This window comes from Bactrocera neohumeralis, unplaced genomic scaffold (assembly GCF_024586455.1).
Source record: "Bactrocera neohumeralis isolate Rockhampton unplaced genomic scaffold, APGP_CSIRO_Bneo_wtdbg2-racon-allhic-juicebox.fasta_v2 cluster11, whole genome shotgun sequence".
Lineage (NCBI taxonomy): Eukaryota > Metazoa > Arthropoda > Insecta > Diptera > Tephritidae > Bactrocera > Bactrocera neohumeralis.
The window spans coordinates 4205590-4277678 of record NW_026089624.1 but is presented as its reverse complement, the minus strand read 5'-3'; the positions used below and the strand labels follow the sequence as shown (position 1 = coordinate 4277678).

Here is a 72089-nt window from a genome sequence, read left to right as displayed (position 1 = left end):
GAAAAGCTTTTCGATATGCCATTGCTTGTCTTTAAATCAACCATACTATTATTGCCTTCTCGGCTGTTAAGTTTCCAATGCGCCCTCTTCTGCGCTGTGATGGGGTATTATTTTCTTATTTAAGACAATGTACCAGTGTTATTGTTTTCAAAGGGCAGTTTATTATGGTAACTTTGGTTATAATATATGTCAAAGATAGTGGATAATGGCTGCTTTATCAAAAGATGGATTAGTGTAAACGTCTGGCGATCATTTAGGTTATCTCATAATGGAGTAATTGGGTTCGAAATAAGAATAGCTTCAATTTGTGTTATGATGTAGATATTTCTTCAAAAGTCATTATTCCTTCAACTACGCGAAAAAAAATGTTTTTAACTAATTTAACATCCGCTTCTCATAGCCCAAAAAATGTAGAGATCTTGGTATATTTATCGACCTATTTTTAACGAAGAAATGTTGTTGAAGTTAGATCTGATATGACTTCTGAAGTGTAGAAGGGAGTAGCGAGAAGTGCATTGCCTTTGTAGAAAAACATATGAACATAAAAACATTATCTTTATTAGCCCTTTTGTCATGTATTTTGTAATGTATCCAAATTGAAGGGAGGAATTCCATTCTTTCCCATTAACTTGCGTAGGGGGCGAGGATTTTCCTTAATGCATAGCAACATTTACTAACAATCGTGCTTGTTTGGGGATTACTTTTTATATCCAAAAACTCATCTTGTTATTTCTAGTAATCTGTATGGACAAATGTGAGAATACTTAAAATGAGCCCTGTTACTTGGATGATTAGAGGCGACTATTTATTATTTGTAAGAATGTTTAATTTGTGAAGTGTGTTTCTGACTACATACTGTCAATAAAATTTTGATTTAAAAATATTTATATTCCTTGACTAGGACCGGATATGCCATTGGCATTCCGTATTGCTAATCTTAGGTTCACTTGCATAGCTTGTTAAGAAGTAGAGACATCATGTTAAGTAGAGTGTTTGTTAATTATATTTGTTTTTCTAGCACCTGTTCAATTTTTATCATTGAATTTTGTTCATTTTTCGTATTGCCTTTTAGTATATTAGAATAAATCTGCTTAGTGTTGTCACTTGCCTCATTGTTAGTGGAATTTCATTTAGGTAACCCATTACTTAAGCGAGGGAAGTTTTGTTGGTCCATTTATGTATTTTTTCCTCTCTTCTATTATTTGGGTAACCGGTTTTTTTCGTACGAGTTGTTGGTATACAGTGCAGCCGTTATAATTCGCTGTAGGGTTTTGCATGTAACGAACACATGTGGGTAATGTGTCTTTGGGTTTAGTACATTGAGCAGTTGGATGCATTTTACAAATTTATACTTGTTTTGCAATACGTTTTAGTACATCCAAATTCCTGACATCGATAGCATTGACCAATGTCATTAGTTTGACGAGGAGCCTCTACCTTAATAATAGCATTATTTAAGTGCTTATGCTCATAAATTTCCTTATTGTTGGCGCTGGGCTCCAAATCAACAAATAACATTGATAGTGGTTGCTTAGTGATTCTACTGATACCTTTTATCACACTCTTTATGAACGCTCTTGTTTGGATTGATATGTGTGAAAACACACCTTAACACTGTCTAAATGTTTAACAACTTTTCTGTATTATTCAATATTATTTATCATAACTCTGATTTGCCCATCACTTAGAGATTTATATCTAAAATCTTTTTGGCAATTACACTTGAAATATAGTTTATCATTTCGCTTATGTTATAAATCCCAGGTATAATTAACGGCGGTGGCTTTGGAGCTCTTTCGTTCACTGACACGTTCTCACCATCGTTTAACAAAGTATCGTCATCAGCACTTAGAATGTCAAATCTCTTTGGTTGTATAAGAATTTTTTTTTCATGGAGTTAAGGAGACTCATTGTTTGCACGTTTTCCACTTTTGTTTGAAATTTTTGCCAGTTTTCTCCCGATGCATTCATTTTACAATGCTTCACTTATATAGATAAATATAGTTTAAAAAAACTAAAAAACACGTTTTTAGAGCATATCAAACTAAAAAGTGAAAAATAATTCTTTGTATAAACTAACAATAATAATGAAGGAAAAATGCCTGCATTACTGTGAAAATAGCGTGGAATGCTCGATATGTATATGAAAAAAATATGTCACAAAGCAAAGAATTATTTTTCACTTTTTAGTTTGATATGCTTTAAAAGCGTGTTTTTTAGTTTTTTTAAACTATATTTATTTTTAATTTTTTAGTTTGATGTGAGAAACCCCAAATTTGTTAAAATATGAACTATGACATTTGGTATTGGTTCAGTAAATCGATAATTAGGCAGCATTTAATATCTACTGGTAGCCTTTCATTGACTAATTGTTATATTATTTGCGACCAAGTTCTATTGACGACTTTACGAATTATTACTTCTTAATCGAATCATTTCTTCTAAAGCTTCACTGTTACATGGGGTTCAAATATTAGGTAGGTAGAATATTTCTTCTTTTAAGTATATATTCCCTATTATCTTTAAAAGACTTGGAACATATAAGGCATTGCATGCCACCAAAGGCATTTAGGATCATAAAATATTTCTCGCAGGGCATATTTGGTTTTGCGCTATAGTCATGCGTGATGTTAATTCGTTGCTGGCTCGACAACGACTGAACGATAGAGCGTAAGCGTACGTGTGAAGCTAGTTTGCACAATTGTGCTAAGAAATGCCGACCACTGATTTAAACTCGGCTATAACCGCGTAAGCGGTATCTACGCTAATAAAGAAGAAAAAGATTATTGAAGGTTTTACATAAATCGAAAACTACTCTTAATTTAGTAGTTGTGCTAAAAGGCCTTAATACGGAGTGATTTCGTAAAGGATGCAGTAATTTATAGAAGCTCATGCAAGTAAGAAAAGTTCTCTGATTGCCATTCACTTTTGACGACGACCACATCAAACGTAATAAGCACTATGAATAGATGGCGTGCACCTGGAATGTCCGGTCCCTTAATTAGGAAGGGCCGCTGCTAGCTGGTTGATGTCCTCGTTAGAGTAAAGGCTGACATCACCGCCGTTGAAGAAACGTGATGGGCGGGACAAGGGCGGAGACGAGTAGGTCCTTGTGGCATTTACTACAGTGGCCATATAAAAGAGCGCAATTTCGGTAAAGGATTCGTAGTGGGAGGGAGACACCGTCACCGAATCCTGCCACTCACCCCGGTGGATGGGCGTATAGCCACAATCTGTATCAAAGCGAAGTTCTTCAACATATCGCCGATTTGCGCCTACACCCCGACGGAAGGGAAGAACAATATGACCAAAGAAGCCTTCTATGAACGCTTGAAGTGCAACGATGTTCAAATCATGTTTAGCGACTTTAATGCCAGGGTGGGAAAGAAGGTATCTTTGGCACTACAGTCGGTGAATTCAGCCTCCATGATGAAACTCGGACTCGGACTGCTATCTTGTTGCAACCAAGATACGCACGCCTCTGTGCAGCAAAAACCGCACGTCAGTAAACACAAGGAAGGTTCGACGACGAGAAGCTGCAATCACAACAGGCAGGCGAACTTTGTACATGACTTGCATTCCTGCTCTCTAAAAGCACTCGTCAGCAACTCGGTATAAGGGAACTGTTTGACGGCATTTCAAACTCCTTACATACAGCTGCAAACGAAACCATTGGTTTTCGTGAAAGGCAAAAGAACAGCTGGTAAGGCGAGGAAACCGACTGCCTATCTCGCAACATTAAAATAAACGTGCGGGATAGAATAGATATCGAGAGTTGAAAAGGGAAGCGAGAAGCATTTGCAGATAAAAGACGTGAAAGAACGAAATGCGTGATTATGAAGAGCTTGATTATCTGGCTCGAAAATTATACGAAAATATGCGGCGACCAACAGAAGGTTTCAATACCGAAACCGTTCCCTGTAGAACCCTTCCATGTGATCTTGTGAATGATGCCCAGGTGTAAGAGTGGCAACCCTCTCCTCGACTGTTAAGCGAGTTGATTGCAACACCGCGACACGAGTAGATATCCATGCGCACGAGTTCGAGATAACTCTAACTTAATATTAATATATCTTTCAATTTCATTATTAACTTTTCCATTAAATAAATAATTTGTTAGATAAGTGTTATCAATTCATTTTCGGGAAGCAAAGTACCATCCTAGCCTTTCGGAGCCTTACAGGTCAGAAGTGGAATGAGTCTGCGTGAAATTTCGCGAGCAACGGTTTGTTGAGACTCCGCTGGGCAAGCGTCGGGTTATATCCCTAAACAGCGAAAACATGTAAGCGTAAGTGTAACGACAACGTGCGACTTTAATGAACAAAACAAAACGACTTAATTCTAATTAGAATTCTGTGCAAAACACACACAATCGAACAAACGTAAATAATCAAAATGGCGGTAGTGAAAATCAGTAGTCTGAAATTATCTAAAATAAAAGAATTACTTAGCGAAAAAGGTTTAGAAACGGAAGGGCATAAACATGAACAAATTTTGCGACTAAGTGAAGCGGTTGGTGCGGACGTGATAGAATTTACACAGACGAATGTGCAAGATCAAATAAATGAGTTGCGCGAAATGTTTACCTCGGTGCTGCAGCTGATGCAGTCTAATTCGAATACGACACCGAGTGATAACGTGAGTAACTTAAATTCGTTTGCGGAACAAGCACGTTTAGAATCACAAGTACAAGGGCGACTAAAATTAATTATTCTGTAAAAGAAATTGCAAAAACTATACCAGACTTCGATCCAACATCCGAATCGTCAATCACGGTTGAGCAGTTTGTAGATAGAGTTAATGGTGCTATGAGTGCCTATAAGTGGGAAGAAAAGTGTTTGTTGTTGGCTGTTTATAGTCGACTCAAAGGCGCCGCGAAAATTTGGCTCAATTCGACAGACAATTGGAACGAACTTTCAAAGAGGTTGTGCGAAGAGTTCAGCTGCATACCAGATGAAGCTGACATACACTACAAAATGAGTCAGGCAGTGCGTAAGCCAAATGAAAACTTATTAGACTATTGCTTTCGCGTGAGTGCATTAGGGAAACGATTTACATTGAGTGAGTCTGCAATTGTGAAATATGCTAGAGATGGGTTAAAACATCGTGAACTACAAACGGCTATGGCAACTACTCGTTTTAAACAATGCGTGAATTTCGTCAAGCAATAACGGATTATAGCAAAAACATTCCAACGCGTTCGGGTAAATATGAAACACATTGAAAGTGAGAAAAGCGTAAGTGTTAGCGATATAAATAAACAAGTAATTTGTTATAATTGCCAAGAAAAAGGACATTTTTCCAGTAAATGTCCTAAACCACAACGCAGGCGAAGATGCAATGATTGTTATAAAGTGCATCCTAAAAGTAAACCGGAAAATTGCGGGAAAAAGAAAACCGTAGTGAGAAAAACGAATACAGCGCGAGAAACAACAACGAATAACATTTTTGAGCAATGTGTTGTTGTAAACGGTCAACAATTAATGGCATTTATTGATACGGGCAGTGAGTGCTGCATGGTCAGAGCTACGGTAGCAAATAACTTAAAATATGAACAAGAAAAATGCGCATTAAAAACAAGTGGATTTTGTGGTGGTATTATATATAAGCCCACGCGAAAGTTCGTGTACAAATACAAAACCTAAAGTGGGACGTTATATTATATGTCGTAGATGATCAACTCTTAACAGCAGATCTACTGCTGGGCCAAGACCTTTTTAATGATATGCGGGCTGTTATTGTAGATGGTCGTATAACTTTTGCAAGCGGTAATAAATTTACTATCGATGATATAAGGGGCGGTATAAGCGAGTTAATTACTAAAAATGATTTAGTTGAACTGTTGAATAGTTACGGTGATATTTTTGCAACAAACATGCATGAAATAGGCAAAACCAATTTAGTGGAGATGTCCATAGATCTTGATACCGACGTTCCTATCGCGCAGAAACCATTTCGGGTTCCTGAACCTAAAAAGAAAATCGTCGCGGAAATGATTAACGAACTATTAGCGTGTAATATTATTACAAAATCAAATTCTGAATATGCGAGTCCAATGATTCAAGTTAAAAAGAAAAACGGTAGTGAGCGCTTATGCGTTGATTTCAGACGATTGAATCTACATATGCGTAATGAAGTTTTTCCAATGCCAAACATTGAGGAACAGTTGCAAATCGCAAAGCAATACGTGTATTTTACTGTGCTCGACTTAAATAATGGGTATTACCAAATACCGGTTGTGAAAGATAGTCAAAAATATACTGCTTTCGTAACAACGGAAGGGTTGTTCGAATTTAAACGAATGCCCTTTGGACTTAAAAATGCGCCAGTCGTATTTTCGCGATTAACTGCCAAAATTAAAGAGCGTGTTAAGAGTGACGATATGATGAACTATATGAACGATATATTTATCGGAAGTCAAACGGTAAACGAGTGTTGAGTGCTCTTCGCGACGCAAACGTAACGTTAAATATACAAAAATGCGAATTTTTGAAAAACAGTATACAATTTCTGGGTCATGAGTTGACACCTGACGGTATTGCGCCAGGACTAGTTAAAACCCTTTCGATACGAGATTACAAAACGCCAACAAGTGTAGTCAAGTTCGGCAGTTTCTCGGTCTGAGCGGGTACTTTTGTAAATTTGTGCCAGCTTCAGCGTTGATAGCCGCCCGCTAAATCGTTTACTTCATAAAAACGAACCATTCATATGGGCAGAAGATCAAGAAAGTGCGTTTAATAAACTGAAAACAATTTTAGCGTCTCGACCAGTGATGACTGCATTCCGGGTTGATGCACAACAACAAGTACATACTGACGCGAGTTCGATCGGTCTGGCCGGCGTTCTATTGCAAAAAGAAAACGAAGACTGGAAACCAGTCATATACTATAGTCGCGCGACTACGGATGCGGAAAAACATCTGTATCATAGCTACGAGCTGGAAACGCTCGCGGTTGTCGAATCCATCGAAAGATTTAGATACTATATTTACGGTAAAAAAATAAAATTGATTACTGTCTGTAACGCTATAAAAACAACAATGAAGAAACGTGAGCTAGTGCCGCGAATCACTGGGTGGTGGTTGCGTATTCAGGACTATGATCTTGAAATTGGCGATCGTAGTGGGCAGGGAATGGCACATGAAGATGCATTAAGTCGTTTTCCTGTTGAATCATCACACGAAATTGAAACAGCATCGCTACGAACCGCCAAGGTACAGATTGCAGGATGAACACACCAGTCGAGCGTTGCAATCGAACCACTCTATCAATGCTCTTACCATCAGTAAACAACGATAAACGCTAGGATGAATCGCTTCGAACCATCCAGTGGTCAATCAACAGTTCAAACAGTTCAGTTTGGTGCTTGATGGATTCCAATTGTTTTGTGTCAGATCTGTGCTAGAGCTGGGCATTCACAGAGGTAGTGGAAAATTGTTTCCTTGTTCCCTGCTACTCCGCAGCCTCGGCAGATGTCGTTGTAGGGCATGCCCATTTTGGACGCATGTTCCCCTAATGGCCAGTGCCCTGTTGTGGTAGCTGTTACTCTGTAGATACTTTTTCTTGATCTATTTAGTAAGTCGTTGATTCTTTTCCTGTCATATGTTGGCCATAATTGTTTAGTTATGATGCATTTTGTAATGTTTTTCCATTTGTTATTTGCAACTTGTTGAAATTGTATATTGATCTCTCCTTTGATCGATCCTAGCGGGCTTAGTATTAGCTCAGCCTCGGATTCGTTGAGGAAAGCTCCTGCCTTTGCCAACTCGTCTGCTTTTTTGTTACCAAAAATGTTCCTGTGACCGGGAACCCAGATCAAGTTTAGTTGGAGCTTGCCTTTTATTGAGCTTAGTGCTTTCTTGCAGTTGTGAACCATACTGGAACTTGTCATGGGTGAAGACAATGCCAGGAGCGCCGCCTGGCTATCCGTAAATATAATTGCTTTATGTATATTCCCGTGGTTTTTTAACAGAACTTCGCAGGCTTTTCCTATGCCTACTTCTGCTTGGAAGATGCTAGCCGAGTTCGGTAGACGTATATAGGCATTTCGCCTAGATCAGCGGAGAATACCACCGAGCCTACTCCGCAGTTCATTTTGGACCCATCGGTATAGACTGAGATGGTATCCTCCTTTCCTATTGAACCTGTTCTCCATTCTCGTCTAGATGGTATCCTCACCTGGAAGTGTCTATTGAAATGCAGCTTTAGGAGAATGTAGTCTGATTTATTAATGGTGAGCTTGTTTAGGTTTACACTATGTCAGTAGTTCTGCTGATTCCAACCACCCTATTCTTTTATTCTTATCGCCGCAAAAGGCTGTTTTGTGAATATAAAAGTCCATGGGTAGTTGATGCAGGACCACATTGAGCGCATCAGTCGGACAAGACCTGATTGCACCAGTAACACCCGCACATGCTGCTCTTTGTATTCCATTTAATTTTCTAATGTTTTATTGTTTGTTTAGAGCTGGCCACCATACCAGAGCTCCAGACCTCCGTAAGTCTTATGACAGCCGTATACATCCACATGATTATACTAGGTCTGAAGCCCCAATTCTTGCTGACGATTCTTTAACAAGTATAGTAGGCCATGTATGCTTTATTTATTCTTTTTTCTATATTTATTTTCCAGGAAAGTTTGGTGTCAATCTCCACCCCCAAGTATTTAGCTGTGGGGGATAGAGTGAGTGTTGTACCGTTTAGTACCGGAAGTTGGAACTGAGGTATTTTGGTTCTGCTTGTGAATAGCATCAATTCTGTTTTGTTCGGGTTAACTCCTAGTCCATTGTTCTTAGCCCATAGGTTTAACCTTCGAAATGCTCTTTCCATGATCTCGCTGACTGTTGAAGGAAACATGCCTGATACCAACAACACTATATCGTCTGCATATGCTACTTCTTTGACTCCTCCACCGTTTAGTTAGAGTAGTATTTCGTTCAGCGCTACAACCAATAGAAGCGGAGAGAGGACCCCTCCTTGAGGCGTCCCTCTACTCACATAACTTGTTTGTGTTGCAGCGCCGTTTGAAGCTATAATCTTCCTATTCTCAAGCATCGATAGTATCCATCTGCACACAGTGTCATCTATGCCACCATGTGTCAGTGAATTAATTATAGTATTTACTTCTATGTTATTGAAGGCGCCCTCTATGTCAAGAAAAGCAGCTATGGTGTATTATTTGTGGTGTAGTGATTTTTCAATTACACTTATCACCTCGTGAAGGGCAGTTTCGGTTGATCGGCCCTTTATGTACGCATGTTGAGACTTCGATAACTTATCCGCCATTATTGTTCTTACATGTAAGTCTATTAGCCTTTCTAGTACCTTCAGCGTAAAGGAGGTAAGGCTTATAGGTCTGAAATCCATGGCATTCTCGTGTGTTCTTCTGCCAGATTTTAGAAGGAACACAATTTTACTTCTTTTCCAACTTCTTGGGATGTAAGATAGTTGAATGCTTGCTTTGTATATACAAGTATTTTTAAGCCTTTGAACCATTGGTTCTACCAGATTTGCAGCATTATGGGCATAGTCCCGTCAGGACCTGCCGCTTTAAATGGTGCAAAACTATTTATGGTCCGTTGTAATTAGTACCTCCAGAGAATCTTTTGCCGAGAAGATCCAATCACTTCCCTCCGCCCTAATGTAGGCAGTATTAGTATGATCTTTGGATAGCATTTGCCCAGCCTTGCGGTTTTTCTGCAACTTTCTATCTATGTGCAGAAAGATCACCATGAGTCGTTTCTAGCTTTCCCGACTGCTTTTTTGAATCTTTTCAAAATAACTTTATGTGGCTGCCAGATTTTGGTTCTAAAACTCTCATTGGAAGCTTTCCTTAGTTGTGTTCTCAAATTCTTGAGTTCACTGTTCCACCAAAGAAGATACTTTCTCTTTTTCAGAACTGTTAGCGGTGTGGATTTATTGAAAGTTGTGGTTACGATTTTTTCCAACTTCTCTACTTCTGAATCTAGTTCCTGAGGATTACTAATACTCTTATTGCCTTCCTTTTCAAGGCGTTTTTGTTGCTATGCTAGTAAGTTTTTCCCATGCTTTTCTTCTATTTTTCCGATATGTGAGAGGACTACGGTATTTCTCGGAGATGCTGAAGAGTATCCATGAGTGATCCGACATGGAAGGCTCATCAGATACCCTTCAGTTATCCACAACGAGACTGTCTGTGTCAGAGCTTGGGAAAATAAAGGTTGGCTTATCGCCCTTGTTCCATATACTTAGATTGCTATTCAGAATATACTGCAAGAGTGATTCACCTCTATTGTTTATACTGGAGCTATGTTCGGTATGTCCCTGGCGGGTATAAGCCTCAATTGGTGGCCTTCAAAGACGTTGCTGATTTTGGCAACACTACCCGTCAGGAAATCTAGCGAGACCTGGTCCGCGCACTTGATGACCCTGTAACCCCTGAGGGTCTCAGAGGGGTCAAACTCCGGGTGAGGACCCCCAAGATTGTCGACTACAGAGCTTAGCACCATACTCGACAATCTCACGTCGATCTCCACCCATCTTTCCTGTATTTTGCTCGGAGAAGAGAAATTTCCGTCTATGATGGCCACTCTCAGGCTATCCCTGGCTACATCGCAGAAATGCCTTGCCTTGTTGTTGTACTGCTGTGTTCACCTTCATCACCTTCAGGTTTTATGTGCAGAGTTTCTTGTATTTCTGTGATAGAGCGATTCCGTTTTTGTGAATTGCTCTCTTGGTCGCTCTCTTCTAGAGGTTCTGATTGCTTCCTTTTCAGGAAGCTTTCATATTCGTCTACTATTAATTTGAGGCGCTTTGTTTCTGCCTCATCAACTGGGGTACCGGCTGCCTGGTCTTTGGCTATCTTTCCCAGTAAGAAGACTGCCCTCTGGTATCGCTTTTTCCTCAGCTGATTCTGGGATTTCTTGCGTTTCTTTTTGTTTTGCCCTTTAGCCGCCAGTGCACTTTGCTTGATGCTCATGGCAGCTTTGGAGGTGGACGCTTCCTCCCTTATATGTGCTGTTTTCACTGCTATATCTACCGGTATACTTTGACTGGTATGTCCGGCAGTACTCTTACTCGTCTCCTGGCTGGAGGCGAGTAATTCGCCCACTTCGGATTCCGTAATAGGATTCCTGTAAGTCATGTCCTTTGTCGCCGCTGTTGTCGACAATTTGGTTCCTATTGTTGTAGTTGTTGTTGTGTTATAGGTTACGTTCATTGTTGGTCCCACGAGTAAGCCGGAAAGGGTTGGTCACTCGTCCGCAGAGCCGATATGCGTAGAGAAGGCATTTATACCTCCGACCTCGCACGAGCATCGGAGGGGACCGTTCACGATCAGCTATTTATTACCGCCCGCTGACCATTCAGCCATCGGCACGGGTACCTCAACCCCTTGGGGTGGTGTTGGTGCGGGTATCCTCATACTTCCACAATAGGAGATGGACGTAAAACCTAGGGTTTATTCATCCATATCACTATTGTGGGAATTATGAGGTGTCCCTCTTAGTTCGTAAGAGTAGAGTGCGTTTCTTTTGGGATGCACACTTTACTCTTACTTAAGCCCCTTCGCCACGTAAAGGCGACCAACAGCAAAGGAGACTTTGCAACACTTTTGTACTTAAAATCATCTTGTCGTCTTATTGGTCAGTCATCACCGACGCATCTAAAATTAATCTGATATAGTAAATGTTTGCTAGTAACTTTCTATTTGTAAATTTTTCATTAAGAAGGTTCCAGGAGATATAAAAATTCGTTGAGGTTGAAGGGACATTTATAGGTGTCCGAAACATTTTGAAAAACTACTACATGTTGCTCAAACAAGTTTTAAAAGTTTGCTACCAAGTGTACTCTCCTGAGAAAATGGGAATAGCAATTTTATGAAAACTAAAGTTGGCAGCTTTTTTTACTTTCAAAGTTTAACATAGGTTTGTCAAAATTAATTTAAATTTACAGGTAAATTACTTATACTCGTTTTCGCTAATAAATTCAAACACAGTATTACGAGTTCATTCTACTATCTATACAGCCTATTTCGTTTATTCAGCAATCTTCAATACATTTTTGCAAAAGGCATTAATTTTTTCTTACAGCACTATTCTCTTTAATTGTTTTATGGTTTGCATTATTGTGTGCGCATTGCAAGGACAATATTTGTGAGCTATTACAAAATCATCTCAAATTATAATTGAGCTCTTTTCAATACTATGCCATGCCGATATTTTTATACTCTTGCAACAAGTTGCTACAGAGTACATATAATAGTTTTGTTCACTTAAGGGTTGTATGTATGTATCACCTAACAGAATCTGAGAAAGCCACACAACTTGTTTCTGAGGTTTACAGCCATATTCTGAGAAAACCTCATAACTGGTTTGTGAGGAAAATTTTGTAAGGTATGTTGTGAGGTTTATTTTGTGAGGCCATTCTTACTCAAACCTCACAAGAGAAAATTACAAAAATCTCACCATATGAGGAGAAAAGCTCTCTGTTGTGAACCAGCGGCTTTACAAAAACAAACAAGATAAAATAAAGAAATGGACAACCATGAAAAGTAAGTAATTTCACAAATGAATTATGTTTGGTACATACATACATATATAATAATTTCATTTATTTTCAGGATTTCAAAATGTGAAAAAACAACTTTGGAGCAGCTGCAGCATTACAGCATATTATTCAAACATTAATATTAAATTTTGATTTGCACATGTATTAAATACATACATACATACATATTTACAAAAAACATCTTGTCCGAATTAATAATTAAAAGGAAGTAAAATGTTCAAAGACCTTACGTTACATATTTATTGTAATAAACAAATACTCATATTTATAAAAGATAACCTCTTTGAACAGTTCCTCCATTCTATTTCAATAAAATAATAGCAAATTTCTTTAAAAATATTGAAATTAACAATACAAATACAACCGATTTCGCACTGAGGGGTTTGCTTTCAGACATCACAAAATTGTGAGCATTTGAGCTTTTGAAATCACGTCAGCATGCGGAAAATCTCACAGATAACAAAACCTCACAATAGTGAGGGTTAGGGTGGGTCGATTCCGGACTTTTTTCGATTCGGGATTTCTGATAGTGCGAAAAAGTTGCTTTAGTACTTCCTGATTCCAATGCAACTTTTTGTTTTGAGATCGGATTGCATCTTCTACCCCAACTCCGGCCTTAAAATTTCAGAAATTTGCCTAAAATCGTGAAATTGTCTGCCTAGCGCCTTAAATACGCATCCCATGGCACGTCATTTTCTACCGAAATGGTATAAGTGATCATGGCCGTAGGACGAACCATTCCCAAGATACGAGCGAAAATGCGGCGCGCCACAGCGCAAGGTGAAAATCGGCTTGCGGCCACACTTCTTGACGTTGATTTCGTCGAGTGCTATCACTCACATTCATTCACCCACGCCAAAGGACTCGTTCGGACTGGTCTCCACATAAATATTTTTTCATCGAGTTCCTTCACTCTTGTCGTTGATTTCGCCGAGTGCTATCACTTATATTCTCTCAACAGAACACAGAACTCAAAATGTCTGTATCTTAATTTAAATTACGACAGAAATTTCCTGTTTTTGGCATATATCCGTACAATCTCTCTTAGTCCCAGTTACCTACTTACCAGGATGTTCTTTTGTGTTATCAGTTTAAAAGATTTCGTATAGGGCGACTCCGAGGTGACAACTATGAACCTAGGAGTAAAGAGGTTACAGAAATAGTTGCAAAAGAGGTTGAAAATACTTTCAAAAAGTCACCTATTCCGATAGTTTCACACACCAGAGTTGTACAAATGCTCACCACATACCATACGAAATTTCTGACTCTTAAACAAATGTTTTTAAGGAACCCAATAGGTTTGAGCTCTAAAAGAGACGACTTTGTCTCTTCTCCCGGAAAATTATTTGACATCGCTGCTTGCAAATGAATTTATTTTTCTTCTTGCACTTGTCCAAAGGAAAGGAAAGTTCCTATCAATGAACAACCATTTCTCTTGGACCAGAGAGCCAGAAGAATTGGTCGCATTGGAAGTGTTGATCTACCTGAAACAAAAAAGATTACAAAGAAAAATGAACGTAAAGAAAAGCTTTCAAAACGTCATTCAACATCAACACTTACCAGAAAAGTATCAGCTAGAACACGTGACCGTTCAGAGACTAGCTTTGTTACTGACAAATGCAAGATTAGTCGGCCAAAAAAAAGTGTTGGAGTTAAGCTCCAAAACACCGAAAGTATTGACTCTGTATATGGGCTGTATTTTGACGGCCGGAAAGACAATACACTTACACAAGTCAGCAAAGGTGAAAAGTACTACCGCGACTCTGTCAAAGAGGAACATATTTCTCTTATACCGGAATGTGGTTGTCATTACTTTGGCCACGTCACCTCTCCTTCCGGGTCAGCTGAGGATGAGACGCAAGCTATAAGGCAACAGTTACAAAACAATTCAGTTGATGTGGAACATCTAGAAGTTGTCGGTGCTGATGGCACCAACACGAACACAGGTTGGAAAGGTGGAATCATTCGGAAACTAGATGAAAGAATAAGTAGGCCATTACAGTGTTTGTCTTCTACATTTCAACGAACTTCCATTTTGTGCTCTTTTCGAACACACAGATGGTGTCTCAAAGAGTCCAAATACATTCTCTGGCGACATAGGTAAACTGCTCCCTGATTGTGAGAAGTTGCCTGTTGTCAAATTTGAAAGTTTTCCATCCTGCCAATTACCTTCTGAGGTTATTAATCCGACCCAACTTAGCACAGATCAAGATTATCTCTATAAATTATCAGAAGCTGTTACTTCCGGTCAATGTTCCTCAGATTTAGCGTCGATGCTTCCAGGTAACATGTGCAAATCTGTGCAAATAGAATTCTGTGATTATACATTTCTACTGACAAACCAACAACGGAAATTAAGATTTTGGTCAAGTACATACTTACAGTTTACTCACCTTTGTGGTTCTCAATAAGATTCAACAGTTCAATCAAAGATGGGTCGCGCCATCTCTATGCTGCAATTCAAAGGTCGAGATACTTATCTGCTAAACTCTGCAAGGTTGTCGATTCATCCATTCTTTGCTCTTCCAAAATTTCAAAGCTAATAATTATTACGATGTGATTAACTGGAAGACCTTGGCTGTTCCACCAGTTCTTTGTTCAGTTTCTAATAAACAACTCATAAAAGGGTTGTCGGGAGACACTGCAGAGGTATGGAAATTTAGTGAATTCCCCTCTCACACCGTGGCAGTCGAGAGAACCGTCAAACTGGTGACAGAGGCATCTTCTAAAGTTATTAGCCCCCAATCTCGTGATCGTTTTATACGCTCTACACTGAAATCTAGGCAACAAGTGCCAAAGTTTAGTACAAAATCTGATTTTATCAATAAATTTGACACAGATTCAGACTAAAACAAGCCTGACATATGGTTGGTTGGTTGGGTTGGGCTTGGGAGGAACCCGATGAGCTGCCACCTCCACGCGGTGGGTTCTGGGTGACCAATAGAGGTTAGCTGAGAGCTGCAACAATTTTCACTTTGCGCTGTCGCGCGACGCCTTTTCGCTCGTTTCTCGGGAACGGTTCGTCCTACGGCCATGACCACATACACCATTTCGGTAGCAAATGACGTGACAAATTACTTTTGCTTGATACATTTTGCCATGAGATGCGTATTTCAGGCGCTAGGTAGACAATTTCACGATTTTAGGCGAATTTCCGAAATTTCAAGGCCGGAGTTGGGGTTGAAGATGCAATCCGATCTCAAAACAAAAAGTTGCATTGGAATCAGGAAGTACTAAAGCAACTTTTCCGCACTATTAGAAATCCCGAATCGAAAAAAGTCCGGAATAGACCCACCCTAGTGAGGGTGGTGATTTTTGTGAAGGCATCAGAATAGCGCTGTAAACCTAATCAATATAGATACAGGGTAATGTACATGTGGGGTTTGAACAGCACGGAACCCCTTTGGTTTTGGTGAAAGAAGTTTCGAACAATAGACTCCGAGCCAGAAAATCCAAAAGATAGACGACGACTTGACGACAGAACGCTTAGCCGTACGCCTGTGACGACATAAAGCGAAGTATTTTTCCAACTGTTAATTTAATTATTTAATCGTTTTACTTTTTATAGAAAAACAATTTCCATTAACTAATAATATTTGAACGTTTTAAACTGTTCTAAAATATAATTAAACAACACTATCCGAGTTTCATTTTAAAAAGGAAGTTTACATACATACAAGCGTGTCGGTACAAACCCCACATATTTTGGGGGCTCAACCAAAGAAAAAATGATAAATTTCCCATCATTACGAAGTGAAAATGTTAAAAAAATATAAACATAAAGCTGAAAATTTAAATCAAATAAAGTGACGCAATGAAATTATACAGCCATGGCGAGTTTGTAGAAATTCGAATTTGTTCGTCAAAAGCTGAGAACATGCCGAAAAGAATGCATAATGGCTCTACAAAAATTCATTTTCGAAACAGAAGGAGATTGACTGAACAGAATACGCTTACGGGAATTTACTAGATTTGAAAACGACGAGCGAGTTAATATCGTTTTCAGGATATGAGTTTAAAATATATTATATTTTTATTGGTACGCCGAAATGCGTGCCATTATTGATATTTTTAAAAACTGTTTTTAATATGAGATCTTACTGCTATTTATACTAGTGAGATGTGACTGTTGTTATCTGGATTCAACTTGTTTGTTGTTAATGAGATGAATTAGTTATTATCTGCTTCCCATTTCTTTGTTGAAATTCGGTGTATGTTATCACTTGTTTGTTATTGTTGAAATGCGACGGTGGTTATCGCAGGTGATTATTCCATTGCCAGATGTTTGTAGCTTACATGTTGAGAATGCATTTTGGTTGTTATTGATGACGTTTAGTGGAAAATTCGTTTACGTGCTTTGTGATAAGGTCATTAACTATCGCTATACAGAGAAATTTATCTGCATAGAAAACAGTTTGAGAGGTTCCGCGGTTTGAAACTGAAATTTGCAAAGCGCAACGTTGCTAAGCGCAATAGCAAGCAACGACGACGACGAATGTGTTGACGAAGATTCCGAAGACAACGACGACGGTGACCATGGTGATGTTATGCGCAGTTTTGCCGACGCTGTCGCAAGTAGCATCTCATTACGATGTCGGAGTGTGGTTAAGCGAATTCGAAGAAACTTCTATTTTAATGGGGTAGGACGAATTTCAAAAATTAATTTTTGCAAAAATATATCTACGAGGTTTGGCTAACTATTTATTTCAAAGATAGTGCATTAGATTTGAAACACTTTAAAGAAAAACTAAAAGTGTATGAATTTATTCGGAAAAATAACAAAGAAAGTATAGAAGTGAATTTATTCGAAAATAAATTAGCTAAGTATGACAGTAAAAATATAATTTGTTATAATTGTGGTAAAAAAGGGCACAAAAGCTCAGAGTGCAAAGTTAAATCAAAAAGGAAATGTTTATCATTAATATCTTAAAGTCGCTACGCGAACCTCTGTTAAAAGAAACAAACATTTGTCTAATAGGTTTTTGGTGAACGTAAGCCTTGTAATAATATAAAACCAATTGGGGAACTTAGTATTAACACAAGAATAGACAATCAAGTTTTTTGTTAAAATTTTTTGGTAGTACCTTCAAAGTTAATTGACATTGACGTGGTGATCGGGGAAGATTTTTGCTTACAAGCAGATATATATAGTACAAATAAATCGAGATGGACTTTATATTCAGAAAATTCCTTGCGAAAAAGTTGAAGACGTTTTTGCTATGATGAAAGTGGACTCATTAGTAGATAAATTTGATATCGATGAAACAAATAGTGGGGAAGCGAAAGAAAAAGTGCGTAAACTGGTGTGTGAATCAACAAATGTGCAAATTAATACTGTTTTAAGTGATGAAACACCACTATCGCTTAGACCACGTAGACTAGATCAGTGGCTCAAAGACGGCATGATTGAAAATTCTGATTTTAGTAGTGCTGTGGTTTTAGTGAAAAAAGAGACAGTGGTCCAAGATTGTGTGTTGATTATAGACAATTGAACAAAGTGTTTGTAAAAGATTGATTTCCATTACCTTTGATTAAAGACCAGCTAGACCGATGGCAAAATACAAATATATTTAGCACAATTGACTTAAACTATGGATTTTTCATGTGCCTGTGTCTGTATCTAGCCGCAACTACACGTCATTCGTTACACATGGCGGACAGTTTTTAAAAGTTCCATTTGGCTTGTCGAACTCTCGCGGTGTTTTCCAAAGGCATGTAAATGCAATTTACCGTGATTTGATGCATAGAGGAGTATCACTTCCCTACATTGATGACATAATTGTACCAGCAATGAATACAAATTATGCTGTGCGTAATTTAGGAGAAGTGTTGAATCAATGTAAATAATATGGACTTGTAAATAATTGGAAAAAATGTTAATTTTTAAAAAAGCGAACTGGGTCACGTGATTGAAAATCAAAAAAATTCACCATGTCTAAGTAAAATCAAAGCTTTAGTTAAGTACCCATTGCCGAAAAATTTAAAATAATTACAAATCTTTCTGGGTGTAGCCGGATACTTTTGAAAGTTTGTATCTTTATTTGCGTTTATTTCTAAATTATTATCTAATCTGACTAAGCAAGGTAAGAAATATAAAATTAATGACGACGAAATAACTGCAACATACTGAAGAAAATTCTGAGCAAAAAAACGATACAGACACTTTCGCTGACGGCTATTGTGACTTATTAGTACAAAAACTCTCAGACGACAACCAATTACATCCTATATATACATGAGCAAAAATAGTTCTGATGCTGAATGTAAATATTCCAGTTACGAATTAAAGATATTGGCTGTAATAGAAGCGCTGAAAAATTTTCGAGTGTATTTACTAATAACTAATAACTGATTGTAACGCTTTAACAAAAACACTTGAAAAAAAATATTTGAATAGGTACTAGAATAGCGCGATGGATCCTTTTTCTCCAAGAATACGATTGTCAGGTAGAACATCGATCTGGAAATCGAATGAGGCACGTTGACGCCCTTAGCCTAATGATGATAAGCTATAATAAGTTTCTTGTTTACTCACGACATGCACAAGAACGCGACGAAGAATTGAACACGATAAAACAAATTCTACAAAAATAAAGAGCTACAATGACTATTTTGAAAAAGATAGTATTCTTCACCAAATAGTTACACATTTTTTATTCCAAAGCTTGAAGAAAAAATATAAATGCATTTTGTCAAACAGAAATTTGGGTAAAAAGTAAGGTGAGTTGCATTCGCTTCATAACAGTCCTCTTTACACGTATCACATAGATTTTCTTGGTCCACTAGAGTCAAGCAATAAACTTTATAAACATATACATGTTCGCCATGATTGAATCGTTCACAAAATTCGTTTGTTTATACCCAACAAAGACGACCTCTTCAATGGATCTATCAGCCGTCTGAGAATACAAAGTACAACATTCGGAAATCCAAAACAAATTGTTACAGACCGTGGATCAGATTTCACGTTTGACGACTTTCGGTGTTATTGTGAGGACGAGAACATTAATCATGTTAAAATAAAGACTGGCTTGCCTCGTGCCAATGGTCAAATAGAGCGACTGAATACGATTGCTATTAATATTTTAACGAAACTGAGCCAGAATGATCCAAGAAGTTGTACAACTTCACAAACAGAAATTCCACATACAACAGAAGTATTCACATGACACCGTTTGAATTCTTCTTCTTCTTCTTAATTGGCATAGACACCGCTTACGCGATTATAGCCGAGTTAACAACAGCGCGCCAGTCGTTTCTCCTTTTCGCTACGTGGCGCCAATTGGATATTCCAAGCGTAGCCAGGTCCTTCTCCACTTGGTCCTTCCAACGGAGTGGAGGTCTTCCTCTTCCTCTGCTTCCCCCGGCGGGTACAGCGTCGAATACTTTCAGAGCTGGAGTGTTTTCGTCCATTCGGACAACATGACCTAGCCAGCGTAGCCGCTGTCTTTTAATTCGCTGAACTATGTCAATGTCGTCGTATATCTCGTACAGCTCATCGTTCCATCGAATGCGATATTCGCCGTGGCCAACGCGCAAAGGACCATAAATCTTTCGCAGAACTTTTCTCTCGAAAACTCGCAACGTCGACTCATCAGTTGTTGACATCGTCCAAGCCTCTGCACCATATAGCAGGACGGGAATTATGAGCGACTTATAGAGTTGGGCTTTTGTTCGTCGAGAGAGGACTTTACTTTTCAATTGCCTACTCAGTCCGAAGTAGCACCTGTTGGCAAGAGCAATCCTGCGTTGGATTTCCAGGCTGACATTGTTGGTGGTGTTAATACTAGTTCCTAAATAGACGAAATTATCTATGACTTCAAAGTTATGACTGTGAGTGCCAAGTCGCGAGTGCGACGACTGTTTGTTTGATGACAGGAGATATTTCGTCTTGCCCTCGTTCACTGCCAGACCCATTTGTTTTGCTTCCTTGTCTAGTCTGGAGAAAGCAGAACTAACGGCGCGGGTGTTAAGGCCGATGATATCAATATCATCAGCATACGCCAGCAGCTGTACACTCTTATAAAAGATGGTACCTTCTCTACTAAGTTCTGCAGCTCGAACTATTTTCTCCAGAAGCAGGTTGAAAAAGTCACACGATAGGGAATCGCCTTGTCTGAAACCTCGTTTGGTATCGAACGGCTCGGAGAGGTCCTTCCCGATTCTGACGGAGCTATTCGTGTTGCTCAACGTCAGTTTACACAGCCGTATTAGTTTTGCGGGGATACCAAATTCAGACATCGCGGCATAGAGGCAGTTCCTTTTCGTGCTGTCGAAAGCAGCTTTGAAATCGACGAAGAGGTGGTGTGTGTCGATTCTCCTTTCACGGGTCTTTTCCAAGATTTGGCGCATGGTGAATATCTGGTCGGTTGTTGATTTTCCAGGTCTAAAGCCACACTGATAAGGTCCAATCAGTTTGTTGACGGTGGGCTTTAATCTTTCACACAATACGCACCATAGAACCTTATATGCGATGTTGAGGAGGCTAATCCCACGGTAGTTGGCGCAGATTGTGGGGTCTCCTTTTTTATGGATTGGGCATAGCACACTTAAATTCCCATCGTTGGGCATGCTTTCGTCCGACCATATTTTACAAAGAAGCTGATGCATGCTCCTTATCAGTTCTTCGCCGCCGTGTTTGAATAGCTCGGCCGGTAATCCATCGGCCCCCGCCGCTTTGTTGTTCTTCAGGCGGGTAATTGCTATTCGAACTTCTTCATGGTCGGGCAATGGGACGTCTGCTCCATCGTCATCGATTGGGGAATCGGGTTCGCCTTCTCCTGGCGTTGTGCATTCTCTGCCATTCAGCAGGCTGGAGAAGTGTTCCCTCCATAATTTAAGTATGCTCTGGGCATCGGTCACTAGATCACCTTTGGGGGTTCTACAAGAGTATGCTCCGGTCTTGAAACCTTCTGTAAGCCGCCGCATTTTCTCGTAGAATTTTCGAGCATTACCCCTGTCGACCAGCTTATCAAGCTCTTCGTACTCACTCATTTCAGCCTTTTTCGTTTTTCTGTCTACTAATGCGTCTCGCTTCCCTTTCCAACTCTCGGTATCTATCCCATCCCGCACGTGTAGTGGTCGATCGTAATGTTGCGAGGTAGGCAGCCAGTTTTCTCTCCGCTGCGGCGCGGCACTCCTCGTCGTACCAGTTGTTCTTTTGCACTTTCCGAAAACCAAGGGTTTCGGATGCAGCTGTACGTAAGGAGTTTGAAATGCCGTCCCACAGTTCCCTTATACCGAGTTTTTGATGAGTGCTCTCAGAGAGCAGGAGTGCAAGCCGAGTAGAAAAACGTTTGGCAGTCTGTTGTGATTGCAGCTTTTCGACGTCGAACCTTCCTTGTGTTTGTTGGCGTGCGTTTTTTGCTGCACAGAGGCGGGTGCGAATCTTGGCTGCAACAAGATAGTGGTCCGAGTCGATGTTAGGACCTCGGAGCGCACGCACATCTAAAACACTGGAGACGTGTCTTCCGTCTATCACAACATGATCGATCTGGTTGGTAGTTTTTCGATCCGGAGACAGCCAGGTAGCTTGGTGAATTTTTTTGTGCTGGAATCTAGTACTACAGGTAACCATATTTCGGGCCCCGGCGAAGTCGATCAGCCTCAACCCATTTGGGGATGTTTCCTCGTGGAGGCTGAATTTACCGACCGTAGTGCCAAAGATACCTTCTTTGCCCACCCTGGCGTTAAAGTCGCCAATCACGATTTTGACATCGTGGCGGGGGCATCTCTCATAAGTGCGTTCCAAGCACTCATAAAAGGCATCTTTGGTCACATCGTCCTTCTCATCCGTCGGAGCGTGGGCGCAGATCAGCGATATGTTGAAGAACCTCGCTTTGATGCGGATTGTGGCTAGACGTTCATTCACCGGAGTGAATGATAGTACTCGGCGACGGAGTCTCTCTCCCACCACGAATCCCACACCAAACTTGCGCTCCTTTATATGGCCACTGTAGTAAATGTCACAAGGACCTACTCGTTTCTGTCCTTGTCCCGTCCATCGCATTTCTTGGACGGCGGTGATGTCAGCCTTTATTTTCACGAGGACATCAACCAGCTGGGCAGCGGCACCTTCCCAATTAAGGGACCGGACATTCCAGGTGCATGCCCTGATATCGTTATCCTTATTTCGTTTGCCATGGTCGTCATCAAAAGAGGGGTTTCTCATCCGAGGCTGTTTGTCGCTTTTCATTGGGATAGGCTTTTTACGTGGTGGGTCCCAAACCCAGCGCACAACCCTATGCAGGGGAAGTTTCGCCTTCTCACTTTAGCTCACCTTCGAACGGATGTTCTTAGGCTACCCAGAGGATACTTGGTCAAAGACCGGAAGTCGTGAGCTGCTTGAGTCATATGTAAAAGAATCGTTTCTGGCCACTCCCTAGTGAATGGCGATCAGAGAACTTTCCTCACTTGCGTGAACTTCTACACATGACCCCATCCTCCGTTTGAATTACTGGCGTTAAAATACCTGCAGCTAACGACATGAACATCAAACAACTTATCGAAGAAGAAATGACGACATGCAAAACAACAAATATTAAAGATTCAAACTGAAACAATAAGACATACAATCCTAGACGCAAAGAAGCTTACCAATATTCAGTAAATGATTTAGTCTCAAATTGAAGTCAAAGTATTTAGGTTCATACCAAATTACTGAAGTCAAAGCTAATAATACCTATGAAATTAAAAAAGTTGGCGTAGCTGAAGGGCCAAGTCAAACGACACTTGTGCAGAATTTATAAAACCATGGTTCAATTTTTATAATGAAGATGACGGATTATTTTCATTAACTAATAAAAGTTTTACGTTTTAAACTGTTCTAAAATAATATTAAACCGTAGTATCCGAGTTTCATTTTAAAAAGGAAGTTAACATATAAGCGTGCGGGTACAAACCCCACATGTACACCCAGTCAAGAAAGTATCGGGAATTCTTCATTTTCACCTCTCATCTCCCGTTTATATGGAAGACAAATAAAAACAAATACAAATAAGCTGTTTATGTCAGTCGACCTCAGTAGTGTTTGTCGAATTTTACAAAATTAAAAAAAAAAATTAAGGGAGCGGACGTTCCAGGTGCATGCCCTCAAATCGTAGTTCTTATTTCATTTGCCATGGTCGTCATCAAAAGGGGGGTCTTTCTACCGAGGCAGTTGATATCTTTTCATTGGAGGCTTTTTTACGTGGCGGGTCCCAAACCCAGTGCACAACCCTGTGTAGGGGATATTTCGCCTTCTCACTTTAGCTCGCCTCCAAACGGGTGTTCTTAGGCTACACAGAGGGTACTTGGGCAAAGACCGGAAGTCTTGAGCTGCTTGAGCCATATGTAAAAGAATCGGTTCTGGCCACTCCGAAGTGAATGACGATCAGAGAACTTTCCCCACTTGCGTGCACTTCTACACATCACTCCATCTTCCAATAATAATTATAAGAGTTATTCTGTGCATCAAAAATGGATTAAGTCGGTTGAATACTTCCTTGAGCCCACATATATATATATATATATATATTTTTTTTATTTATCTCAATGAAAACACCACCCACATAATTATAACTAATATCAGGATTTTCGAACATCCGGCTGAATTTATGATTGTATTCGAGGTACATCTAACTAATCCGAATAGAGTATATGTATGTGTATATAAAATTGTTTAGATTCCAAACCTCTGGTTGACGTTTTACATTTTAAGGTATTTCCTGGCTTTGGTTATTGCAAGAGTATAAAATGTTCGGTTGCACCCGAATATAGCCCTCCTTACTTGGTTCGGATTGATTTTGAAATTTAATGTTATAGAATTTACAATAGTAATTTCACTAAATCTTTCTAAATTAGATGCGAAACCATAATGGCTTACCGGAACGTGGTTCCTGGTCATCAAAGCTAGACTTCATATTATCTGTTGTGGGTCTTGCTATCGGACTGGGAAATGTTTGGCGGTTTCCATATCTATGCTACAAAAATGGGGGAGGGGCTTTTCTTATACCGTATTTCTTGACTCTAATATTGGCTGGGATACCAATGTTTTTTATGGAATTAGCGCTGGGACAAATGCTAACAATCGGAGGTCTGGGGGTTTTTAAAATTGCTCCCATATTTAAAGGTAAGCCCGATTTTATTTTTAACTTAAGTAAAAAAAGTTCTCAGATAAGTGGAAATAATGAATTTATACTGGTTTGCATTAACATCTAGAAGGAAAATAAAAGATACATAAATTAAAATTTTCAAGAATATTTTCGAATTATAAGTTTATTGCATATTTATTGCTTTTCCTCTCCACCTGTATGATTGCAATGAAGCTCATTTTCATCCGTATATTGTAAACAATTTTAAATCAACCTTTGTAATATAATTTAGAAAAAAAGTATATATATAAAAATCGAGAACCATTGAGGCACAATAATATTATTCAAAACATTATACTAAGTAATGAACAATATTTACAAAATATTCCAAATGGTTATATTTCCACTACATTTTTGAAATAATGTATGCGAAAATCTGATCCTCTGGCAAGTAGGACTAAGATGTTGTGTTATGTACAAATATCTTCGCCGGGTGGTTTTAATATTTGGAATTTACTCCACGAGTATTGTTTTTCTGAATTAGAGAAAAAATCTTAAGTAGTAATATCATCGAATCTTGGCATAGGCATTAAACAATTAAAATGTGCCGCATAAAATATTTAGAATGCAAGTAACAGCAAAAATGGACAGAACAAGTTTTACGCAGAAAGCTGCTTTCATCTATGTATTTCCACATTTACCGGCGCAATCACCCATATTACTCCACAAAGGCTACTTCGAAATTCAAGAAACGACTAGCGCAAAAATACCTATCGTAGAAAGACTCTATAGTCTTGCTACGTCACAAAAAATACTACTCTTTTTTGGTAATGTCTGTTAATCTTACATTTGCTCTTTAAAAATAGCTCTTTACTAAGCGGATTTCAATGTAGGCCCAAAACGGTTGGAGTCAAATATCCCAGTTTTGGTTTGTTTTGTTTTGGATGCTTTTGTATTAAGCGACTTAGCGCATTTGAAGTTTCATTTTTCAAGAATAAGCGGAGCTTGTCGATGAATCGACACCTTGAGAAAAACTAGCAGCTTCCTTCAGAAAATTTAAACTTTCCAAACACTCGCCAACAAAAAACACATCGAGTAAACTATTTCTTGCTTTAACTGCCCTGTGATGGTGCTCAAAAATGTTGTAGTTATTCACAGTACTACTATGAGCGAAATAGTAAGACTTTGTTCATAATTTTAATATACCTTAAAAAAAATATTTCGACGAATGTGTTTTCATGTGAAAGTTAAATTACAAAATATACAGTAATACAGCGAATTGGTTAACGAATATCGGAGCCTGTAAGGTGCTTCGAGTCTGAAGTGTTCCAGTCGTGATAAGTTATAGGATATAGACTCGAAATCGAATCGAAAATGCTAAGACGTCTCAATCAAAATGTTGTAGAACATTCAATATAAGGGGCGCCTTTACCTTCTACTTGTATCGCGGGGTTGTCTACGAATGTTCAGGAGGAATTTACACATAGATTTACTAGGGAAGTCCACCGGAAAAATCAATATCACGTAAACCATGGCAATAATGCTGCCTTCCATGGTGAGTAGTAAGAAACCCTTGGTTGTCGCAATCAAGATGCTGAGGTGGAAGATGATGATGATGTGCACCTTTAATTGCTATATTACTTACATATATTATATTGAAAACGTAGATTACTGTGAATAATGAATATGTCACAGTTTGACAGGATGTGCTATGGCTGTCGGACCGCTTTTTCATATTAATTTCCGCGGAGACTTTTCCGATCGCCATTTCACAGAAATTTCTCTGGCTGTTTCAGATGTTATAGTTTTGATGATGTTAGTGACCTCATTCTGAGGAAACGCAGTTGAGTGTAAAACCTGGAAGTGACTTTGCTGCTAAGGTCTCGTGCTATGTCGTAGACTTACGAATATTAGTAAATTCTGGAATATATTCAGGATAAGCCGAATGCTTAGGAGAGTGATCCGTATTTGGCGGTTGGTTTTCCCGAATTTTGGAAAAACAACTGGCAGACAGAATTTCCTAGGGGTATGGTTACGACATACCCAGTTTTTCCAAATTTTGTTTTGCTTGACTGCTGTTTATTGTACTTTTAGGTTCGTACGTAAGTCCTTGATTCACGATATTGTAGACGTGTTTTGATGCACCGCTTTCGTATTTTTTTTCATTCCTCTAGACCAATTGACACGACACTTTTTTTGAGCGGATGGCAAATTGTGTTGGATCCAAGGCAAACAAATTTTACAATCAAATGTTCACGCAATATTGGATGTATGCTGGTCTCACTAATGCCTATAGTTGTCTCAATCTCACGTTAGGTCACATGAGCTTGTAATGTCAGTTTGTGAGGAGAATCTATAGTTTTCGAAACGACAATTGATTTTGGATTACATTCACGAAATTCATTTTGCAGCAATCTACGATCTTAATAGAGTTCATACTCTGTGCATGATGCCGGGGAGACCTGGATTGCTTAATAGCACTTCCAGCGCCACGTTTGTCAGTAAACCTTGCACCCATATGCATTAGGCTTTGCGGAATCTCCTTTATCCATCATAACAATGATAATGTGGTTCCTGGCCACATCTGCAAATGATTTTAAAAGCAGCCTAGCTTTGGGAACAGAGCCCCAACCATAGTAAGACTCCCTATCTGGATGCAGTGCTATTGAAGAGCAACTAACACCGAAGTAGGAGGCCTTAGCTAGAAACATCACTGTAGTAGGAGTGAACTATTACTTGCTTCTCCCTGACGTCGTGATGCTGTGGTATATATTAACAGTCGGCACCCCTATGTAGGGTTCAGAAGGGTCCCTTCAACAGTAAAAGTAGAATATATATTTGATAACTTGGTTATGGATGAAGGAGAACAATTTCGTAATCTTCCAGTTGTTTTACCTGTATGCTTAATTTTTTTTTCAATATTTCTTTATTTATTGAATGTGCTTGGTAAAGTCTAACATTAAGTAATCAAATTTTAAATCTATGTAAACAACAGAAGCTAAAGAATGTGGTTGAGCTTTTTTGATTGAACGTTTCTCTCCAGTAGGCTGGAAGATCACTTCTGGCTAAATGAGTAGCGACGTCGCATCAGATTTACATAATTTCACCACACCAAATCACATTAACACACACACACGCACATGCACCAAAACACGATGACATTCTACGTTCTAATTAGAACAAAAGGACAAGAGAAAGGCGCTCGCGCACCTTTTCGTTGATACGACGTCGACCAAGCAGCATCGCTTTTCGCAGCCTCGCAGTATCCCGGTTCCCTTTCGTTACCCGCGTTTATATATTTAAAGTTTTAATTTTATATTAAAGTCATATTGCTAACATTTTCATCATTACACAAATATGTTATATATATGTATATTTAAAGGTTTAAACCACTGTTTAAAACTAATTTTATAACAACTCTAAAGTGAATTTTCAAATAAAAGGTTTATAACGATTTGCGGAATTTGTGCATTTTGGTTTTTCTTTAAAGGAAAGTGTGAGTGGCCTAGAAGGTGAGTATGTGTACAACTTCTTTTTAAATGTGTTTGATTGCAAGAATTTACCAAGGCATTAGCCAATGGGTTTGGATATTTGCGAAGTTTAGACACATATCTCATTCTGCTGTCCTCTATCTCCTTCTTTATCATAGGAATATCGGGATCTTTATAAACGTTGCATTACGCATGTACAATGCTGGACCCATGATTGTTCTAAGCATTTTATATTGGAACCTTTGTATTATCTCAATGTTAGTTGAACAGGTCGTACCCCTCAGTTGAATTCCATACATCCAAATGGGTTTTATGACCGCATTATATAAAAGTACTTTGTTGTCTAGGCTAAGTTTGGAGTTTTTGTTTAAAATCCAATTTAAATTTGCTGCTCTTAACTTCCTGCAAGTTATTGTACTCGCTATATGTTTTCGCCACGTGATCCTTCTCTCCAGGTGAATCCCAAGGAAAGTTACTTCACTCGCTTGGGGCACTAGGACATTGTTTATTTTAACTGTCTGACACGTTTCTGCTCTTAGCGAGAATGTAACATGCTTGCATTTTTGCTCATTAATATTTATACTCCAGTTGGCTATCCATTGTTCGACAAAAGTTAAGTGCTGCTGTACTACTCTTGATGCTTTGTTGATGCATTTGTTATGGCTTACTAGAGCTGTGTCATCCACGAAATTGGATGTCGATACGTTAGTAACTGTTGGAATATCTGCTGTATATATTATGTACAGAGTTGGGCCTAGCCTACCCTGAGGTACACTAGCCCTTATTGCTCGATCTTCTGATATGAAGTCTGCTCTTTAACTATACATTTCCTGTTCTTAAATATGACTCCAAAATTTTATGCAATATGTAAGGTTAAACGTTTTTGATTTCCATAAAAGACCTTCATACTAGACCTCAACGATCGCCTGTGCTACATATCGAAAAATAGCTGAACAGTAATCTCTATGCTCAGTGCCATGTTTAGCACGAAAACCGAATCGGTGCGTTGGTATTATATTATTTTCGTGGAAGAAAGCAGTCATCTTTGATAGTAACACTTTTTCAAATATTGTAGAAATACAGGGTAAGAGACTTATTTGTCTGTAGGAAGACGGCTGTGTTAAGTCTTTCCCAGGTTTATCTATCATAAAGATCTGCGACTTTTTCCACGAAATTGAATATAGCAATGTTTGGTAACTCAATTAGCAGTTTTAGAGTAATATGTATTATCATATCCCGATTTTGCATAGCAATTTGCCTTTTCCTCATCACTACGTGCCAAATTAACATTTAACTGTTACTGTCTTAGTAGACTTGGAATCTACTGGTGGCTTAAAAGACTTTTGGGCTTTCCAAACGGAGTTTTGCTTGCTAGAATTTGGACACAGTTTCTTTATATAATTTACAGTATGGTGTTCTACCTGACCTTTAAGCGCTTTTTTAACTTGCGTACGGGACGTACACACTGGCTTAACTGATTTCTAACCAACACTGCCGTGGCACCATGCGCTTTTCCATCCGGATGATTTGTAACATAGAGTCTAAATCCCGGTATATTGAAATTATTTTTATTTGTAGATGAGTTTCTGATATAAGCATTACATCTATGTATGTTTTTTTTTTCAGACAGAAATCGAATAATCTCTAATTTATGTTGGTTAACACCGTTAGCATTGGTACATTCCATATACAGATATTTAGTATGCTCATTTCTTACTTAATAAATTTTTCAGCATTTGATTTTGTGATTTTATTAAATCTTGCATCATGTTTTGCATGGCAGACATAAATTGTGTCATACACTGGGAGATTTGGGGCAGTTGCATTTGTACATTGTGGCCTTTCACTACATTTGCATAGTTTTCTTGCATAGTATTATTCTTACAAGTCATAGGATTTGAATTTTTATCTGAGATTGCTACATATAATATCATTACGGGGTGTTTGTAACATTTGGTTACGACGTGTTTGAATTCCGACAGACAATTTCGTTTTTAAGTCTTTATGTACAGAGCAACTCCTATAGTTTGCAATGGCATTTCCTGCACAATTGCTGCATTTTTATTTAAATCCTCTTTCTTAAGAGTACATTTGATGTGCGATGTATAGTATATAGTCACATATTGACATACAAGTTAGCGATATACATATTTTGTTATACAGTATACTGTACTAAGAATAAGAATACTCAAAAATGCAGGTACAAAATTAGGCAAACGCATCACGCCACTTTACCGCTACCCACTACAAGAACATCAAACTACAATTAAGGAATTTAATGACGCTACTAGAACGCCACTAACAATATGCGTCGCTGCCGACGTCTCGCTCTGTCGGCGCTTAAAATATTAAGTTGGTGATAATATAAGCTTAGATTTAAGTTTCACTTTTAATTCGGCTGTTTACTGCACTAGTTGGATATTACTCCAAAAATATAAAAATTAAAATTAAATACTTAACTTGTACAGTGCCTGACAAAATGTTTACACAGATAAATAAAATTGTAAATAAAAAGAAAAAGTAAACTCAATATAAGTTAACTGGCGCCTAATGAATTGGAGAATCACTTCATCATACAGCCTGAAGGAGCTTGCAGTAGAATTTTTTCAGACATCCTCATAGATATATAGAAGCGTGCGAGAAAGTGGCCATCGGGGGAACCTTAGTAAAGACGAAACGATTAAACGGGACACTTCTTCCAGTCATGCACGTTTTAATGTAAGATGTTAATTTTAAGAATTATAATTCTGATTACATTTTGATTTAATTCAATTAACTAATTAAGTGAAAAGTGAAAAAAACGTCATTTATCAGTTGTTGTTGTTCATTTCACAAAAAGTGTATGCGGAAAATTTTAGTTGAACACAAAAAAATAAAAACGAAAAATTATATAAAGGTTAGTTATAACTAAAACTTTAAAAAAAGGAAAAAACTTCCTATCCTACTACTTATATAGATTTATAAAGAAATATATATTTAGATTCAATATAAAATAAAAGCAAATTTAGCTAACGAACTAAAAAAAAAACTATAAAATAATCGTTATAATAAAATAAAATGCAATTATAAACTAAAATTATAATAATGGGTTGTCGAAAAAGTCTTGCGGTATTTTTATTGAATTTTTTTTTTTATTGAAATTGAAATGAATTTTTGATGACAAATGCCCAGCTCTTGACCCATGCTACGGCTGCTACTATGCCGGTCTCTTTCGACCAATTCAGCGATTTTATCGCAATTTTCGACCACAGGCCTTCCTGAGCGTGGCGCATCTTCGACCACCTCTACACTAGAACGAAAACGTTGAAACCATCGTTGTGCGGTGGAAATGGAAACTGTATCGGGTCCATAAACTGCACAAATTTTATTGGCGGCTTGAGATGCATTTTTGCCTTTATCGTAGTAGTACTGTAAAATATGCCGTATTTTCTCTTTATTTTGCTCCATGTTTGCGACGCTATAACTCACGAACGACTTAAAAGAAACGACAATCAATCAAACACGTGTTAGCGTGAAATGAGCTTTCCAAAAAGGTATAGCATGACCCCATGCGACGAATAAAACTAGAACTACACGCTTTCAGCGCCAACTAGCGAAAATACCGCAAGACTTTTTTGACAACCCATTATTATGTTGAAAATCAATATAAAATAACACCACACAAAAAAGAAACTTCTAGTCCTTAGAATCAAATTCAAACTAAATATCTTTGCGATTCACCACCTTCGGGGAAACCCTACAGAGATCAAACATAGCCACTTTTTGACTTAAAACGTCTCTGCGATTCACCACCTTCGTGGGGACCCTCCAGTGGTCGGATATAATTCGAAATAAAAAAACAATAATAACCATTTTAGAGGCTTATACAGCTATAACTAAAAATACTTAAAAAGGCCGCGATTCACCACCTTCGGGAGACCCTCCGGTTCTTACAATAAATACCAATATACCAAAAAACAATACAAAATTAATAAAATAAAAATATAATCAAATAAATAATCGAAATGACTAACCCAAGCAACCTTATTCGTCCACCAATAATAAATATCCCATCCGCACCCTCTCCTGCTAATACACCAATTATAGAGCAAGTAAACGCAATACCAGAATTAGAAGCTCTGAATAGAAGAATGTGAGAAGTGTATGCCTCACCGATCACATCAGGCAAACTAAACATAACGAACTTAGCTGTACAGATGAAGTAATTAATAGCGAATATAGGCAAAATATTGATGAACTAGACAAGGTTCCTGACACAAGCTCACCAACATTTTTCTCCTATTGTTCACATCCCAACACATTTAACCAATATCGAGGTTATCCTTAACCATTTCACTCGCCACAAATACCTCAAAGGGTATTCTAACCAAGCAGCACCACCTCAACCTATGGATATACGCAGGGAAAAGACCAACCAGTGGATTTTCCAATAATCAAAATTCACCAAAACTACAAAGAAATTTTCACATCAATAGTTCAGAAATCGAAAACGAAGAGGATAATTATGAACAGACATTAATTGAATACACGAACAAAACAAAGCTTATAAACGAGACATTTCCTAATGAATCTGAAGACTTTACAGACGTACATTTTTTTAGACTAAACAATTCATCACTTCCATATTTCGAGTGCAGAACAACTATCGGTAAATTGCTCAAATTCCTTATCGATACTGGCTCGAACAGAAATTACATACAACCAAAACATGTTCAAAAACCCATTCCTAATAAATATATATTCTACGTAAATTCAATAGCAGGTAATGTTAAGATAACTCACTATACAATGGTAAATTTATTTAACCCCAGAACACACACTCGGGTACAAATGTATCCACTTTCAACTTTGAAGTGTTGTAACTTTTGAACCGCTATATCTCTAAACCGCTAACTTCAGATCTAGGAAGATTATTTAGTTTTGAGTTCAAATTTAAAATTTGAACCAGATCGGACCATTGGTTCAGGAGGTACAGCCTTCCAAACACATTATATAGAGTAAGTTGGGGTATTGTGATATGGGTGTGCAATGTGATATGCCAGCATATTTCGTAAACTATTCATGTTTTGATATGAATCTTTCCGAGAATACAAAAGCAACTGTAAAAAACTGTTGCTGGAAAGCTGCGCGTGCTACTGAACACTTCGTTTGCTCTCAGTGTGCCAAAAAGTTTATAGTAGTGCGGTCACCATTATTTCAACGGGCGTTTCGACAAAGGATTATTCAGAGTTTAATTCATATTTTAGAATTCTAGTAATTTTTTCTTGATCTTTCGTTAATATAATTAACCGTAATTCAGGTAATTTTTAGCCCAAATAAATATTTTTTTTTGAAACAAATATTTTATTATTTCAAACTCGAGTTTGGCTAAAGTGATATAGTCAATGTTGTCCATTGTGATATAGTATATCATATTAAACAAAACATAATATCATACAACGTATCTTGTAGGTAAAAGTAATACTCTTCTTAAATTATAGTTTTTCGCAATGCCGAAGAAAGGGGAAATTCGTAAGTGGAATGCAGAAAACATGAAAAAAGCCATACAGGCTGTAAGAGCCGAAAAGATGGGAATACTTCTGGCATCGAAAACGTATGGTGTCCCATTTGCAACCTTGCAAAGAGCTGCCCGCAGCGATAAGATATTTGAGAGAAATGGAGGCAAAGTTTTGGGGGCTCACTAGAAGTGATGTGCGTTCGCTTGCATTTCAATTAGCAAAGCGAAATAATATTGAGAACCCATTTTCCATAATCAGGGAATGCGCTGGAAAAGATTGGTTGCGTAGCTTTCTAAATAGACATAAAACGGAAATAAGTTTACGCTCTGCCACAGGTACCTCAATCGAGAGAATCAAAGGATTCAATGTGGAAAATGTGAGCAAGTTCTATAATTTATTGGAGCAGGAGTTTGAGAAGCATAAATTTTCTGCAACTAGAATATGGAATGTTGATGAGACAGGAGTGTCTATCGTGCAAAGTAAGCAGCCAAAAATTTTAGCAGCAAAAGGCAAAAGGCAAATTGGTTGCATGACTTCAGCAGAAAGAGGATCTCTCATAACAGTTATAAGCTGCATGAGCGCAGGAGGAGCCTTTGTTCCACCATTTTTCATTTTTCCAAGAAAAAATCTCCCTCCGCTTTTAATGAAACATGCTCCCCCTGGTTCCGATTCTGCTTGTCACATATCGGGATGGATACAAATACCAATATTTACCGCGTGGTTTGATCACTTTTTGCGATTCACTAATCCATCAAAGGAGAACCCAATCTTGCTTATTTTAGATCACCACTACAGTCATACGCGACATGTTGATGTTTTGGATAAGGCTCGTCAAAATGGCGTCATTATCTTATCATTGCCACCTCATTGTACACACAAAATGCAACCCTTAGATAAAGCATTTATGGGTCCTCTTAAAACATATTACAATGACGAAATAAGACGATTTATGCGAGAGCAAGGCCGAAAGGTGACACAATTTGATGTAGTTGAGCTGTTTTCAAAGGCTTATCTGAAAGTTCAAACGGCACAGATAGCAATTAATGGGTTCAAATGCACTGGCATCTATCCCTTTGATAAAAATATTTTCCAGGAAAGTGATTTTATGGAGCAACGCCAAGAAAATCCGCTGAAAGATACTCAACCTATAGAAGATATATTTTTAGAAGAACCAGTGGCCAGCACAAGTCGGCAGCGATGAAAAATTTCGTCACACCTTGGCAGATATCCCAACCGCCTAAGCTAAAACTGTCTACCAGCTCCAGAGGCAAACGATCAGAATCGACAGTGTTAACAACATCACCATATAAAGCGCTTTTGGAGGAAAGCATCAGAAATGTTGAGAAGCGCAAGAAAAAAGGAAATGTAAAAGACATACCGCATTCACGTAAAACCAAAACACAACGGGCAACCAAAACTAGGGAAACTTCTTCGAGCGAGTCGGAAAAAAGCTTGCATCTTCCCAGTTCAGATGAGGAATGTTGGGCGGAAACACCACCTAGTAAGGATACTGCGTGCGCTTTTTGCAACAAAAACTTTGAGACGGATAAAGGAAGTATTGCTTGGGTACCATGTTTGCTATGCGACTTAGTTTGGGCAAACGTCTCCCTAAGCGTCAAGCAATATTTGTTTGCGAGTCCTGCCAAACATTTTAAAATTAAAAACAGTACACATTTTTTTGAATCCTTGATTGTTTCTATGTACATACTTGAATAGTCATGTTTTTTTTTTATTCTTAATGAATTATATTACAACAATACAAAATGTCGCTTTTTTGTTTTTAATAAATGTATTATTTAGCAATTCGTTCTTATTTTATTTTTTTAAGGAAAGCTTATAGGTAATGTGATATAGTATATCACTTTACCTGACATAGTATATCACATTACCCATACATTTTGGCGAAGTCGCTTTTTCGACCATCCATAGATTAATTGAGTTATCTTTCAAAGTACTTGAGATACCGAAATATCCCTTTGAGATATATTGCGCAATGAAGCAAGGAATAGTATTGCATAATTTTTGTAAGTATTAGTTTATGAAATTTTAAGTAATAGTAGAAAAACTTATACCCATATCACAATACCCAAACTTACTCTACGTAAACACACACCCGGGATACGTTTGTACCCCAATAGTAAAAATTATCATAATGATCAAAACAAAACATTTTTTATATTATTTTTTTATTTGAAAAATTAAAAATATTCATTTCACACATTATATTATTGACTTTTATTATAAAAATTATAAAAATGCATCTTATATCTAAGGAAAATCATGGCAAATAGAGCAATTTGTTGATGTGACCGAATGTTCAAGACACATTGGCTTCTTACATTTGGCGCACAGCTTTCTGGTTTTTCTACGGCGTTTTTCCTCTTGTGTGTAACATAAATAGCAAGATCCGGACACAGGTTTTGGCGTGCGCGCTGCGGCAGATGTTGATGGTGCTGTTGACACCATTGATTCCACCGGTCGGTTGAAATATGCTTCAATAGCAATTTTAGTCGAAAAATTTCGCGTCACTTGACGATTTATGGCTCTGGCTTCAATAATGGGCATACACAATGCTTCAGCCAAGCTGCGCAGGATCTGCTTACGCTTGTTGTTTGCTCTCCAAGGCATGTCCATGCAGTGGATATGCATTTGTGGCATCGCAAATCCACCAAACCTTGACACCATATTTAGCAGGTTTTGACGGTATGTACTGCGTAAACCGTGTTCGTCCACGGTAAGGAAATAATTGTTCATCAATCGTCAAGCATGAGCTGGGCTTGTAATGTGCAGCAAGATTATTGTTCATCATCGTCCACAACTCACTGATCGGTGCTGTTTTGTCAAGCGTGTTGCACGAGTGTTTTTATCGTCAAATCTTAGGAACCGCAATATCGAACAGAAACGGTTGACTCCCATTGTGGCGCGATATAAAGGATAGTTTTTGACGCTCCATAAATCTCGAACATGTTCTCCATTGCCATGGTTCGCACCAGTCATAATAAGTATGCCAAAAAATGCATACAGCTCTGTTATTGACACAGGCGTCCATGACTTAGGAGTTGTGTTTGGTTGCGCACTGTTGTAAGCATTATAAGTTTCTTTTGCTAACTTATTTGTGTGGCGCATAATTATATCAGCCATTACAACGTTCATGAAACATTTGAATATTTGCTCTATTGACAACATTTCAGTGCATCTAGCTGGTCCAGAACGTTCTCTTATAATATTTTGTCTGAGTACCTGACGACTTACATTTGGTTCTTTCATCCACTCAGTACCAACACGTGTAACAAATTTTTCGACACTAGCAGGTAATTCATTATTTTCTTCTACTTCTTCTTCTTCATCATCCTCATAGTCCGCATAATCAGGTAATACTTCTGCGGCACTTTGCGAAACTTCAGCATTGTCATCAGCAATTTCAATGTCATTGATTTGAATTTCTTCTTCATTTTCTGAGTCAAAGTCATAGGGAGCGTCATCGTCACAAATTTCATCAAATAAAGATTGTATATATGATTCTCGCTGTTCCTCAGTTAGCCTGCATAATAAAAAAAAATAGTATATGTTTACATTGCTGCTTATTTTACATTTTTTACCTTCTATATGCTGCACTTGATAAATATTCGTTTCTTCTTGAAGTCATTTCGTATCCAGTTATTTATAGTTTCAGTTATATTTATTTTCACTTCTTACACTTTTGAGCACGAAAACAATAATGAAAATATCAACAGGCAGCATTTATAACAACACCTCGTGTGAAAACAACCCTTGCAGCTGAATATAAAATACAAAACCCAGTTGTGTATTTGCTACCTACGTACCCATACCTTGCGCGACTTTTTTGCACATATCTTTTGAACCAGGTAGAATATTTCAATGAAATAAAAACCAAAATGTGTATTCGTTGTTACTCTACAAGTATATTATTATAAATTATATTATTTTGTTTTGCATTTATCAGGACAACAACAAAAACAAAAATCCACTGTTGCATGTCCTGACTTTATTTGCCCATATCGCTGGAACCAGTAGGAATATTCGAATGAAACAAAAGACAAAATACTTGTTACATATTAAAATATACATTTCAAAACAAAAAAATCATAGAAATCGGTTGAATAAGCATTAAAAAAACAGAAAAATAAGGTCCCGGGTACAAACGTATCCCGGGTGTGTGTTTACGTGGTATTTTCTGGGTGTGTGTTCTAAGGTTAAACAAAACGATTTCAATATAAAATTCTTTTTATTGCCACCTTCAAAATCCTTCGACGTAATATTAGGGAATGATAGCTTAAAGGAACTATCCGCCAACATTCATACGAAAGAAAATTATGTGACTATTTGCAATAACTATACAATTAAAATAAAACAGCAATCTGCAAATTCCTTAAATAATATTGGCATCAGAAGAGAACACATGACTGAACAAGAAAAATTTCATATCGAAATTTAAAAAGACAATACTCAACTTTATTTGCTGACTCAAACGAAAAGCTTACATTCACAACCATCGTAAAAGGTGAAATTAGAACTACAACCAAAAGGCCAATATATTCGGCATAGTATTACCCATATCCTATTTCCCTGACAGATGAAGTTGTAAAACAAATACAGGAACTTCTTGATAATAACATAAGGTCTCCTTATAACTCTCCGGTATGGATAGTACCAAGGAAAATTGACGCTTCAGGAAAGAAAAAATATCGATTCGTTATTGATTACAGGAAACTCAATACCGTCACCATTCCTGATCGTTATCCCATACCCGACATCAGTAACGTACTTTCAGAACTAAGAAAAAGTAAATTTCCGAGATAGACCTTAAAAGTGGTTTTCATAAAATAGAAAATACGAATTCACGAGACTACCATTCAGTCTCAAAAATGCACCATCAATTTTTCAAAGTGCACTCGACGATATTTTACGTGAGCACTTAGGAAAATATGCTATATAGTAGTATTAATGAAAATATTATAAAAAGCTCCCCATAATTTTTTAATAATTGTGGAAATATTTTTATTTTAATTATTTTTATTCAACTTCTATTAAAAATTATTTTGCACTCCTCAATTTCAATGTGTTATAATAGCATGTTTTGAGTTTTTTTTAATATTTAAACGTTGAAATTATTATTCTAAGTCGAATGCCACAGAAAAAATGTGACCTCAAGCGTTTCAACAGCATTAAACTGCCAAATAACTTATGCGCTGTTCTTGAGGAAAAAAATTAATGGATTCAGAGTATTTTTCCGAATATACAGAGTAATTACATGAATCATAACTGGCTCAGTGAGCGGGCTATTTTGTCAGCCAAAAATGTTGATGTTGACGAAATTAACTTTCAAATACAACAGTTGTTACCATGCGATCTGAAGTCTTTTAAATCAATCTTTACTGTTCTTAATGAAAATGAAAGTGCAAGGGTTCCAATTGAAATTTTAAATTCACTTGATATACCCGGAATGCCACCACATAATCTTCGATTAAAGAATGCTTCACCTATTACATCTGCGGAATTTGAATCCACCTCGATTATGCAATGGTGCGAGTTTGGCTATCAAAAAGATCACCGGAAATATTCTTGAAGGAACCATATTATCTAAAAAATTTAAAGGTGAAGTGGTCCTGTTGCTACGTATTCCAATGATACCATCGGATTCTACGATACCCTTCAGAAGAATTTCGTTTAGCTTTTGCAATGACGATAAATAAATCTCAAGGTCAAAAAATTTTCTTTTGTGGTTTAGATTTGTAAAAGCCATGGTTTTCTCATGAACTACATATACGTTGCATGTTCACATGTAGGAATCCCGCCGAATCTATTTGTGTTAGCTAAAAACGGATTAACCAAAAATATTGTGCACTAATTAAAGCTAAATTAAATTGAGATTAAAATTATTGATAATTCAAAATATTGAATATTATTCTTAAATATTTAAAACCATTTGTTAGAAATTTAAATAAAAAAACAAATATTTTTAAAGTAATTCTTTTGTACTAACTCTTACCAAATTCAATAGCATGAAAATTTTGTTCATGTAATATAACAAAAAATTTTGCCACAGCAACGTGTGACCGGATGTGCTAGTGTATATTATAAAATATATCGAATATTTTTTAGAGTAAGTAATAAAATACATAGCAATGTGTAAAAATTATCGCATAATAGTGTAAAACAAAAATTTAATCGTGTGTATACTTCTTCTTCTTTATTGGCGTAGACACCGCTTACGCCAGGTCCTTTTCCCCCTGATCCTTCCAACGGAGTAGAGGTCTTCTTCCTCCTCTGCTACCCCCGGCGGGAACTGCATGGAGTACTTTCAGAGCTGGAGAGTTTTCGTCCATTCGGACAACATGACCAACCAGCGTAGCCGCTTTCTTTTAATTCGCTGAACTATGTCAATGTCGTCGTATTTCTCATACAGCTCATAGTTCCATCGAATACGATATTCGCTATGGCCAACGCGCAAAAGACCATAAATCTTTCGCCGAACTTTTCTCTCAAAAACTCGCAACGTCGACTCACCAGTTGTTGTCATCGCCCAAGCCTCTGCAACATATATCAGGACGGTAATTATGAGTGACTTATAGAGTATGGTTTTTTTCGACGAGAGAGGACTTTACTTCTCAGTTGCCTACTTAATCCAAAGTAGCACCTATTGGCAAGGGTTACCCTGCGTTGAATTTCCAGGCTGACATTGTTTTTGGTGTTTACACTGGTTCCCAAATATACAAAACTATCTACAACTTCAAAGTTATGACTGTCAACAGTGACGTGAGTGCCAAGTCACGAGTGCGACGACTGTTTGTTTGATGACAGGAGATATTTCGTCTTGCCCTCGTTCACTGCCAAATCCATTTGCTTTGGTTCCTTTTTCAATCTGGAGAAAGCAGAACTAACGGCGCGAGTGTTGAGGCCGATGACATCAATATTAACGGCATACGCCAGCAGCTGTACACTCTTATAAAAGATTGTACCTGTTCGATTAAGTTCTGCAGCTCGAATTGTTTTCTCCAGCAAAAAGTTGAAGAGGTCGCACAATAAAGAGTCGCCTTGTCTGTAATCCATCGGCCCCCGCCGCTTTGTTGTTCTTCAGACGAGTGATTGCTATTCGAACATCTTCATGGTCGGGCAGTGGAACATCTGCCGCATCGTCATCGATTGGGGAATCGGGTTCGCCTTCTCATGGCGCTGTGCGCTCACTCCCATTCAGCAGGCAGGAGAAGTGCTTCCTTCATAATTTAAGTATGCTCTGGGCATCGGTCACTAGATCACCATTGGGGGTTCTACAAGAGTATGCTCCGGTCTTGAAACTTTGTGTAAGCCGCCGCACCGTCGATCTTTCGTTGACGATATCCTCAGACCCTTCATAGGAGTATGCGCATACGTGTACATAGATGATGTCCTAATATATTCAGCTAACCCTGAACAACATATGAAAGATATCACTAATATAATACACACTTTATACGCAGCCAACATGAAAATCTCGAATGAAAAGTCAAAATATTTTCAAAGACACACAGATATTTTAGGACATATAATTAAAAACGGTAGAATTACAGTAGATCCAGGAGAAATAGAAGCTATAGATAGGTTCAAAACCCTACAAATTTGAAAGACTTAAGATCTTTCTTGGGAATGACCTCATATTATAGAAAATTTATGAAAGGATTTGCATCCATAACGAAACCTTTAACACTCTACCTACGAGGAGAGAAGCTACGAACGACTTAATACACTCGCAGGAATCATCCGCGTCAATCAGAATTAAAGATGTCAGCGCTCCACTGAACCAATTTAAAACAAAAATTGTGATAAAAAAATGTGAACAAAATGCATTAGAAAGAGCAACAATTTTTGCAAACCACGAGAGATTTTATGTTAATTACGTCACACCACAAGACTTGATAGATACACTAACGAAAATTATCAAACCTAATATCACGACCTCATTTCACACTACACTAGAAACCTGGTATGAAATTCATGATATTATAAACTCTCCATTTAATATATGTAGAGAAAACGGTTTTTTGTCAAAATCTATTAAAGGACATTACGAGTGAAGAGGATAGAGAATTGTAGTTAAACATACGAATGAAAGAGCACATAGAAACGCAAAAAATAATACATTAGAGATACAAGAAACTTGCTATTGGCCAAATATAAAAAGATGTAATTCGACTAACTAGAAATTTTAGCATTTGTAAAGAGAACAAACACTTACGAAAAGTGAAAATTTCCACAAACACAGCCAATAATTCCAAAAAAAGGCACCCAAAACAAGGCAAGCCAAAAAGGAAAATGGTGTTGAATTTTAGAAAATTGACGCTAACTAAAAACTACATTTTAAGAGAAAAGAAAGCATCATAAGAAACATGCAAAAATAATTATTTACTATATACAATAATTAATTATTATAAGGCGACTTCAAGCCTAGATGTTTGGAAATGAGGACATTTCATTTTAACACAGGAGAGAGTTAAAGAACGTATTCCTAATAATAGTAACAAACATTAAAACAATCCTAAACCAACTAGTATACCGGTTATTGACATACTCGAATATGCAGACACGCATGTACATCTTCTTCTTCTTAATTGAGTAGACACCGCTTACGCGATTATAGCCGAGTTAACAACAGCGCGCCAGTCGTTTCTTCTTTTCGCAAGGTGGCGCCAATTGGAGACTCCAAGCAAAGTCAGGTCCTTCTCCACTTGGTCCTTCCAACGGAGTGGAGGTCTTCCTCTTCCTCTGCTTCCCCCGGCGGGTACTGAGTCGAATACTTTCAGAGCTGGAGTGTTTTCATCCATCCGGACAACATGACTTAGCCAGCGTAGCCGCTGTCTTTTAATTCGCTGAACTATGTCAATGTCGTCGCATATCTCGTACAGCTCATCGTTCCATCGAATGCGATATTCGCCGAGGCCAATGCGCAAAGGACCATAAATCTTTCGCCGCACTTTTCTCTCAAAAACTCGTAACGTCGACTCATCGGTTGTTGTCATCGCCCAAGCCTCTGCACCATACAGCAGGACGGGAATTATGAGCGACTTATAGAGTTTGGCTTTTGTTCGTCGAGAGAGGACTTTACTTTTCAATTGCCTACTCAGTACCGAAGTAGCACCTGTTGGCAACAGTTATTCTGCGTTGGATTTCCAAGTTGACACTGTTGGTGGTGTTAATGCTGGTTCCTAAATAGACGAAATTATCTACAACTTCAAAGTTATGACTGTCAACAGTGACGTGAGAGCCAAGTCGCGAGTGCGACGACTGTTTGTTTGATGACAGGAGATATTTCGTCTTGCCCTCGTTCACTGCCAGACCCATTTTCTGTGCTTCCTTGTCCAGCCTGGAGAAAGCAGAACTAACGGCGCGGGTGTTAAGGCCGATGATATCAATACCATCGGCATACGGTAGCAGCTGTACACTCTTATAGAAGATGGTACCTTCTCTATTTAGTTCTGCAGCTCGAACTATTTTCTCCAGAAGCAGGTTGAAAAAGTCACACGATAGGGAATCGCCTTGTCTGAAACCTCGTTTGGTGTCGAACGGCTCGGAGAGGTCCTTCCCGATCCTGACGGAGCTTTTGGTGTTACTCAACGTCAGTTTACACAGCATTATTAGTTTTGCGGGGATACCAACTTCAGACATCGCGGCATAAAGGCAGCTCCTTTTCGTGCTGTCGAAAGCAGGTTTGAAATCAACGAAGAGGTGGTGTGTGTCGATTCTTCTTTCACGGCTCTTTTCCAAGATTTGGCGCATGGTGAATATCTGGTCGGTTGCTGATTTTCCAGGTCTGAAGCCACACAGATAAGGTCCAATCAGTTTGTTGACGGTGGGCTTTAATCTATCACACAATACGCACCATAGAACCTTATATGCGATGTTGAGGAGGCTAATCCCACGGTAGTTGGCGCAGATTGTGGGGTCTCCATTTATATGGATTGGGCATAGCACACTTAAATTCCAATCGTTGGGCATGCTTTCGTCCGACCATATTTTACAAAGAAGCTCATGCATGCTCCTTATCAGTTCTTCGCCGCCGTGTTTGAATAGCTCGGCCGGCAATCCGTCGGCCCCTGCCGCTTTGCTGTTCGTCAGGCGGGCAATTGCTATTCGAACTTCTTCATGGTCGGGCAATGGAACGTCTGCTCCATCGTCATCGATTGGGGAACCGGGTTCGCGTTCTCCTGGCGTTGAGCGTTCACTGCCATTCAGCAGGCTGGAGAAGTGTTCCCTCCATAATTTAAGTATGCTCTGGGCATCGGTGACTAGATCACCTTTTGGGGGTTCTACAAGAGTATGCTCCGGTCTTGAAACCTTCTGTAAGCCGCCGCATTTTCTCGTAGAATTTTCGAGCATTACCCCTGTCGACCAGCTTATCAAGCTCTTCGTACTCACTCATTTCAGCCTTTTTCGTTTTTCTGTCTACAAATGCGTCTCGCTTCCCTTTCCAACTCTCGGTATCTATCCCATCCCGCACGTGTTGTGGTCGATCGTAACGTTGCGAGGTAGGCAGCTTGTTTTCTCTCCGCTGCGACACGGCACTCCTCGTCGTATCAGCTGTTCTTTTGCACTTTCCGAAAACCAATGGCTTCGGTTGCAGCTGTACGTAAGGAATTTGAAATGCCGTCCACAGTTCCCTTATACCGAGTTGTTGACGAGTGCTCTCAGAGAGCAGGAGTGCAAGCTGAGTAGAAAATCGTTCCTTGTGTTTGTTGGCGTGCGTTTTTCTGCACAGAGGCGGGTGCGAATCTTGGCTGCAACAAGATAGTGGTCCGAGTCGATGTTAGGACCTCAAAGGGCACGCACATCTAAAACACTGGAGACGTGTCTTCCGTCTATCACAACATGAACAATCTGGTTGGTAGTTTTTCGATCCGGAGACAGCCACGTAGCTTGATGAATGTTTTTGTGCTGGAATCTACTACTACAGATAACCATATTTCGGGCCCCGGCGAAGTCAATCAGCCTCAACCCATTTGGGGAAGTTTCGCCGTGGAGGCTGAATTTACCGACCGTAGTGCCAAAGATACCTTCTTTGCCCACCTTGGCGTTAAAGTCGCCTAGCACAATTTTGACATCGTGACGGGGGCAGCTCTCATAAGCGCACTCCCAGCACTCATAGAAGGCATTTTTGGTCACCTCGTCCTTCTCTTCCGTCGGGGCATGGGCGCAAAGCAGCGATATGTTGAAGAACCTCGCTTTGATGCGGATTGTGGCTAGACGTTCATTCACCGGAGTGAATGATTGTACTCGGCGACGGAGTCTCTCTCCCACCACGAATCCAACACCAAACTTTCGCTCCTTTATATGGCCACTGTAGTAAACGTCACAAGGACCTATTCGTCTCTGTCCTTGTCCTGTCCATCGCATTTCTTGGACGGGGATGATGTCAGCCTTTATTTTCGCGAGGACATCAACCAGCTGGGCAGCGGCACCTTCCCAATTAAGGGTCCGGACATTCCAGGTGCATGCCCTCAAATCGTAGTCCTTATTTCGTTTGGAATGGTCGTCATCAGAAGGGGGGTCTCTCATCCGAGGCTTGTTGCTTCCTTTCATGGGGGGTGTTTTTAGGTGATGTTCTTAGGCTACCCAGAGGATACTTGGTCAAATATTAATAAAACTGTATATCTGAGAAACTACAACGCTACCATAGAACGTGTAGGAATGACTCATCTACTCAAGACTCATGTATAGATCAGAATATCTATTTTTCACAAGAGAGGGGAGAGTTAATACTTTAACCTTTAACCACAACCTTATGTTGCAGTAAACATTAAAGAAAAATCATAAAAACAACTTTATCTTAGAACAATAGAAGCGCACTATCAGTACAACAAACAATAACAACCCAAATAGTTATTTACTAGTAAACAACCAGCATCTCAATAGTATGAGCAGCGATAAGCATAGCCCATATACAGTACTTGTCCAATAAATTACGAACGAAAACAAAAATTTAATATTTTCAATATAATTTAATAATATTGAATATGATTCAATACAAAAATATGATAATTTAAGTTTAATGTATATAGCATATAAAAAATAATTTTTTTTTTTTAAATACGCGAAATATTTATGTTTTTATTAATTATTAAAGTTAGAACTCCAGATAATTTTTTTGTTCGTTCGTAATTTATTGGACAGGTACTGTATATAGCAACTGGAACAATAGCCTCGAGGTCACTTTATCATTACCGACTGCCGAGTAACAAGTTACCACTTGTAACACTTGTACAGTTTAAGTGTAAGACATTCAATATTGAAGTACATATGTATACGGTGAAATATTATACAAATAAAGGATCAGTCAGAACCAATCTCATTGGCTGACTTAAAATTATATATTTATTTTATTCCTAACGACTAAATAAATTAACTCGCGCACACATAGATAGTGGAACAATGCACCTTCTCAGAGGCATCAAAAAAACCGTGTAATTCGAATTGTATTTGGAGGAATAGTTAACCCAGCTTGGGATTTATATCTGTGAGATATCGTTTAAATTGCTTGTGAACTGGGACCACTTTCTAAACGGAGTGGTTTTATTTGAGGTGAGGTAGTCCTCTAACTCCCAAAATTTTCTTAATTGCGAATTGAGATATTCGTTGGAGATTTCCTCAACTTCAGTTGTCATCGTGGAAACTGGTTCCGCAGTTAGGACCCAACAAAAAATAGTTTATTGTGCCATAAGTGTTTTTGCAATTTACTCAATACCTTCGATAATTATCTGTGGTTTGAGATCGCTGCCTAATAGAAGATCTATCTGAGTTAGGGTGTTGTAGCTGGCATCTGTTAGTTTAAGGTGTGAAAATTTGTCCCAATGTCTGCTTTCTATGTAATAGCTTGAAAGCGTATTTGTTAATTGCGGTAAGACAATCGCTTTTGCTGGAATCCGCTTATCCGCTTGGGGGGGAATTAGGGTAATGGCGCAGATTTTATAAGAGTTTTAAACTACTCCTCAGTCCATTCCAATAATTTCAAAATTGGCTAATTTTGTAGGCAGTTGTAGCATATTTTGTGCCTTAGACGCTATAAATGATCGTTGTGATCCGTTGTCTATTAAGGCCCTGAGTTTAAACAGTTCTCCTCGGTGCTCGATGGAGACGACTGCTGTGATGGTAGTACCCTACTATGATTTTCGTTACGTAGTGTTTGGGTTTTTAACGCCTTTGACCATCATGGTGCTTCTTGACAGTTTTCTGTATTTGTTGTTGCAACTAAACTTGTTGCTCGTTTTAGCTGGAAAAATTTGTTAAATACCTCGGGGAAAACTGGCGCACCCTAAAAAAATACTTCAACATACATCACAACCGCTGACACCACACTCACACTTCACCACACAGGACAACATACCACACCATCGCATCGAGTCTGTACACCAACCCACATAACAAAGAGGATGGAAAAAGGGACAACAGGTTCAATTCGCTACCAACATTCGTTTCATACTTATTCTTCTTCTTTTTTGGCATAGACACCGCTTACGCAATTATAGCCGAATTAACAACAGCGCGCCAGTCGTTTCTTCTTTTCGCTATGTGACGCCAATTGAATATTCCAAGCGAAGCCAGGTCCTTCTCCACTTGGTTCTACCAACGGAGTGGAGGTCTTCCTCTTCCTCTGCTTCCCCCGGCGGGTACGGCGTCGAATACTTTCAGAGCTGGAGTGTTTTCGTCCATTCGGGCAACATGACCTAGCCAGCGTAGCCGCTTTCTTTTAATTCGCTGAAAAATGTCAATGGCGTCGTATATCTCATACAGCTCATAGTTCCATCGAATGCGATATTCGCCGTGGCCAACGTGCAAAGGACCATAAATCTTTGCCCGAACTTTTCTCTCAAAAACTCATCAGTTGTCGTCAACGTCCTAGTCTCTGCACCATACAGCAGGACGGGAATTATGAGTGACTTATAGAGTTTGGTTTTTGTTCGTCGAGAGAGGACTTTACTTCTCAATTGCCTGCTCAGTCTGAAGTAACACCTGTTGGCAACAGTTATTCTGCGTTCGATTTCCAAGCTGACATTGTTGGTGGTGTTTACACTGGTTCCAAGATAGACGAAATTATCTACAACTTCGAAGTTATTACTGTCAACAATGATGTGAGAGCCAAGTCGCGAGTGCGACGACTGTTTGTTTGATGACAGGAGATGTTTCGTCTTGCCCTCGTTCACTGCCAAATCCATTTGTTTTGCTTCCTTATCCAGTCTGGAGAAAGCAGAACTATCGGCGCGGGTGTTGAGACCGATGATATCAATATTATCGGCGTACGCCAGCAGCTGTCACTCTTTTAAAAGATTGTACCTGCTCGATTCAGTTCTGCAGCTCAAAATATTTTCTCCAGCAGCAGAGTGAAAAAGTCGCCTTGTGTGAAACCTCGTTTGGTATCGAACGGCTCGGAGAGATCCTTCCCGATCCTGACGGAGCTTTTGGTGTTACTCAACGTCAGTTTACACAGCCGTATTAGGTTTGCGGGGATACCAAATTCAGACACCGCGGCAGCGGCAGCTCCGGTGAAGGCAGCTCTCGACGAAGAGGTGGTATGTGTTGATTCTCCTCTCACGGGTCTTTTTCAAGAGTTAGCGAATGGTAAATATCTAGTCAGTTATTTATTTGCCAGGTCTAAAGTCACACTGATAAGGTCCAATCAGTTTGTTGACGGTGGGCTTTAACCTTTCACACAAACGCTGAGGAGACTTATCCCATGGTAGTTGGCGCAGATTGTAGGTTGTTTTTTTTTTGGATTGGGTAGCGCACACTTAAATTCCAATCGTTGGGCATGCTTTCGTCCGACCATATTTTACAAAGATGCTGGTGCATGCTCCGGCAATCTGTCGGCCCCCCTGCTGTGTTGTTCTTCAGACGGGTAATTGTTATTCGAACTTGTTCATGGTCGGGCAGTAGAACGTCTGCTCCATCGTCATCCATTGGGGAACCGGGTTCGCCTTCTCCTGGCGTTGTGCGTTCTCTGCCATTCAGCAGGCTGGGGACGTGTTCCCTCCATAATTTTGGTATGCTCTAAATCACTTTTGGCGTTCTACAAGAGTATGCTCCGGTCTTGAAACCTTCAGTTAGCCGCCGCATCTTTTCGTAGAATTTTCGAGCATTACCCCTGTCGGCCAGCTTATCAAGCTTTTCATACTCACGCACTTCTCTTTCGTTTTCTGTCTGCAAATGAGTCACGCTTCCCTCTTCAACTCTCGGTATCTATCCCATCCCGCACGTGTTGTGGTCGATCGTAACGTTGCGAGGTAGGCAGCCTGTTTTCTCTCCGCTGCAACACGGCACTCCTCGTCGTACCAGCTGTTCTTTTGCATTTTCCGAAAACCAATGGTTTCGGTTGCAGCTGTACGTAAGGAATTTGAAATTGCGTCCCACAGTTCCCTTATACCGAGGTGTTGACGAGTGCTCTCAGAGAGCAGGAGTGCAAGTCGAGTAGAAATTCGTTCGGCTATCTGTTGTGATTGCAGCTTCTCGACGTCGAACCTTCCTTGTGTTTGTTGGCGTGCGTTTTTTGCTGCACAGAGGCGGGTGCGAATCTTAGCTGCAACAAGATAGTGGTCCGAGTCGATGTTAGGACCTCAAAGCGCACGAACATCTAAAACACTGGAGACGTGTCTTCCGTCTATCACAACAGGATCGATATAGTTGGTGGTTTTTCGATCCGGAGACAGCCAGGTAGCTTGATGAATCTTCTTCTGCTGGAGTCTACCATATTTCGGGCCCCGGCGAAGTCGATCAGCTTCAACCCTATTTGGGGATGTTTCCTTGTGGAGGCTGAATTTACCGAGTGTTGTGCCAAAGATACTTTCCTTGCCCACCCTGGCGTTGAAGTCGGCAAGCCCGATTTTGACATCGTGGTGAGGGCAGCTCATAGGCGCGGTTCAAGCGCTCATAGAAGGCATCTTTGGTCACATCGTCCTTCTCTTCCGTCGAGACGCCAATGTAGTACATGCCACAAGGGTCTACTCGTCTCAGTCCTCAACCCGTCCATCGCATTTCTGGGACGGCGGTGATGTCAGCCTTCACTCTAACGAGGACATCAACCAGCTGGGCAGCGGCACCTTACCAATTAAGGGACCGGACGTTCCAGGTGCATGCCTTCACATCGTAGTCCTTATTTCGCTTGCCATGGTCGTCATCAAATAGGGGGTCTCTCTTCCAAGCAGTTAGTAATCTTTCATTCTAGGCGGTTTTTACGTCGCGTGTCCAAAACCCAGAACGCAACCCTGTAAAGGCGGTGTTTCGCGAACAGAGAGCTTTCCCCACTTGTGTGAACACATCACTCCATCCTCCATCGTGTGTATACAGTGTTGCAAAATTGAAAACAAATAATAATGTTTCACTAAAACAGTGACTCCTAAACTGTAACGATACAATTTTTAATGTGTCTCGACTAAAATAGTTTTGAAACTGTTGAATAGGTTTCTTCACTACAAGAGTAAACAGTAAATCTCCAACCGTACAAGATCACAAAAAATATACCGTAGGAACTTCTTACACAAAACAAAGTTGAATCAAAACAAATACGAACATTTTTTTATTTTCACTTGAAATAAAATTCTCTCAAAATGGAAGCACCCACCATACCATTTTTTTAAACTAATTTTAAACTATTAATGGAATTGCAGAATTTGACCGCCGAGATCCGAACTAATTAACGGATTTTGTTAGGCATATTGAAGACATATTACTCACAATATTAAATTTTGATGCAAATAATCAAAAAGTTTTATTCAGTTATTTGAAAGGAAGATGCGTACGACAACCAAGGAAAATAATTCATAGATATGGACAAGGTAGTGATTGGGAAACATTGAAACCAATGCTTATGAGCAAATGCGGAGAAATAAAAATTTCAGGGGAACTTATTGATGAGCTGAAAACCATCAGTCTCGACTCAACAATAGAAAGTTATTATTTTAAAATAAATAAAATTAGGAACAAACTATGTACATAAGTGAATATTAGCGCATAATGATTTACATTTTTCAACGTATGAAGTTAATAGGATAGCGCTGAAATCATTTAAGGGGGATACCTTTAGAATTTTCAAAAAATTAAAAAATTATTTTTCCCTCTAATCAATTGAAAAACCATTCAAAAATATAGTCCCAATATAGTCATTGGTTTACTCCAAATATTTTTGAAGAAATAGGCTCGAGAACCATTGCACTTTATGCTGCAGTCTATACAACCGGAGAACATAGAGGATCGTTTCCTCAAAACTAACTTTTTTCATCCGGCCGTCAAAATTGCGAGCGAATTATTTAACCGATTTACTTGAACTTAATCGTATTTTATAGATAATTTTATACTCAAGTGCGTAATAGAGCGCTTTTCCGAAAAAAATAGCATTTTGACAGTTCTTTAAGTATTTTGATCTCGAAAAACGCAGGTAAAATTGCCACTTTTTACAAAATCCCGGCCTACATCCCCGATTTTTCGAAATTATCAAAACGCCTCTACCATGCACTTGATAAAAGCGTTCAGATTGAAACGAAATTTACTTTTTTCGTTTCGGATAAGAAGCCTAGTCAGGAAGTTGACCGCCGCAAAAAAGGTCTATCAACGGGATCGTTGATATTTTCGCCATTTTGTTTTTTTTTACATAAAATAATTTTTATTTTGTAGTTTAATAATACCTCTAAATATATATATAAAAAAAATTGGATATGATCCGTTTTTATTCTTCCATAATAGAATTGGAGAAAATTACTTTTTTTGACGATACTAAAGGTAGCTCCCCGGAGAAACCCGGATAGTCTAGATAAGGCATACAAAGTAATTATCAAGGCTTCACAGCGCTAGGGCAACAAAGCAAAGATCCGAACCAAATTACTTATCTTAGGACAAATTTTAGTGAAACGTTAACAATAGAACATTTTATACTAGATATAATAATAATATGCCACACTACAGATATAATGGTGGCTATGTCCCAAGAAATGAAAATAATACTAATAACAATTATAAGCCACAAAACAGGTATAATGGTGGCTATGTCCCAAGGAATGTATGTAGGTAGTAACTATAACAGTGGCAACGGATCAAACCAAACTAGAATGTCAAACCAAACAACCAACATAAATTATAACCAACAGGGAAATTTTAATTCACAGAAAAACTTTAATCAACAAAGAGATGGGAATCAAAGGCGAAATTATAACTGATCAGGAAATTATAATCGGTTCGCAATATCAAATCGTAATAAACCAGAACCTATGGATATTGGCAATGCAAATACAAATTTTCAGTAGGAGGCACAAAACAATTACCCTATATAGCAGTGTTTCCCAAAGTGGGCGATAACGCCCCCTTGTGAGCGCTGCAGGTGTCAAGGGGGCGGTAAGAGACCCAGAAAGAAAATGGGGGCGTTGTGTAGAGGTCGGGGGGGTTATTTGTAATTTTATTTAGCTAGGAGGCCTCTTAGACAACGACTACATGAGCTCTCGACTCTCAACAACAACTTGTGAACATCAACTAATATGAATTAAAAGATTGCTCAAACTCGGTTCTATATTTCTCTCCGCGTAGTTCATATATCTGTCCTATTTTATTGAATATAGAAAAAATTAAAATCATGTCAATCGGTCGCTCCGTTTCATAACGGGGCATTTCGACAGGATAGAATTTATAGAATACTAACTGTCAAACGTATTGCTATTGCTATTGGTAGGTATCTGATGTAGCGCACGTTTTGAGCTTTTGAACTCTTTAAATCTTTTATGTGGAAAATAAAAAAAGGATCTTTATCCTTTCTTACAAATGTATTTCTGGGAAAAATAAGATAATACGAAAAGCAGAAAGATCCTTTTTATACAAACGTATTTCTAGAAAAAATAATAATTCATATTTTTGGACTACTATATAATAATTGTGCTTAAGCATTCCTATATAAACAATGTAATATTTATTTTATTTTCATTTGTGGTCTTGCGCGCAGAAGATGAGCAGTACTTACGCCTCCTTTACACTACTCGCGAAGTTGAACGTATTTCTCAAAGCAAAACAATGTCGGAAGTAAAAACAAAGAGGCGGCAATACTGTGCGGAATATATTAAATTCGGATTCATTGAAAATCCCACAAACCCATCGTCGCCTTTGTGTCTTCTATGTCTAAAAACATTTTCGAATGAAGCAATGAAGCCTTCAAGACTGCAAGATCGTTTGAATAAAATGCATCTAGATAAGAAAGACAAGAATGTCGCATATTTTCAAGACCTAGAGAAGAAGCATAATACTCAGCCAAGTGTAGCAAAACTATTTTCGGCGGCTGCTAAGCAAGACGACGACGGACTTCGAGCTTCCTACAATATCTTTTTGTTAATTGCTCAAAAAGGGCAAACTACATAACATCAAAGAAGAGTTAATATTGCCAGCAATAAATGAAGTAATAACTACCGTGCTTCATAAACCGGCCGCAGATATTATCCGAAAAAGATGAGAAAATATGTGAAGAACTATTATTTGCTAGAAATTTATAGACCGATTCAAAAGGTGAAACCATATTCAATATATTGGAAAAGTTGTGCGATGAGAAAGAGATTCCTTTGTAAAATATTATTTCAGTTGCTACGGATGGCTTTCCGGCTATGACAGGGTGCCATAAAGGCTTCATAACGTACTTAAAAAATAAAATTCCAGATGTCCTTGGTGTATATTGCGTTATTCATAAACAACATTTAGTTGCTAGAAACTTAAGTAAAAAACTATTTCAATCACTGCAATATGTCATCAAAGCAGTCAATAAAATTCGCAACAGCTTTTTGAATGATAGATTATTTCATCAGCTTTGTATTACTAATGACGAGGATTTCAACCGCTTTGTTGTTTCATACTGAAGTTCGTTGGCTATCAAGAGGCAATTGTCTGACTTGATTTTACAACCTGTTTGACTCTGTTATAGAGTTCTTGGAAACTAAAGATACAGAATTGTAAGACAAGTTCATAACATCAAAGAATGATATAGCTTACATGACAGACCTGTATAAACTGTTCAACGACATGAATCTCCAACTGCAAGGCGATACACTAAATTTAATTAAAACAAAAAACGTCGTTGCTGCTTTCGCAGCCAAACTGCTTCTACACAAAAAGAATCTGGGCAGACGTGAGTTTCACAATTTTCCAAATTTATCAGTATCATGCAGTAACAACGAATTGTTTGCCTACTACCAACATTGGAAAACCTCCATATCGACTTTACCGAACGATACCAGGACATTTTGAACTTGGAAATACCAGACTGGGTGTTGGATCCGTTTTCAAATGTCAACACAGCAATGTCACCTCAGCTGGAAGAGGAACTTATAGAAATTACAACAAACGAGGAAATAAAAATCAAGATCAAAAATGGTTACCATCGTCATATTTGTGTGAACGTGGATTTAGTGCTGTGATAACACTGCTTACTAAAAAGAGAAATCGTTTGCTTGTTACCGAACGTGGCGACTGTTCTTGAGTAAATTAGAACCTGATATTAACAAAATTATTAAACAGCATCTGATTCATCCTTCACATTAGTTTTTATATATGGATCGATTATTTTAGTTTTATTTTTAATAAAAGATTCTCTGTTTTAATACTATAAAGTTGTGTTTCAATAATTATTCTTATTGGCAGGTGGAGCCCGTAAGAATTAACTTGAAACTGGGCTCAGTTTTCAAGTTGCTGGTTATAGTAAAAGTTTCGTTTAGAATTCTCCGTTAATATACATATACTAGCTGACCCGGCGAACTTTGTACCGCCTAACAGTCAATGAATGTGATGTTACAGATAAGCAGAACTTTATGATTTTTTGAAAGCAATACAATGAATACATATAATATTTATAGCGGCCCGGGACGTGTTTCGCTACGTATGAAGTGAAATATTAAATCAAACTCATTTTAAAAAAAAAATATACAGTCGAACTTCCATAACTCGAACTTCTTTAAGTCGAATTTTCTCTAACTCGAACTAAATGGGTTGACAGTAGCATTAAGAGAGTAAATAACATATAAATTTCCTTCCGTAACTCGAACTTCCATAACTCGAAGTCCTCCATAACTTGAACGAAAATACATAATTATGACTTGTATAACTCGAAGTAATGTGCTTTTCTCTCATTCTACAACTCGCAGTATCCTGGCCTATAACTCCAAGGCCTGGATGACTGGCCAAATTTTTGAAGAATGGGTTCTAAATTTGGATAAGCGCTTTCAAAGTAAAAAATTTTATTGTTTATTGAAAATTGCCCAGCACATTCTAAAGGCGTACAAAGCAAACTGAAAGCCATTGAACTGGCATTTTTTCCACCGAATATGACCTCTAAATTACAGCCGCTGGATCAGGAAGTAATTCAAAACTTGAAAGTTTTTTATCGTACCAGAATAGTAAAAGAAACACTAAAGCGTATAGAGGCAAACGAAAAACAAGATATTACACTTACGGATTGCATCAATCATGTAACAAAAGCTTGGGATATTGACGTCAAAAATCAAACCATAGCGAATTGCTTCAAAAAAGCTGGATTTGGTCAATACTCCGAATGGGAAGAGGAAGATGACATACCTCTGAGTTTTTAAGTACTACTGATGAATATCGAAATGTAATTGAAGCTGATTACGAAGCATGGTTAAAAGCAAACAAAATAACTTGCAGTGCTACTCTTCAGGATTATATTGCAGTAGATAATGACCTTTGCACAACTGGCTTTCCTACAGATGCTGATATTGTTGAGAATTACTGCCCTGAATTAGATGATCCAATATTAAGCGGAACGGAGAGTGACAACGAGGGATCGGTAGAAGAAACTATTCACCAGCCTCCAAATGCTTTCCGAACATTGAGTTTATATTTGCAAACAAATGACACTACAACTGATGAGCACTATACGGCTTTAAACAAATTAGAGTCATTTTTTACTGAAAATACAAAAAAAAAAAAAAGAAAATTTTCAGTCACTAATTTCTGAATACTTCACTTCACTGTAACTTATTACAGTTTTCTGTAATGTGTGTTTTAAACAACAAATACATGTTCATCATTTAATATACTCTAAAGTAGCAATTGAGTTTCTTTTAAAAAAAAAATTTTTCTATAACTCGAAGTCTCCCTAAGTCGAAGTTTTTTTTGGGATAATAGTGATTCGAGTTATGAAAGTTCGACTGTATATTTAATTATTTGCTAGCTATTCTTCAGTTATAAAGTCACAACGAAAAATGGCATTCATTTTTATATACATAGATGCACTGCCGTTATGGCTTTATGTCAACTTCAATAAGATTAATCCAAAACATTTGGATAAACAATAATTTTTCTTTTTCCATTTTGAGCATGAATAAACAAACGGCTGGGGGTACCGACTCTGGAACAGACAACATAAAGTTGGCCATGATTCCTCCAAATTCACGCCACAAACGTTAAGTGTTTGCCCTTGAGCTTTGTTGATGGACATCGCAAATGATAAACGCACAGGATATTGTAATCGTTTTAATTGAAATGGCATATCAGTTGGAATCATAGGGATACGCGGTATTAAACGAACTTCTCCGTTTGATTTACCAGTTAAGATCGTAGCTTCAATCAAATTTGACAATAAATTTTTCACTGCCAATCTGGTGCCATTACACAGTTTTGGTGGATTAATATTTCGCAATAATATAATCAAAGAACCCACTTTCAGATTCAAGCAATGCGGTGGCATACCAGCCGGTTCTAATGAATTCAAAAATTCAGTTGGATAATTCATTGCCTCATCTTGATTCATAGCACTGTCAATTGATTTATATGTCGTGACTACGCCTGGGAGTTTTGCTTGAATTTGAAAATTAATGCATTGATATGAATGTTCTTCGGTGCTAAAATGGCGCGTTCTGTCAACCAATCATGGTTTCTGTAATTCTGAAGAATATTTGGAAAAACACATTCAATCAATTCATCTATCGATTTCGTAATTGTACAAAAATTGTTCGGTACAGTGATCAATCCGTTGGTTCTGTCGATTTGTATTTTGCCATCACCAATTTGTAACAATTGTTTTGAAAACTCATGGGCAGCTGGATCATTTTGTAGATGAATAGGCATATTAATGTTCAGTGTCAATTTTTGAACATATCTTAAAAGAACTGATGACTTCAAACAGGCATTTATTTCATCAGCAGGAGTTGACCGAGGAATGACAGGCAATGTTTGTCGAAAATCCCCTGACAGTAATATCAAAGCACCACCAAAAAGCTGTTGGTTACCACGTAAATCTTGCATTGTTCGATTAAATGCTTCTAGTAATTTTTTATTCACCATTGTACACTCATCCCATTAAATAATTGACGTTAATCGCAGAACTTTTGCCATAGCAGAATTTCTTGAAATATTGCAAGTTGGAGTTTCAATCACCTGTACATTCAATGGCAATTTTAATTCACAGCTGTGCTGTCCGACCACCTTCTAATAATGTAGCAGCAATTCCCGAAGATGCAAGTGCCAATGCAATTTTCTGTTCCGATCGAATAGTGGCTAAAATCAGTGATATAACGAACGTTTTGCCTGTACCACCAGGTGCATCCAAGAAATGTAACCCACCTGCATTATTGGAAATGGCTTGCATGATTGTGTCATAAACATGTTTTTGCTGAATATTCATTTTGGTTATATTCGATTGTACAAATAAACGCAAATCATTAGAATTGAATTCCTGCTCACGTTGCAATTCACGATCAAACAGATCATGCATGTCACGATTTGGTGCGGTCATACCCAATTGTACTAATGTTTTATTTGCAATCCGTAGACACATATCTTCAATTATTATCAAAGCTTCGTTGTACATTTCCGAAGTTATCAACAAATCAGGATTTCTTGCTTGATGACGCATACGCATTAAAATATCTTCTGCAATATTATGTTTATATTTGTTCCATAATTCAAGTGGATTTGATGGCATACATGTTGATAATATAACGGCAAACAGCATTCGTATTTGTTGAGGATGAGCCGAAATAGATGCATCATGAAGTGTTGAATCCCAATGAGCATCATCCTCCAACAAATGCAAAAGTTGGCATGCTTCACGGTATGTTTCACACAAATGACCGTTGACTGTTCTCAATTCTTGAAATGATTTTGGGCCATTCACGTTAACTAATAACAATCTCAAATAAAAACACTCAACATTGTTTGGATGTACTGTATATATTCTGCCAATTGCATCTGTTTGGAAAATGCCAGGATGCCCATGAACAGCTGTTCCTTGTTTACGTCTTTGAAATTTTTTCGAAGACACATTCCATGTGTAATACTGAGGCACTTCAGAATATAACAAAGTTATCGCAAATGTATCAGTTTCGCATAATTTGAAAAAAGCTGTTAACGTAGTTGCTGGTGGTTGCGCTGCTCTTTCCAATAAATTTGCTACATTAAAATAAACACGTTGGCCATTCTCAAGATGTACAGCCAAGAGAACAACCGCAGGATGTCTTTCGTGCATTGGAAACGACATAATCCTCCAGACAGCTTCATTGCTACTAATATAGCGACCCATTTGATACTGAGCAATTTCATCATTTCTATTCTCACCAGCAACACCGAAAATAGCCATATCGCTCCCTTTATTTACATACTTGCAAATATATTTAATGGATTTGACAGAATTGCAATATTCCACATTTATATGAGCGTTGAATATTTTCGATAATAATGGACAATACGGAACCACCCGACGATTATCAACTTCAACTTCCTGGTTATGCATTCTAATGGTTGCCGTTTTGCCATTATCATTAGGTGATCTACGTCGATACAACGGATATCCGTCATTGCCCGTTATTGTGTCTGAAGTAAATTGCCTTGGGTATCGTTTCGAACACTTTTCATCAATCATACATGGTGAATTCATATTTAGTTCACCGCACGGTCCATGTATCATGTTTTTAACGACAACTTGAAATAACTCAGGATCAGCAGTGTAATTAGGAATTTCAGCGGATATAAGGTTATCGATTTGATTCGGAGTTACTTTATGTACCAGCCAAATTAGTATATGTGCGTGCGGCAATCCCCTTTTCTGCCATTCAATGGAGTACATATGGCAACGCACCTCCCCAAATACATATAATTTCGCAATTAAATCCATAATTGCTTTACATTTTTGCCGAAAAACACGCGCAGTAATGACATGACGATCGGTTATCGACTGTCCTGCAAATAAATTGTTTTTGATGTCATCCCACTGCGGATTACATGTAAATCTAATGAACAGATCCGGTCGACCGTATTTTCTTACATAACACATTGCGTCTTGTGCATATTCGTTCATATTCCGTGGGCTACCAATATACGAAGATGGCAATATAGTTAAACGTCCGATGTCATTAATATTAGCATCATTCGCTATCGCATCTTGCAAATGAATATATTGTTCAGATCTTAATTTTGCTTGGTTGAAACGAATAAAATTAAGACGTTCTGTTTCTATTTTGACGTACATATCAACGATGTATTGATGATATAGTTTACGACATCTCAAGATATAATTTTGTTCTTGTGGACGAACCATCAATCGATAAGAATAAAAATTCATGGCACTAACTTTTTTCTGTACATGTAGACCTTAAAATAAGTGGAAAATGTGACTTAAGAAATTTCTACAAATGATGAAATGTCAACACACTGAAAATATTATTTACCTGTTCGTGGATCAATCATTGGTATATTTATATTATAGCCATCGTCACCTTTCCAATGCAATATTGGGTATTGTAATGCGTCGTAACTACGATGAAGTTCCGAAACACGTTGCAATTGGTCATTTCTACGATGAAGTATAATATCGCGCGATTGAAACTGATCACCACGAATTACAATTGCAACCTCATCAATTGTCGGTGCATTGAATCAAATTTCATGCTCTCCAAAAGGTGTTCTATCAGCCCTTATTACGATTTCGTGATGATCAGAGGGCATACGATCGAGAGCAATTTTGAACAATTGAACTAATGCGTTATGCTGATGGAAAAACCTTTGTAGCTCACAAATAATTTCTCGTCTTGTATTCAAAGAAATTGCACAACGTTGATCCAATTCACGATTTTCATCACCAATAAAATAAATTTGCAAAAATTGATAATCAGCGTCGGGGTATGGCAATAACGAACCAGCTTGATGATAAATTTGGCCCTGAATCTGCAACATGTATGCAATTTTAGGTATATGTTGCATAATATAATTTTTAAAACTATAGAATACTTTTATGATTCAGATTGATTGGGACAATCCTGTTTAAGTATTTACCTTAAACGTCGGCATAAAATTATCTCTAATAATGTTAGTAGCACCAAAAGAAGTCATTTGAAATGCCGAATTATATTGTTGAATATGTCTCAAAAAGTGCTTCGAATTTTCAGAAGTCCCAAAAATTAATGAAGACAATGGTTCGGGTGGTGTTTCTAATGGTGGCAATCTCACTTTGCCATTAGCACAACACATGCCGGGCGTTTCACCTGGAAATTTAGCCGCATCACAATGTGGACATATTGCGTCCATTATTCCAATATATCCGTACATACTGTAATTAATCTGACTGTTGTAATTAAAAGCGGCACGCATAATTTCAGGTACAACAATTCTATTTCGTGCATTACGTTCACGCTGCGATGCATTAGCTTGTGCTCGTTCATCTGGAGTCTGTGATCGCCTTTGTAATGCCGTAGCATTTGCATGACGCGTTCGCCGACCTATATTTCCTCGTGTGGGTCGTGGCATTTTTCTTTCAATTAAAAAAGAATAAATTAAATTTAAAAAAATGCCTACATTAATAGTGGTACACCCTATGTTTTTTCAAATAAGGAAACACATAGATTCGTGTAATTCACTTCAACAGTTCAAAACTTACCGTTTTTTGCTCGGAAATTCGCTTTGCGCTATATTTATTTTTTTCACAAATTCACACAAACTTCAATAATTATTAAAAAAAAATATAATAACTAATTTGATGTCTTTTCAAAGCCTACTTTGTTTGTCGATCTGCCTGCTACATACATACCTACATGTTGATATAAATATAATGCAAGTAAGTTTGTAGGTGGGAATAATAAGTATGCTAGTTAAGACGAAAGTTCATAAATTTTGAGAGCGAAAGAGCGTAGCTAAAAAGGTAACAAATCGATTAGTAAATGATTAAACTATTATTGATGTATGTATGTTAATATGACAACGTATAATCCGCTGGCTAAGTGGGATGAATCTGACCAAACAAATGGGTTTTTGGTGTGTTTTTAAAAATAATTTCACCATACATTGAGCGCTTTTCAGCTTTCCAAGTAGGTACGAGTTAAATAAAAAAAAAATGTAACATATGTATGTGTGGTGAAATTTTTGAAACATTTTGGCCGATATCTCGAGACCCTAGTCACGGAGCGGCATCAAAAATACTCTACACTATAAAAATCATCAACAGCTTCCATTTGCTACCCATATTGTACAAACACATCCTAGGGTTACCCGGGTCCACGTTTTGGCCTATTTCTCGAGACCCTGGTATCCGATTCTTAAAATTTCAAAACACAAACCATCTACTGAATATTCCAAACAAAGCCTAAAAATTTGGTTTGGATAGGTGAGCCCGTTCTTGAGTTATAAAGTCACAACGAAAAATGGCATTCATTTTTATATATATAGATAGGTCACAATAATTAATTTGAAGTTATAGTGGTTTTTAAATAGGTGAAAAAATGGGGGCGCTAAAAAAATATTTATTCTCAAAGTGGGCGGTAGACGAAATAAGTTTGGGAACCACTGCTATATAGTAATAGATACACACATAAGAAAGTTATATTTCATCATTGACACTAGAGCAAAGTTCAGTCTGATCAATGAAAATATTGTAACCCGAAATTGAAGAGGGAAGTAGATGTGTAAATCACAGCAATGGGAAGAAAAACGGAAGTTAAGAAACTTTGCAGATTCCCAATATTTAAAGAATTCAATGAAAAAGAATTCATATGTGAATTCCTTGAATGTAATTTCAACAAGAATGTTGACGTTGACCTATTGGTAAAAATATCTTAACGAAACTAAATGCGATAATAGACTACCCATACGGAATTATAAAAAACAAATACAACAATACTAACGTTTCATCTAACAAAAAAAAAAGAAATATATAACAAAATGAGCTATAAAGACAATGAGTGGAAATCTTCAATAATGACATAAAAGATAAATGTGTCACAGAATTCGTTGACACCAATCCCTTAACGGTATAGACAGAAATAGACTTATAAATATACCAAAAAGATATAAAAGCGTATTTTACAACGAAGATGGTAATTTAACATTTACATGATCAACAAAACATAGAATAATAACCAAAAATGATATTCCGGTTTACTCTAAAATCTACCGGTACCCAGAAATACACAAACCGGAAATAAGAAAACAAATAGACCAAATGTTAACCCAAGGTATAATTAAAGCATCCTCTAGTCCTTACAACAGCCCTATTTGGCTGATATCAAAGAAGATGGACGCAACCAATGAACAAAAATGGCGTCTTGTAATCGACTACAGGAAGTTGAACAGCGTAAGTACGGAGGACAGATTTCCAATTCCAAATATACACGATATATTTGACAAATTGAGAAGACGCAAATTTTAGGCAAAGACTAATGAACGATATATTAAAAGAATATATCGGCAAAACTTGCATTGTGTACATGGACGATATTCTAGTATTTTCTACAAGCGAATAAAAGAAAAAAATCTAAAAATCCAATTAAATAAATGCGACTTTCTAGGACAAGAAACAAAGTTCCTAGGTCACTTGATTACAAAAGATAGTATTAAACCAAAGCCTCAAAAAGTGGAAGCAATAGAAAAGATTCTACTTCCAAGAAGCGTTAAGGAATAAAAACATTTTTAAGTATTACGGGATAATACAGGCGATTCATAAAAGATTATTCAAAAATCGCATATCATTTAATAAAGTATTTAGGAAAGGGCGCAAAAATAAACGTTAATCACAAAGACTACAAAGATTCTTTCGAAAAACGAAGAATGTTGATTAAAAATGATCCAATTCTTATCCACCCAGACTTTACAAAAATATTTACTATTGTCACAGTTGCTAGTAATTTTGCTCTAGGAGCAGCCCTTATACAAGATAACCAAACAAATTCAGTCGTACCTTGAATGGGCATGAAAAAAATTATAGTACGATAGAAAAAGAGTTACTTGCAATAGTTTGGGCAACGAAATATTTCCGTCCAAACTTATTTGGCCGACACTTCGTTATTAACACTGATCGTAGACCATTAGCTTGACTGAACAACTTAAAAGAACCAAACGCTGACCTCTAAAGATGGAAAATAAAACTAAATGACTAAATTATGAAAAGAATAATATGATGGAATTGAATTCAAACGAAATATTCAATGTTGATGGCATAGGTACAGTGCACAGCGCAGAAACGGATAGTACATATGTACTTCATAAAAATGACAAAAAACGCAATCAATATATATAAAAATCAACTTATAATTCAAAGAGCGCAAAGACAATCAATAACAAAAAAAAAATAATACATCAAAGGAAAATAAGAAACATAATAAACGTAACACTTGAAAGTGGCATTTTAAAAATAATGCAAAAGAACCTACCTGAAAAAGAATTAATCGTAATTTACTGCCCAGATGAGAAATTATTTCTACAAATTCAAGAGATATATGCCTATATAAATTTTCGCAAATAAAGGATGTAACAGACAAAGGAGAACTTTTAACATTAATAGAAGAGAAACATCTGGAAAATAATCACAGGGGAATAAATGAAATATTTGAGGAAAACATACTACTAGCCAAACTACCAAAAGAAATACAGAAATACATCAAAAATTGTGAAATATGCAACAAAGCGAAGCTGGATAGAAACCCTATCAAACATAGTTTAAATATTACGGAAACTCCTAAAAACCACAATGAATTTGTTCATGTTGATATTTGGTATGAGTATCCACAAAGAGGCATAATGTTCCTTAAGAGCTAAATTAACAAAATACGCAACAGTCACATCATTAAAGGACAGAACTTGGATATCAAACGTAAATGCCATAAAAGAAAGAATTCAATATTTAGGCAAAACAGAAAGTTTAGTAACAGACAATGAATAATAAAATAGACCTACACCTAACGACCACTTATACTAAAACATACACTCAACTTTGAATGAACACTTAAGACTTTTTAATGTTGATCAAAATAACAAAAACCATTTGAAAAAAAAAAAATAGTCAAAGCAATAACCGCTTATAATAATACTATACATTCTACGATAAAAATTACACCAATTTATATCGTAAATAACCTACTTTCCGAACAAAAACTAATCAAACTCGCGGAAAAAATTACAAAAGCAGAAAGAAAATATAATAAATAATATCAATAAAAAAGAAAACAGAGTAAACAGACAAGATTCTCAGGATGAATATAGAAAGAATCATAGAGTGAACAAAGCACAACCAAGGTACAAGAGAATAGACAATTTTAAAGAAAAGGGAAATCACTTAATATCCAAAGATTCAAGCGAAAATTTAAACTTCAGGATTATTAAAACAAAAATAAACACATTAATGCATATATGTACATAGAAGAAAACCGAAAACGTAGAGGATTATTTAATATTGTAGGGACTACACGCAAATGGCTTTTCGGAACAATGGATATTGAAATAGGGAAAACATATTGCAACATCTAGAAGTAATAGAGAAAAATAACCACAATATAATAGAAAATATAGAAAAATAACCATACTATAATAGGAGTAGTAATAGCCCTGACAGACGACAGCGCTAATATGCATTAACGGGCTTAATTTACATTTACTTTCGCATTTGACTCATGTTAATGCAAGTTTGTAATGCACAAGAATTTCGTGCATTTAGCTGAATTTACCAAACTTGAGTAGGCAACACTGCTCAAAAATGGCCGATTTTTGCTATTTTTTGACAGATGCCGCTTGAAGTTTTTTTTTTAATAAATAAACAAATTTTACTATCAGCTGTCTAAATGCACAAGTCTGCCGTCGGTCACCATAAAATTTCAATGTGCATTAGCGTTGCTGAAGGCGCATTTATTTTGCTCGTCTGTCAGGGCCATAAATCATTAAATATACTTACATAAATGACAACATCAACAAATCCATTAATCATTGAAATTAAATGGAGAGCGGTATCGGTTTATGATAGAAAATTTTTTACGTCCTGCTCTTGAAAACGGACCTGGTATGTGGTTTCAGCAGGACGGAGCTACTGCCCATACTGCCCGAGACACAATGGCAGTCAAATTTTTGGGGGGCGAATAATTTCCAGAAATTCCGAAATTATTTGGCCAGCGCGATCGCCAGATTTGACAGCACCCGACTATTTTCTTTGGGGTTATTTGAAGGAGCGCGTGTATGTGAACAAGCCAGAGACAATCCTTGAACTCAAGGCAAACATTGGTGCAGAAATTCGAAGGCTACAGCCACAAGTTTTGAAAGATGTTATTGAAAATGCTCTAAAAAGAGATATCATTTTTTATACTTAGTGTAAAAAAATTTCCCTTTTGTATATTATATAATCTGAAAGAAAAAATAAAAAAAAATTAATAAACGAAAAAGTTATTAAACTTTTACACCCCTTGGTTTCTTTTGGCCCACTCTGTATATTTACAAAAAAAACCATAAAAAAACAATTTTTGAAAGAAAAATAAATAAAATAAAAATATTTGTAAGCATTACTAATAAATATTATTTGTAAATAATATTAATAATATGTAAGAAAATTTTATAAAAATAATTTTGCTAAGAAAAATAATTAAAAATATATATGTACATATATATTTCAGGGAAATATAAAAACAAATTTTTTAAGAAAACTTCAGAAAAAATATTTTCAAAACTTATGTATATTATGAAATTGTAAGAGAAATGCAAAAAAAAAATAATATTTTTTAAAACAGAAAATAGAAAGTAATTTGGTAAGCTCCGATTTTTATTTTTAACTCCGTAGCGGAAATGTAGAACTAAGCAAGGAAGCTCGGTTTTTTGTATTTTTAACACCGCAGTTTACACTAAAACTATATCCCCACACACCATACAGACAATGCGAAGAGTATATTTACTATTCATTTAATACTAATAGATATGAGCGGGTTTGGCATTCACGTCTGTGGTGATACCCTTTGCATCAACGTTAGGTTCCTTGTCAGCCAGGCAAATCTGTTGCCATAAAGAATTTCTGGGAATTAACCATTTGGCGTGCTTGGTTGAAATTTTTTTGGTATTGATCGCTGATTTAATTGGACTCGAAAAAGGACCATCTATTCAGACTGGTATTGATCACTACCTAAATGTTCTTCTCTTTATATTTTTGTTTGGTACATTCTCTCCTTGCATTTTATTTTCCTTCGCTGTCTGGGTGCTTGCTAGTACCTGCATAATGGTTGCTCTCGGCGCATTTGTTGTTGCCCGATTGTTGTTTACTGCTGCTTCTGCTGACTGCGCTTGCTTAATTTGCATTTCAGCTGATTGCTGCGATGAGTCATCATCGCCCTTACATTTTTTTTGACAGCCGTTATTTATGTTGCCTCGACAAAGCTTTTAAGGAATGCCTACGTTAATGATTATTTCATGCATTATTTGTTTATGTTTATTATTAATAATTTGTGAGCACTGATTTTTATTTGATTGTTTGCTTTTATGTTTCTATTATTGATTGGTTAATTTTTGCATAATCTGAATACCCGGAGTGAATTAAAAAACACGTTCGTACACCTTGAACGACAAGAAGAAAACCACGCTTAAATGATTCATTCAAATATTTTCTGCAGTACGAATATTTTTGCCTGTCGGTAAAATTAAAGCTATCAAGTCGAAGTTAAGTTCCTAAATCGTCACATTGAGAAGATCCTTAAACATGACGTAGACATTCCAAAAGCGGATGAAATTGATCCTTGACCAAGTATTCTCTGGGTAGCCAAAGAATATCCGTTTGAAGGCGAGCTAAAGTGAGAAAGAGAACCATCCCTTCCACAGGGTTGCGCGCTGAGTTTGGCAACCGCCACGTAAAAGACGCCTCCAATGAAAAAGTACAAACAACATCGGATGTGATGTTGCTTTTGATAACGGTTTTGGCAAACACACTAAGGACAAAGATTTAAGGGTTTGCACCTTGAATGTCCGGCCCCTTAACTGGAAAGGTTTCGCTGCCCATCTGTTTGATCTCCTCGTAAGAGTGAAGGCTGACATCACGGATGTCCAAGAAATGCGATGGACGGGACAAAGACTGATGAAAGTAGGTCTTTGTGTCATTTACCACAGAGGCTGAGGCGAAAGTTCGGTATGGGATTCGTGGCGGGAGAAAGACTCCATCGCCGAGTACTGTCATTCACCGGTGGATAAATATCCGTATCAAAGTGAAGTTCTTCAGCATATCGCTGATTTGCGCCCACGCTCCGACGGAAGAAAAGGACGATGTGAACAAAGATGCCTTCTATGAGCGCTTCGAGCGCACCTATTAGAACTACTACGGCTGTGTGAACTGACGTTGAGCAATACGGACGCTCCTTCAGGGTGTCAGACATGACGACTCCCTATCGTTCAACTTCTTCAATTTGCTGCAGGAGAAACTAATTCGAGCTGCAGAACTTAATCGAGCAGGTACAATCTTTTATAAGACCGTGCAGCTGCTGAAACAAAATTTTCGAAGAACTTTTTTCTCGAAAATTCGTAGCGTCGACTTATCAGATGTTGTCATCGTCCATTCATCTGCAACATTTAGCAGTGACTTATAGAGTTTAGTTTTTGTTTGTCGGGAGAGGATTTTACTTATCAATTGCCCACTCAGTCCAAAGTAGCGCCTGTTGGCAAGAGTTATACAGCGTTGGATTTCGATGATATTTTTGTCGCCGCTATTGATGGTTCTAAGATAGACGAAATTATCTCAAACTTCAATATGACTGTCAACAGTGAAGTGACAGCCAAGTCACAAGACGGGAGATATTTCGTCTTGCCCTCGTTCATTCCTGCCTTATCTATTCTGGAGAAAGCGGAACCAGCGGCGCAGCATACGCTGGCAACTGTACACTCTTGTAGAAGATTGAACCTTCTCGGTTTATTTCTGCAGCTGGAACTATTTTCTCCTGCAGCAGATTGAAGAAGATTGTTTGGTATCGAACGGCTCGGAGGGGTCCTTCGCGATCCTGACGTAGCTTTTCGTATTGCTCAACGTCAGCTTACACCGTCGAATGAATTTTGCGGGGATATCATATTCAGACATCGCGGCAGCTCCTTTTCGTGCTGTCAAAGGCAGCTCTGAAATCGAAAAAGAGGTGTTGAGTGTCGATTCTCTTTTCACGGGTCTTTTCCAAGATTTGGCGCATGGTAAATATCGGGTCAGTTGTTGATTTTCCAGGTCTGAACTCACACTGATAAGGTCTAATCAGTTTGTTGACGGTGGGCTTTACGCTTTCGAACAATACGCTCAGTAGAACCTGATATACGATGTTTAGGAGGCTAATCCCACAATAGTTGGCGCAGGTTGCGGGATCTCCTTTTTTGTGGATTGGGCAGAGCGCACTTAAATTCCAATCGTTGGGCATGCTTTCTTCCGACCAGATTTTACAAAGAAGCTGATGCATGCTCGTTAACAGTTCATCGTCGCCGTTTTTAAATAGCTCGGCCGGCAGTCTATCAGCCCCCACTGGTTTATTGTTCTTTAGACGGGTAATTGCTATTCGAACTTCTTCATGATCGGGTTGGCCTTCTCCTGGCGTTATACTTTCAATGCCATTCAGCAGGCTTTAGAAGTATTCCCACCAAAATTTAGTGTGATCTGGGCATCAGTAACTAGATCACCTTTGGAGGTTCTACAAGAGTATGCTCCGGTCGTGAAACCTTTTGTTTGCCGCCGCATCTTTTCGTAGAATTTCCGTGCATTATTCCCGTCCTCCAGCTTGTGAGGCTCTTCATAGTCCTGAATTCTGCTTCTCTCTTTTTCGGTCTGCAAATGCATCTCGCTTCCTTCTTCAACTTCTTCGGTAACTATCCCGCACGTGTGAACATTGAACACCTATATAGTGAAACGCGTATGCTCACAGTTAAGGAGCGTAATAAACTCCTTTACAGGTAGCTCCTGCTAGGAGTTCAAGAGGTCTTTTCTCAATTTCGTCGACGACATTGAACTTCGGACGCAACTAAATTCCGACAAGCGTTGACCGCCATTTACAGCGGAGCCATCAACATCTTCACCGACTCCCTTCCAATGAACGGCGTTCTTGGAGTCAAATTACCACCCGCGAGAAACGAGAGTGACCCTTGCGCAGCTGCGTTCTGGATATTGTAGCAGGTTAAACTTCTACTTAACCAGAATAGGCCCCGACATATCCAAGATATGTCCTGCGTGTAATGAGTCTCCGCATGACACTGGCCACCTCTTTGCATACCCCTCCAGCCCCATTCATCCGACACGCTTTGGTCCGACCACGTCGAAACAGCACGTTTCTTGGGCCTCGCGTTAGATGTCGTTACATCTAATCCTTACCATGCTAACGGGGGTTAGATAACCATTAAAACAACAACAACCAGCGCGCTGTTGTATCCGTTAACGTATCACCCGTCACGTAAATAGCTGTTAGCAAATCTTGCCACTTTCGTGGGATGATACCTTCCTCTCTTCTGTACCGTCTTTTTAAGATTCCAATGCTTCGGTCAACGATATATCTACAAATAAAATTTTGTTAATGATGTTTCATAATTTGTTTTTTTTTTATTCCTACGCTGTATTCCAAAGTGTCAAAGGATTGCTACGATCTCTTAGCCACCTCCGCACTATTTTTTCATGTCCATCACTTTCACTAGAGCTCAAATAAAAAAACTCAGATCCATTTAGATATTTAATTAGCATTTGTTAATTTATTAGTAATTTACAACAGTTTTGACAATTCCACATATATTGTAATCTAAAAATACGATCCAAAGCAATGTTGACCTTAAAACTATTGCGAATTGAAAAAAAATTACGATTCGTTTGCTATCCTATGTCATAATGCTAATCACCGTATACGAAAAAGTATCACTGAATATTCTTTCCTATGTTTGCCGATCCGTGCACGGATGTAAGGATTCGACCCCAGTTCTGCCAACTTAAAAAATACAATTTTTTGAAACATCATTTACCCAAAAAATGTATTTACATTTTCCCAGCGATTTTTTGTCACAATATATTATGTGGAATTTTGTTGAATAATATGAGCAGGGGCGTCGCGAGGATCCGGATCATGGGGGGGTGAGTCCCTTTGAAATGCCGACTCATTTCAAGAATTTGCCGATTTAATGTATATGTTTATAAATATAAGTATATAAAAAAAGGATATCTTCATTTCTGATAAGGTATTACGGAGAAGTTTGTTTATTCGAACACTCGTTTATTTGAACGCCGATTCACTCGCTGATTTGAATTTTTAACATTGCTGTATACCTATATGATACGATATGATAAACTAATCATAATCTCCTTCGTCAATTTAAACAGAACGAGTTTCATGTGAATATAAATATTGCACATATAAAAAAAAAAAATTAGGAGATAACCGACTTTTGAAAGAATGACGATCGATAGTAAATTCATTCTTCGAACTTAAAAAAAAAATATATTCAACCACTGTTATTCGAACATTGTAGTGTTTTAATAATCCTCGTGGAAATTACGAAAAGGTGTCTTTTTAAGATTGCTTCCGCAATTATAGAGCTATTTATTGCGTTTTACTGAAGTTAGAATTTTCATAAATTCCGGCTAGTGAATTCGCAATGGATACGACGTAAAAATTAATGTGCAATAATATATTTTGATGAAAATCTTAAAAATATTCAATAAGTTTTGACAACGAATTTCCGGGTACTTGGCAACTCTTAGTGGAATTGCCGAAAAGAACTTTCAAATTTTTAGTTATGATATTAAAACGACCGAAAATGCCGACTCGTTCATAGATGTCGGCTATTAAAAATAGGTCCTATGATTGACGCTCTAAATAAACGCTTTCAGCATGTACATCCCGGTACCAAGTTGACGAATTTATGATTATTTTCAGGGGCAGAAACTGCATGAAACAATGGATTTGGTCTCAGTAAGAGAGTGGTTTTGTCCCTCAGTGAGTGGGGTTGAGTTGATAACTACTATATTTTAACTCCGTTGGACTCCTAGAATTCCCCCAACTCCGAAAGTGTTTGCATGTGGAACAATTAGAGGCAATCTAAAGGACTTCCTTCAAACATGAAGCCAAAGAAGCAAATGAAAAGAGGCGAGTTTGATTCACGATCAAAAACGAATAGAGTAATTGTTTATAAACGGATTGATAATAAACCTATATTTTGGTCAAATTATCATGGCACTGAGCAAACTACAGTCAAAAGAAGAAATCGAAGGCCAGGATTTTCAATATCCAACTGCTGTTAGAGATTAAAACTTATTTATTGGCGGAGTAGACCATGCAGATCAACTGCAATAGGCCTACGGGATGGGCAGGCGATCTAAAACGTGGTGGCATAGATTGTTTTGGGGGCTTTTGGAAATAACGTTCGTCTAAATCAAACTATGAAAATAAGAAATGTTTCGCCGAATATCATGGTATTAATAATTGAACATTTTTAAGCCCCCCAAAACCGACGGTACTTCTAAGTACCATATCCTTTTTGTAAACTGCGATTCCCTTGAAATTTACAATTTTCCTTGTTTGTTAATAAAATACGCATATGAATGATAATATTGAAAAATAGATTCGAAATACTAAGTTCTTCTGAGCTTGGCCAACTAAATGTTAAACGGCGTGCTAGTCGAATGGAGTACCGTATTGCAACTAACTCTACCATTATATTAATTTCATACAAATCATTACAAGATATTGTTTTTCTTAACGCCAGAATAATATTTGGGGTATAAATGATATTATGTCCGGTGATAGGAAAAAATTAGAATGCATTTAAGGATCTCTGTCAGCAAGTATAGAAATATTATGCAGCTTTTCTCCGGAGAGTAAAAGGACTGATTTTCTTCCGACTGTACTTCAGAGCGTGCGCGAGTTAATTTTTACCATAAGTAAAAATGAAAAGAATATATTTTGAGCTGCACCGAAATGTGTACTCTTTATTTATACTCCTAAGACTAACTTATTAGATGGTTCTTACTTCTATTTATACTAACTAATTTGTTTACTTATTAGTAGATGATAGTTTGTTAAGATACAGATTATATTATTTGTTTAGGTTTGTTGTTGCTTGCTTAGATATGTACAATTGCTTTGTTTTAAGATAAGGTTTTTGTGGTATTCAAACTCAATATTGTTTTGATACTTGTTTGTTTAGGCTTGTTTGTTGTAGTGATAGTGCATTTCAATTGTTTCAACTCAAGGTTGTTTCTGCATTCTGTTTACTGAAACAAAAGGTTGTTTTGGTGTTTGTTACT

General features: G+C 37.8%; 2 protein-coding genes and 1 pseudogene across 2 annotated transcripts; 2 read left to right on the top strand and 1 right to left on the bottom strand.

The window, feature by feature from the left end:
- The first annotated feature begins 4395 nt into the window (after positions 1-4395).
- Positions 4396-5171, top strand: LOC126765864 (uncharacterized; annotated as a pseudogene).
- A 28068-nt stretch (positions 5172-33239) lies between these two features.
- LOC126765703 (uncharacterized) lies at positions 33240-35368 on the top strand. Its single transcript, XM_050483438.1, has 2 exons — positions 33240-33405; positions 33587-35368. The coding sequence occupies exon 2, from the start codon at positions 33702-33704 to the stop codon at positions 34803-34805; it is 1104 nt and encodes a 367-aa protein (XP_050339395.1). The 5' UTR covers positions 33240-33405; positions 33587-33701; the 3' UTR covers positions 34806-35368.
- A 24126-nt stretch (positions 35369-59494) lies between these two features.
- Positions 59495-60953, bottom strand: LOC126765863 (uncharacterized). The gene is made up of 2 exons (XM_050483540.1): positions 59891-60953; positions 59495-59782 (listed from the first exon to the last, which is right to left on the bottom strand). The coding sequence occupies exons 1-2, from the start codon at positions 60359-60361 to the stop codon at positions 59495-59497; spliced, it is 759 nt and encodes a 252-aa protein (XP_050339497.1). The 5' UTR covers positions 60362-60953.
- Between the last annotated feature and the right edge of the window lie 11136 nt (positions 60954-72089).

What these genes read in the sequence shown, in the direction of transcription:
- LOC126765703 (XM_050483438.1), top strand. Translation starts at nt 33,702, where the DNA reads ATGGTGTCCCATTTGCAACCTTGCAAAGAGCTGCCCGCAGCGATAAGA.
- LOC126765863 (XM_050483540.1), bottom strand. Translation starts at nt 60,361, where the DNA reads ATGCCACGACCCACACGAGGAAATATAGGTCGGCGAACGCGTCATGCA. An exon ending in ATTTTATGCCGACGTTTAAG is followed by an intron (nt 59,783 to 59,890) that starts GTAAATACTTAA and finishes TACATGTTGCAG; the next exon opens with ATTCAGGGCCAAATTTATCA.